The 69,156-nt window shown below is 54.2% G+C and overlaps 4 protein-coding genes across 10 annotated transcripts; 1 reads left to right on the top strand and 3 right to left on the bottom strand.

The window, feature by feature from the left end:
* Positions 1 to 20,391: 20,391 nt before the first annotated feature.
* Positions 20,392 to 23,891, bottom strand: TMEM270 (transmembrane protein 270). Its single transcript, XM_027125486.1, has 3 exons — positions 22,821 to 23,891; positions 20,846 to 21,265; positions 20,392 to 20,703 (listed from the first exon to the last, which is right to left on the bottom strand). The coding sequence occupies exons 1-3, from the start codon at positions 22,950 to 22,952 to the stop codon at positions 20,407 to 20,409; spliced, it is 849 nt and encodes a 282-aa protein (XP_026981287.1). The 5' UTR covers positions 22,953 to 23,891; the 3' UTR covers positions 20,392 to 20,406.
* Positions 23,892 to 30,490: 6,599 nt separating this feature from the next.
* On the bottom strand, positions 30,491 to 40,609 carry LOC113630582 (uncharacterized). Of its 7 annotated transcripts, none has more exons than XM_027126151.1 (4): positions 40,558 to 40,609; positions 33,893 to 36,036; positions 33,521 to 33,651; positions 30,491 to 33,348 (listed from the first exon to the last, which is right to left on the bottom strand). In XM_027126151.1, exons 2-4 carry the CDS (start codon positions 34,099 to 34,101, stop codon positions 32,723 to 32,725), a joined length of 966 nt encoding a protein of 321 aa, XP_026981952.1. In that variant the 5' UTR covers positions 34,102 to 36,036; positions 40,558 to 40,609; the 3' UTR covers positions 30,491 to 32,722. The 7 variants fall into 7 exon arrangements, 3 of the variants coding, with proteins under 3 accessions (XP_026981952.1, XP_026981953.1, XP_026981951.1); XM_027126152.1 differs by lacking the exon at positions 40,558 to 40,609 and having other exon boundaries at positions 33,893 to 35,107; positions 35,231 to 37,119; XR_003437020.1 differs by lacking the exon at positions 40,558 to 40,609 and having other exon boundaries at positions 30,491 to 33,651; positions 33,893 to 33,955; positions 35,030 to 37,119.
* A 1,005-nt stretch (positions 40,610 to 41,614) lies between these two features.
* METTL27 (methyltransferase like 27) lies at positions 41,615 to 45,704 on the top strand. The gene is given in 6 exon segments (XM_027126148.1): positions 41,615 to 42,021; positions 42,574 to 42,702; positions 42,916 to 43,051; positions 43,424 to 43,516; positions 45,294 to 45,414; positions 45,416 to 45,704. Coding segments are annotated over 6 exon segments (729 nt in total). The 5' UTR covers positions 41,615 to 41,898; the 3' UTR covers positions 45,543 to 45,704.
* Positions 45,705 to 46,594: 890 nt separating this feature from the next.
* CLDN4 (claudin 4) lies at positions 46,595 to 48,317 on the bottom strand. The gene has a single exon (XM_027126149.1). It carries the CDS (start codon positions 48,058 to 48,060, stop codon positions 47,431 to 47,433), a length of 630 nt encoding a protein of 209 aa, XP_026981950.1. The 5' UTR covers positions 48,061 to 48,317; the 3' UTR covers positions 46,595 to 47,430.
* Positions 48,318 to 69,156: the final 20,839 nt, after the last annotated feature.

Below are 69,156 nucleotides of genomic sequence, written 5' to 3'. Positions count from 1 at the left end.
TAAACACAATGAATCTCAAATAGTCAAAACAATCTTGAAAAAGAAGAACAAAGTCAGAGGACTCGCAACTCCTGATTTCAAAACTGACTACAAAGCTATAGTAATCGAGACCTTGTATTACTGCCATAAAGATAGATATAGAGACCAGTAGAATAGAATTGAGAAATAAACCATTATGTTTACAGTTAATTGACTTTTTCAGATTTTTATTTATTTACTTATTTGGCTGTGCCGGGTCTTAGTTGCAGCACATGGGACCTTCGTTGCCTCGTGCAAGATCATCGTTGCGGCATGCGGGATCTTTAGTTGTGGCGTGCGTGTGGGATCTAGTTGCCTGCCCAGGGATCAAACCCGACCCCCTGCACTGGGAGTGTGGAATCTTAGCCACTGGACCACCAGGGAAGTCCCTACAGTTAATTGATTTTTGACATGGGTGCCAAGACCATTCAATGAGGAAAGAATAGTCTTTTCAACAAATGGTCCTGGGACAACTGGATAGCCACAGCAAAAGAATAAAGCTGGACCCCCTACCTCACACCATAAACAAAAATTAACTTCAAATAGATTGAAGACCTGAATGTAAAAGCTAAAACTATCAAACTCTTAGAAGAAAACATAGAGATAAATCTTCATGACCTTGAATTTGGCAATGGTTTCTTGGATATGAAACGAAAAGCACGAGGAAAAAATAGATAAATTGGACTTCATCATAACTAATAACTTTTGTGCTTCAAATAATACTATCAAGAAAGTGAAAAGACAACTCATAGAATGGGAGAAAATATTTGCAAACCATTTTTCAAATGACAAGAGAATATGTTGGTATAAAAGTCTCCTCCCTGGCGGGGGTGTGGAGGGGGAAAACCCTTCTCCAAAGGTAAGAAGTGCAGGCACCCTGCCCAGCCCTTCAGGGAGTGAGTTTGCCCAGTGGGGATCTGCCCACATAGACAATTAGAGAAATGAGAATTAGGGGAGGGTGGGAAGAAGCAGGGACCCTTGCCCTCAGGGCAGCCACAGTTCTCTGGGGACTTGCTCACAAATTCCCCGAATTCCCCCATATTAAATTTAGAACAGTCCTCGAAACCCGAGGAGGCCGGGGACGGCCGGGCGCCAGTGCGGGCAGCTTTCAGAAAAGGGACAGCGTGAGGGAGAGGCTGTCTGGCGTGGCCTCCTCCCCCAGCCAGGCCTCGTCCATGGGAAGGTCACGAGAGGCACTAACCGAGGCCAAGCCCTGTGCAGGGCGGGGGCCCAGGCAACAGGCCAGAAGGTCCCGGGGCCCGAGGCCTCGGTTCCCACTGACATCAGTGCAAGGTGTCAGGGGGCCTGAATCATTGGCGCCGGGGCCAGCACCGCCCCCCCGCCCCCCCGGGGAGGTAGAGCATAGCAGAGGTATGAGGCAGCCCGGCTAGGCAAGCGGCCCCTGGCTGGGCTGGACACGGTGACTGTTTTATAGAATTAGTGAGTGAGACCCGCCGCAGGAGGAGGTGGAGATGTCATCGTCCTGGATTCCAACAGGCTGCCTCTCCACCCCCGCCCCTTCTGATTCACAAAATTCATTCCAATAGCGAAGAGAGAGAGGAGCCTTTCGGCGGGGCCAGGGGCGTCATAAACGCAGCAATATTAATAGCTCCAGCCAGGCTGCCGGGGGGCTGGGGGGCCTGCCAGAGGCGCTGACTTACTTAGTCTCCTCATTAATGATGTGGAAAGAAGAGCGTTTACCCGAGCCTGGGGCGGGTGTTGACCTACATCAGAGCAGGGATTGCCCAAGCTGAGGACAGACCACAGGGTCCCTCCAGGGATCTGCACCCCCAGAGAGGATTCCCTCTTCTACTGCCAGGACGCCCAGGCCCCACGCCCCAGCCAGGTGTGAGCTACGTACACCAGGAGTGTCCCGTAGCTAGGGGAGGATGAATCAATCTCCTTCCTGACCTGGGGGCTCAGGAATGACTCGTGTGTGTGCGTGTGCGTGTGTGTGCACACGCACACGCGCACACACGCACATTTGCACATTTCTGACAACAGGATTAGCCGCACCATACCTCTCTCAAGCCAGGTGGGCCCAAGTCGGGGTACGGAGCATCCAGCCACCCAGAGGCAAGTGCTGTCCAGGAGAGGATGGACTCTTTCCTGAACTAAACCCCTGACCTCCCTAGCCCTTCCCCCCAACCACTTCCTGCAATGAATCAAGTCTAGGGATACTAAAAACTAGGAGCTCAAAAAAAGACTCCATGCACGTGCAAACGCACGCACACACACACACACACACACACACACACACACACACACATACACGTGTCTTTTCACTCTGTGCACAGACTGTCCCTCTAAGGAGACCAGAAATCCGAGCAGTTAGCCCACTCTGCCCCTCCCAAGTCCCTTAGGTCCTGAGAACATCGTTTCAAACAGACCCCCAGTATCAGGGGTTCACGGGCAAAGGACTTTGTGAATAAGAACAGATGGAAAGGGTTTGTAGGGAGCCTGTTCAAGGCGTGCCCGGGGCCCACGGCAGACGGCCTGGGAGAACTGCCCCCCCACACCTTCCAGGAAGCCCCCCAGCTCCCAGCTGCATGGCTGCTGGCTGCCAGTGCTGGGACAGACACAGACGGAGTGGAACTGGCAGCAGCTGGGGCTGGGAGCCTGCCGCGTCCCAAGCTGCAATGAGGGAGAAACCTGTCCAGCAATGAGATCAAGGAGATGGCACCAGTGTCCCCCCAGAGAGCCTGGCTCCGCGTCCCAGGACATTCCAAACTCTGCGAACAAAACATGGGGTGGGAGGCCAGCCAGGCTGGGTCAGTGCCAGGTGGCTCCCCCATTCCCTCCCATGGGGGGGCGGGGGGGCGGTGTTGCGCTGCCCAGCAGTGGGACCAGCTGGGAACAGAGCATGCACTGCCGGGAATGCTGCCCGTACAAGTCGCCTGGGGACGCAGCGCCCAGTCACCTGCCACGTTCCCTCGGCAGGGTGCCACATGGGGATCATCTGCCCAGGCTTTCTGAGCCAGGCCCTGGGAGGAGCGCTGTGGGCCGCGGAGCCGGCACATCCACCTGCACGGTGCTGTTCAACTCAGCAAACACCTTCAAAGCCACGGTCGCGCTTAATTACCCTTGAAGGAAGCCAAGCCTGGCAGGTTTCCCCGTTTCTTCGGAAATGAAGGCCCGGAGTGGAATTTGCCTGAGACCACACAGTTATTGAGAGGTCGATGCAGACTCTCACCCAGGACTGCTGCCTCCCGCTCCGAGGTCTTCCCGTTACACTTTGTCCTGACGGCAGGAAGCCACCAAGACCCTGGGCTCTGCGCGCCTGACCAACCCCTAGTTCCAAAGCAGAGCCTCAGAATTCAGCAAGTTCAAGGCCTTCGTTCTATAAAAAAGGTAAATTGGGGTTTAAAAAGAAAAGACGAGGACTTGCCCATGGTCAGAGGGCAACAGAGGTGAAGGTGAGATTCTGATGAGGATGCTCACGGGTACCACGCCAGGCAGCTGTTGCCAAGGTATCTGGTCAGCAGCCTGTGTCCATGCCTTGGAAGGTTGGGGAGTTGGGGGAAAGCCTCCTGGAAGAGGTGTTTTCCCCAACAGTCCAGTCTTCTGTGAAGCCCATTCAGGGGAGCACAGGTAGAGACAACAATAGATCGACAAAAGGAAAATTGCAAAGATGAATCAGAGGGTGAGCTATAATGCCCGTGTGACCTTGGGATGGTCACTTCCCCTCTCTAGGCCTCAGTGGTCTCATGAATACAAGGGGGCAAAGGATACTGGCTCCTGCCGGATCATACAGTGACTCAGCAGCACAGACACTCATGGCACAGTGCTCTGAGGACAAGCCCAGGGCTGCCAGACACCGACCACACTTAGGGGCCCTCAAGTTCTAGTGGGGCACCTGGGTAGGCAGGGGTGCAGGTTACCCCTGCCTTAGCTGAGACGTGAGGCCTGAGGAGGGACCAGGTAAAGCCTCAGAGATAGGAACAGTCCTGGCAGGAGCCAGAGAAGTGATGAATGGACAGGGAATAGAAAGTATGGGTGTGGGTAGCTGACGTCAGCAGGTTGGACCATATTCCATAAATGACAGGAAAGCAAGGGGATTAAGTAAGGCAAGGTCATGGTCAGGTTGACCATGGTGTGGGGGACCCTGGCCCACAGGAATCATCGTACAGCCTGGCAGTGGCCATGAGTCTGCAGCAGAAATCGAGACGGCTTGGAGCAAGAATCAGAGACTGAGGATTTTTCCTCTCCACACACATCCTGGACTGTGGGCCCCTTGATGTCAAGGGAGGGGCTCTAGTGCCCAGGGCAGGCATCAGGAAGCAGGACTGGCCTGATGACCATGTGCTCACCCTGAAAGAGCCTGGCCATCACAGCCCGCTGCCTGGAGGGGCCACCCCTGGGCTGGACCAGGTCATGCTGACCGAGGGCACAATGGCCATCTGGCTCCCTGGGCTCCTCCCAGCAGCCCCTGCTCGTGGCACAGAATGGTTCCCAGAAATCCGTGGTTCAAATGTCCACATGGAAGCAGGGCAAAGCATGAGCAAAGGCAGATTCGAGGAGGAATTTATCCATCCTGAGCCAGCAAAGGCTCACGGAGCACCTTCTGCGTCCAGGCTCAGGGCTGGGGTGGCGGGGGCCTTGGCGGGGAGGGGCACCCAGAGGTCCATGAACCAGGTAGCCCCCAGGGGGACTGGGCAATGGGCCTCAGCATGGGAAGGGCCGAGAAGGTCAGGGCCTTAGCCGTGGAGAGGAGCTGGGAGGAAGAAGGGGCAGGAGGGTCGGGGACAGGAGCTGCTAGGGACAGCGGAGAGCGTGGGATGCTGGGGTCTGCCAGGGAGCTGGAACAGGGGAGAGGGGTCGGGGGGACCTCAGAGAGGGGAAGGGGCTCACCAGTCCAGCCCAGCTCTGGTCTAGGACCAGAACCCTGGAGCCCATCTTCCCCCAAGCTACGCATCTTGCCAGGTTTCGGTGGAGACACAGAGCAGGGTTATGGGCCATTTTCACCTTTTAAAAACCACAGACATCCACGCTGGGCACCGGAGTCAAATTTCTGGGAGAGACAGAGGCCCTGTGGACGCTTCACCTGACGTCAGTTTGGGCTTCTCTTTGTGTCTGCGGCTTTGACAGGAGGAGGCCAGATTAGGGGGCCGAGCTAAGAGAACAAGAGAAGGATCAGAGGCCAAGGGCAGCCTCGGGCTTCTGACCTGCCCTCCTGCGTGCAGGGGGCTTGCTGGGGTGTTCTGGGGCCCTGCTGATGAGCAGGTGTCAGGGCCTCTGGAGTCCAGTGCCAGGATTGGGACCTCTTACTGACCTAACATTTAAGCCACGTTTGTCGTGTGGGAGGCTCCACGCCACAGAAGGAGGCCCTTTGCTTACAGAGGTGGCACTGTCAGCCACCTCTGGCTGACAATAGATTGTCCTAAGGGACAATAGATGCCTCCTTGGCTACAGACCTTCCCCCAGCGGGCTCCCAGGAAGGTCTGTCCTGCCTGCCCCTCCTCCCTCCCCTGCCCAGGGCAGCCCCTCCCTCCAGGCCAGAGCTCTAGAAGTGGCCCCCACCCGCCGTCCCCCCTCCAATCCTCTTGCAGACCCACGTTTCTGCGGGTCAGCCCAGCTCACCAGCACTGAGCTTCTGAGACAGGGAAACAGGCCCAGAGAGGGCTGAGGGACTCTGTGGTACCCGCTGTGTCCCTGGGCTCAGCCCAGGTATCAGGACACATTTTGCTGAAGAAAGAGCTGAAGTGGACACTCTCTCCGGCCGCCAAGCCCAGCCCCAGGCCTCATTCTGCCTCTGGCCCTGTTATGAGGCTTCAGGAGTCAGGGAGCAGCTTGAGGGGCTGGGGGGGGTGGTCACTGGGGGCAGGAAGACAGTGGGGAGAGCACAGGGATCACCTTAACACATACGTGCCTCAGTCAGCTCCACACAGGGTCCAGTCCACACACTGAGGACCTAGTCTGTGTTGGGGTCCAAGCCTTAACCCCAAACCCAGAGTGCCCAACACCCCCCCTAGGCGAAGCCCCAGCATGACCCCAGACTGAGCCTGACACCAAATTGAACCCCAACTCCACTCTCAGACTGAACTCTAACCTGAAATGTAGGCTGACACCTGAGCCCAGCCCAGGCTGAACTCTGACGTTAATCCCAATCCCAAATTAAACCTTGATCCTGACACCAGCCCCAAATTGAACCTTGAACCTGACCCCAAGGCAGAGACCTGGCCCAGCATAAACGGCTCAGGAAAGACTCCAGGGGGACCAGGACATGAGCCCCTAACCTCTCTGCTGCCAGCCTGGACAGCAGGTCCCTCTGAATGTCAGGGCCGTGCAGGTATGGGGAAGAGAGAGGCAGTACAGGACTCCCAGGAATGGTGGCCTGACCCAGGGGAAGGTCCTGTTCCAGAAGGGACCATTCCTCTATGGCGTTGAGCCTTCCTCCAAGGCGGACAGATCATGCCCGGCGCCAACTGGACCAGGGCCACCCTCTACAGAGGGCGCTGTGCGTGGGGCCCGCAATGTCTGCTGCTCACCTAACAGCAGGAAACACAAGGTTGGGGAGGAAGCGGTCCAAGTTCCCAGGGCTGGCTGGGTACTAGGGAACCCCTTCCTCCCCCCGCGTGCCCTCTGGTCTCTGAATGAGGGTCCAGGGCCCCAGGGGGGCCGGCCTGAGCCCCCGTCCGCATCTCCGCAGCCCCTGGCCTCTCTTCTAGCCTCACTGTGAGAACGTGTGCTTGCAGCCACTGGGAAGAGATCAGCACGAAGGAATGTGCTGTCCAGGGTCCAGCGGACAGCATGGGCCTGCCAGAGAGAGAGTGAGCGAGGAGAGGTCGGGGAGATGGGAGCCGGGAAGGAAAACAGAGATGTGCCCGGCAGCAGGCCAGGCAGCACTGGCCTAGCCATTGTTCCCAGACCTACGGGTCAGGTGCATTGGGCCGGAGGCCAAATCCCAGCCTCCGCTCTGCGTGGCCCCAGACTTCCTAGGCCTGCCTGCCTCCCTCCTGCCCCAGACCTTGACCTCCAGGGCTGGTCCAGCCAAGGAAACAGGCAGACTTGTCCTCTGCGTCCCCAACCAGCCTTCTGGGTCTCTGTCTGTCTTTCGGTTCGTCTCCCCTCTCCCTGCTCAGGTCCAGGTCCTTCCACAGCCTCACTCCATCCAGACCTGTCTTGTGGAAGCTTCTGGTTTCAATGGCCTGGTAAGATAGTCCATAGGTGGGCTTTTATTATTTGATAATAGCTTTGACCTCTCCCCCCTTTGCGGTCCCCAGACGCGTAGCATCAACATCACCTGGAAGCTTGTTAGAAATGCAAATGATCGGCCCCACCACAGACCTACTAAATCAATGGTCTGTGTTTTAATAAGCTCTGCAGGGCCCTATGCTGCCCATTCAAGTTTGAGCACCACTGACTTAGAGTGTGATCTTGCTTGAGTCTACAAACGCTGATAGCAATAATAAGTAACTGAATGAATGAACAAGCGAGTGAATGAGTTTCAAGAGGCCTGGTCTTATCCCCAGGCTTGAGTTGAATGGTTCCTTCTTGCCTGGCTGGCGTCCAAGAAAGCTGCAGACCGGAAGAGTTCTGGGCTTTGCAGCTGGACTCCCTCTGAGGTGGCGTGGACTCTCACACAACATCACCTGCAAAAAGCCCATCCAGCGGGCCTGGGGCCCAGGCAGATGCAAAGAGGAGCCAGAGTTGATGGGAGGAAGAGGGTCCAGCAGGTCAGTGGGATTTAGTGTCAGGAATCTGGGACCTGGGAACCAAGCAGGAGGGCAGAGTGGGGGACATCCAGTAGCAGGCAAGAAGGTCCCCAGCACACAGCTGGGGTTCAGGACTCATGCTGGGGAAGAATCGGTGAGAGAGGCCCTGGAAGCAAAGTTGAGCCTCCGTTATTAGAACCAGGACATAAGATTGGGCATTGAACTTGGCTCCTTCAGAAACGTCCTAGCTGAGGTCAGGCCCGGCCCCAGAGTTTGGGGCAGAACTGAGCCTGCCAGTGGGGTCCGGGGACTCCAGCTCTCAGGAGGGGACAGGGAGCTACATGGTAAGAACCCAGCATGTCCTGAGTCCTGGTAACTCACCCCCAAATCTGGTCTTGGAATCAGATCTCTCCCGAAGCTGGGATCACCCTTTCCAGAACTTCACACCAACTTGATGAGTGAAATCCAACTTCCCAACTGCCTGGGTCTTGCCCAGTCTTGGTCACAGATGACAGAATCATGACTCATACTTTCAAAATAAATTAGAGAGACGAACAAGGTCTGTCCTTACCTCCTTGTTCTGTCCACCTGCCAGCTCTTCTCCATTCAGTGCCAAGGAAAAGAAGGCAAATCCTGTGGCCAGATCTCCACACTTGCTTGACACCAGGGAACCTCCACTGGCCAACTTCCTCCGATGTCGAAAGGATAATTTCCCACTCGACATGATAAAAGAAGCATCTTTACCCACAGCCACCATCTCTGCTGGGTGACTTGACATTTCAAGTCCAAGAACTCCTGAGGTGTCCTCAAAACCTGCATGGCCCAAAGTATGTCCCACTTTTCCCAGGAAAGATTTCAGGAGGAAAAATGGCACCAGTATCAAATAAGTATGGGAAACACTGCACACCGGGGCTCCTTCTTAGTAGAGCAAAGTAGACACTTAAAGGCTCTGAGAAGTCCCGCAAGAGAGAAGCCTGTCTGACTTTGTCAGATCCAGTGTTTCCCCAGCTTATTGGGTCCAGAATCTTTTTTTCTCTCCCAAAACAACATTCCATGAAGCATCACTTGGGAAACACACTCAAAATGCAAAGTGGCATTGCCCACTGCCATCTTGACACAGAGGAGCGTCTTTCTGGAATTCCAGGGAGGAAAAGCAGAAGTCAGGGGAGCATCTTGTTAAAAGGCCCCAAGACAGAGAGAGCAGGGACCTTGGAGATCCACAGGGGCAGGTGGTCTGGGCATCGGGACCTTACAGCAGCGGAGGGCTCTGGGCTCTTCCGTCCCAGCTACTTGCTGAGCCACAGCTTCCCCATCTGTAACTCAGGCATTTTTTGAGACCTAAGTAACATACTGCTTGGACGTCCCTCTCTCAGCCTCCTGGAGGCCCCATCTTCACAGCCACCTACCCTGGAAAAGGTGTCAAAGAGCAGAAGCCTCAGAGGAGGGGCAAGTTTAGCCGAGACGGGAGGTCGGCTCTCTGCTGCATCAGAAGAGAAAACCATGGCTGGTCTGGAAAACCCAGGCTGCAAGGAAATGACAGCATCTCCAGGCATCCCCTGGGGCAGGTACAGCCTCATCCTTTGGCTGGACTTGAATCAAAGATCAATCCACCTGCCTCCCCAGCCCTGCCCAGCTGAGCCCCCTATTCTGTCTGCTCCTCGTTCCTCTGTATCCCCCTGGGCCTGACATGACCTCCCAAGCCCCACATGTGTGCTTTGAGCCTCCTGTCTTCTTAGGGATGGAGGGGAGAAAAATCCTGTTGCCGCTCCCTCCCTCCTGCCTAGACTTTTGGCTGCCTTCTGAAGCCAGACAATGCAGGGAAATGTTTGCACCCAAACAACTCCGCTGCTTCGGGAACTGCCTGGCCCTGCCCAGGAAAGCAAAATCCTGCAGCTCCACCCTGCTGCCCCCCCCACTGCCCCCCGCTCCGGGGACCAGAAACCAAAGCTAACGGGGCGGCCCAGCAGAGAAGTCACGAGAGCAAAGGGGGTCACAGGCATCCCCGATGTGGTGAGAGGAGGGTTCAGGGGTCATCTGTCTCTAGGGACTGGAGCTTTCCTTCCTGCCCAGATCAGAAAGGGAGCTTTGTCCCTGACTGCAGAACATACAAAAGCCAGATTGTCAATATTTATCTGGGGAGCCGCCGCTCTGGATAAATCTGGCGTGTAGATAATGCAAATAGCACTCTGAGGTCACTTGAGAAATGTATTAATTCATTCAACAAGCATTTGCCGCACTTGGGTTCTAGGCCGAACCCCGTGCCAGGCATTGAGGATCCAGGGTGGGTCACCCCCCACCCTGCCTCCCACGGTCTAGGGGGAGAGAGAGGCACCCAACATGGGATAAGACGGCAGTCGGGGGCCTGCTCTGTCCCAGTTGAAGCCCTCCTGAGAAAAGCCATTCTGGTGTCGGCTAAAATAAGGGCTTGAGGGATCGGTGCCCACGCAGGTGGGGCGGGCTGGGGGAGCCCAGCACCGAACGCGCCCTCGGCCGTGGCCACCTGGCTCAGGAAGCCACAGGGGGGTAAGTGCAGTTTGTAAAAGCAGTGGTCTCCGTCCCCGCATCTGATAAAGACTAAATGCCCCGGCAGAAGCACTTCCCATCCAGTCTGATTCTCCCCTCACCAACCCCAGCACAGCCCTGAGGTGCAGAATACCAGGTACAAACCGACAAACGTGAAAAGCAACAAGGACATAAAGCAGATGGAAATTGCCTGTGTCGTTGGCGCGGACACATCCGCGTGTCACGCTGCCACGTGGTGACCTCCAGGCGTTCCTGCGCACACGCTTCGGGGCTCATCAGGTTCCTGTTTCCAGCGCTGGCTGGGGGTGTGGGGAGGATGTCAGTGACCCCAGGCTCCCAACCTGACCTCAGCGGGGCTTGCACGGCAGCCTGCCTTTGAGGAAGCCTGGGCTGGATGGAAGGAGGTGGGAAGATGCAGGGGCCAGCTGCCCGCTGGGGGCGGCTCAGGTCAAGACAGCCAGCCTGCCTGTCACGGCCCCTTACGCCCACCTCCCCCTTGTGCCAGAGACTGTGTGTTTTTGTCTTTCTTGGGAAGGGGGAGGGGTGCGGCTCAGAGCCTTGAGTGATGAGTTAAGTGACAATGAATTTGCACCACATGGAGCCCGGGCTTAAGGGGTAAGTGCTTTGGTGAAACACAGCTGGGATTTCATCAGCCCCCATCCCCCAGACAGTACAAAGATAGTCTGGGCCAGGCCGGCTCTGACCCACAGGCCTGGCCCGATTTCACTGCCCCCCGTCCTGGAGAGAGGCTTGGAGTGGCCTCTTTCCCTGAATCTGGGTTTCATAATCTTTCCTTGTTATTTTGGTCGTCTGTTTGTTGATTGGCCTGGTTTGTCTGGGAGGATTCACTCCCTGACAAGCTCCCTGCTGCTTGGCCCTGAAGAGGGGCTGAGGGGGAGGAAGGGAGACCTCCACCCCCCACCCCCACCCTCTCACTGTTGGTGACAAGGCCCACCAGGCTGGAGACTGGAAAGACTGCCATGGTCACAGCTCGGGGACTGGTCAGGGAGCCCTGTGGCCTTAGAAGTGTGTGTGTGTGTGTGTGTGTGTGTGTCAGGGGGCCTGCACACAAGGGCGAGAGGTGAGCTTCACCCCAGCAAGAGCTGGAAGGCCACGTCAACATCTCAAGTCCAACCCCATTCCTCAGAGGGGAAAACTGAGGCCAGAAGCAGGAAGTAAGTGATCCAAGGCACCAGAACCTGTTAACGGCACAACCAGAGTTCACCCCAAGCACCTAGCACCAAGGAGGCCTCCAACAGTGTTGGTGGATTGAGAGCATGGTCAAAGCCCTTCATCCCAATTCTCAACTCAGAGGGAGGAAACAGAGGGGAAGCTGGGCCCCTGGGCAGATGGAGAAGGAGGGCAGGCCCCCACCACCCTGAGCGCCTGTTCACCGTACTCTCCTTCCCCCCCACCCCATATGAATGGTGACAGCTGCCCCTGAGGGCCCCTCCCAGGGCTAGGAAGGAGCAGGGCCCAGAGGACTGCGGCTCCTAGAGGGAGAGAGATGCACCTGAGGTGAGGCCAGGGGCTGCTGGCATGGGAGCAAGACAGGGACGCCCACAGGTGAGGGGCTGGAGACAGAGCCCTCAGCCATGGTGTCCCTCAGGCCAACCAACCTGCCAGTCCAGAGTCACAGATGGAAACCTGGGCTCAGCCCGGACGCCTAGACCAGGGCTGGACCCTGCCATCCTGGGGGTCAAGGTGATGGCCCTGAGTGAGCGAGGCTGCAGGGTCACAGCATTCAAAGGCCACTCTGAGGACCAGTCTCCTATCCTGAGCACTCAGGTCACTGACCAGAGCACCGAGGCTAAGAGAGACCTGGTCCTGGGCACCAGGATGGATACAGAGCAGGTGGTCCAGGCACTGGGACCTCGGCAAGCAGCCGCAGAAGGGCCCTGGGTTCAGAGTGACCTGTGCTCCCCTCCAGGTTAATACCATAATGGATGTCAAAGGACAGCACCCCAGGGTTTGGGGAAGGGACGAGGGGCCAGGAGGGGCCACTGGAAGCCCACCTGGTGAGCCTGTGGGGAGAGCTGGGCCAGCTGGGAGGTCAGGCGAGGGCCTTCTGTGCAGCCCAAGTCAGGGGCCCTGAGCCCACCTGCCCTTCTCCCAACATTCTCAGCCTGCCCGGGGGCAGAGGAGATGCTGTCAAGGTTGAACCAGCAGCTTCCTCCTCTTGCCAGACTCAGCAGTGTAGAGGCAAGTGAATCTGCGTCTTTCCAGGGTCTCCTCCACTTGCTCAGGCTAGGGGTCCCCCAGAGAAAGCCGAGACCCCTAAGACCACAGGATGGGACCCACGTAGGTCCTTGTTGCCTTGGTCTCCCCATTCAGGGCTGGGCCAGGGCACCTCAAACGCACACAGGAAGGATGGTCTGGGCACCCTGAGCCCTGCCACTGCCCCCTGCCCCATGGACTCAGGGACCCAGCCTGTCCAGAACCCCCTGGCAGCCTGGCTTCCCTCCCCGCTCACTTCCAGAGGGTTTCCGCTCCCTTTCTCTCCCATTGTTTTCCTCCTCGGCCCCCCGCCAGCCCAGCTAGGGTACAGGGGGCATCGGTCTGGGGCTCTGAGAAACCTGGCCTGGGTAGGTTTCTTCCCAGTCCTCGTGGCAGGGGCGGGAATTAGGGGCTCAGTGAGGGGTGGGGGTGTCAGACAGCCCTAGATGTGAATCACTTAGCTGTGTGGAGAAGTGATTTCCCTTCTCTGAGCCTCAGTCTCTTCATCTGTAAAATGGGGGTGATAATAACCCCTTCCTGACACAGTTGTGGGGATGAAGTGAGATATTCCATTATGGCCAAGTCCTCACGGTGGTGACTGGAACAAAGGAAGTACCCAGTGAGGATGGCTGCTTTGTTCGTGCCTAAGACGGGCAGGCGCTCTGGGTGAGAGACGTTATTAGAAGGTACCAGTGGGGACTTCCCTGGAGGTCCAGTGATTAGGACTCTGAGCTTTCACTGTCTGGCCCGGGTTCAATCCCTGGTCGGGGAACCAAGACCCGGCAACCTGCTCAGCGTGGCCAAAAGAAAACAAGAAGAAGAAGAAGGTACCAGTGGGACAAGGAAGGTCTGTCTGAGTTGTCCGCAGATGAGGCCCACGGCCCCAGAATGCCCTCTCTTCCTGCTGTCTGCCTAGTTCCTCTGGCAGGTCAGATGGCAGCAGAGGTGGACAGAGGGAAGCCCCCTACACATGTTCACATCCATGGAGAATGCCAGCCCCAGCCCTGGAAGCTCTGAGTGACCTTCCAGAAACTGCCCCCACTTCAGGAGCAGGTGTCCCCCCGGGACACTGGCCACAGAGCAGGTAGGCTCAGGGCTGACCCTAGCAGCCCTAGCAGCCCCAGGTTCTTGCCTTCCAGGAGAGCCCGGGGAACCAGCTCCAACACTGGCAAAGCCTGCCTCTGACTTTGGAAGGCTTGACAAGGCAGGGGACCACCCTTGGATGCCCGACACCTCATCTGAAGGCCTGGGGGACAGGACAGGATGACCCCTGTAACTGAGCTGGTCTGCTTCCCCTCCTGGGCTGGGCATGGCAGCATCCCTTCTCAGGGCCTCAGAGCCCTCAGCGCCCCACGCCCCAACCCCATCCATCTCTACCTCTGCTCTCTGTCTTCCCCACCCACCCCACTTGCAGAGTGGCAGGGAGGAGCAGTGGTTAAGGACACAGACTTTGGAGGCAGACCACCCGGTTTGAACCCCAGCTCTGCCACCCAACGGCTGAGAGGACCTTAAGCCTCGGGCTCCCGTCTGTAAAATGGATTAATGACGACAACGGTACCCCATTCCAGGGAGGCTGGAAGGAGTTAATACAAGTAAAGGCCTCAGAACTGTATCTGGCCCCTGGTGAATACTCAGTAAATGTTTGCCCTCGTTATTTTTTATTTGTGTCTCCGTCTTGCATGTTTGTTGACTCAGATTTTCCATGAGTCCCGAGGTGCACGAGGAGGGATGAAGCTCTGTGGTCTAAACTGCGTGTTGCTCCCTGGGCCTCCAGGCTGGAGGCGACGGCAAATGAAGGATTCCTTTCAACTGGGGCCAGTGATGCTCCAATAAAACTTGACCACAGGATGCAGAACCGGCGGCTCTGTGCTCACATCCCAGGCCCCGGAGGCTGGGCCAGCACCAGAGCGGAGGCCATTCTGGGCGGGGAGGCAGCGAAGCCCTCAGCCCCGGGCCACAGGCTGGCAACGCTTCTCTGCATTCCCAGTGCCTCTCTCCTCTGCTTCCCCCCACCCCACCCTCCATGCCAAATATCTGGCCTCCACCCCATAGTAGTTTGTGCCTCCTGTCATAGAAGGCAAGGAGTCTCAGAATTCTAGATGCTTGGAATTATAGGGTTGGAGTACAGTGATAGAAAGCTATCTAACGCAGCTTTGGGCTCTTTGTGAGAACAGCCTCTGCCATCTTCCTGACGGTAAGCAGCCCTGCCAGCTTGGATCCCCCTGTGACAGGGAGCTCACTACCACAATCACTTGAGAATCCCACATTCTTTCACTCCTTAGGGTCCCATGGCCCCAGTGGGGTCAGAAGGGTCATGTCCCCCATTGAGGAAGAGCCAGTCCAGGCCACCACTGGGCAGTGCCCATGGCGTGAGAGTTTCCTCCAACCCAGACCTGCCTTCTCCCCCCGGGAGACCCCATGCTGTGTCTCTGCCCCAGGAGCCCCTTGCCCCGAGGTGGTCTGTCCCACATACCAGCCCCAGTTCCCTCAGGCCACCTGCTTTTCCAGGCTCTCTTCTCTGAGTCTGGGGCCTCTGGAAACTTCTAACCCCATCCTGCCAAGCACATGTATTGGCAGAGAAGGGGGTAGAAAGGAAGTGACAGGTGGGCACATGTGAGGTGTGCTCCGTGACAGGGACCCAGTGAAGTCCCACTGTCAGCCCATGGGTGGTTCACCCTGCAGCACCCTAGGCACCCCAGAAGGGGGTGGGCAGGCAGGCAATCCTGGAGGCCCTACAGGCTCTTTCAAACAATGCCACGTGGCTGCCGGTTGAGTTGGTGCAGAGCGGCAGCTGTCACCACTCCCATCAGGGGACATGTGTCTACATTATGTCCAAACTCAGCTATTCCCAAGGCAGCCCCCAGGAGAAGCCCTGTGAGCTATGACATCAGAAGGGAAGAGGGAGCCCTCGACACACCGGAACCCCACCTCAGGGCAGGGCACTCCAGGCAGCACCGACTCCACTCCCTCTGGGCGTGGGGTGAGGCGGGATGGCCACAGGGCTCCGGCCTCCAGATGTGCAGCCAGCATTCCGCTGTGGAGACACAGCAGAGCAGCAGCCAGGGGCCAGATGCGCTGCGTTAACCTGGGAGCAGGCTCTTCGGGACCCAAACGCTCCATGTTTAGCCGCTAGCCGGCTTTGGGCTCCAGATGTGGGCCTGGGGTGGGGACGGGACGCAGCTCCAGATGTGTGCGGTCACAGCAGGAGGGCCCTGGGGCTTTGAGGCCTGGGCCAAAGGGCCTCCCTCCTCACACCCTCTCCAGCACCCCGAACCCTAGCCCACAGGCCTCGGGGCCGAGAGGGATTCAGGATTCACTAAAACGTTGACCCAGGAGCCACAGCGCCCAGAGGCCCCTGCCTCATTTCATGAGCAGGGACAGGGCCCAGGGACCTGCCCAGGGTCATGTAAGTCAGGGACAGGCAGGACCCCAATGGGAACAAAGGGTCTGAAGTCCCTCAGACTACAGGCAGCTTGTTGGGGGGGTGCAGCTTCCGGGGCTGGATGTCTGCCTCTCCCCACCCCCACCCAGACACTCCCAGCCACAGACTTAGGCGACCTAGGGCTTAGCTGGGGCAGCAGGGGGAGGGGACGCTGCCCTGCCCATTGAGGCAGCGTCCCTGGGGTGCGGGGACACAGTGCAGCCCCAGGAGAATCTCAGAGGATGAAACCTTGCTCTGGAGGCCCCGCCCCTCAGCCTCCTCCTCCAAACAGTGGTGCTCCCCTGGGGACTGGAGGGACAGGAGCCCAGCTAGGCAAGAGACCCCAGACCACTGCGCCCCTCTGCCCCTGACCCCAGGCTCTCAGCCACCAAGCTGGAAAGAGGTGCTTCTGGGGACTTCCCTAGTGGTCCAGTGGATAAGCCTCCCTGCTTCCCCTGCAGGGGGCACGGGTTCGATCCCTGGTCCGGGAACTAAGGATCCTGCATGCCACGTGGCAGCGGCCAAAAAAAAAAAAAAAAAAAGAGGTGCTTCTGCTCACTGAGCACCACTGTATGCGAGCCATGTGCAAACTCCTTACCTGCCACCTAGGTTCCCCACAGCTCCTGTGTGGGTGCGGTGTCCCCATCTCGGAGATGGGAGCTCCCGGAGGAGCCCAGGCTGGGCCAGGCAGGGCTGGAGGACCAGGGACCAGCCCCTGGCCCGGGCTTGGGGGTCCGCAGGCTGGGGGATCAACACAGTGTCTGAGGAAAGCCGTCCTAAGGGAGCCCCGAGGGGGTACCGTCCCTGGCCTGGCCCTCCTCTCCCCACATAGCACATCTGTCCTTATGATGGGACAGCCTAGAGGAGCCCAGAGGCCCCTGCGGCAGCCCCTCCTCAGTGTCCGGAGCCGCCCTCCACCACGCCTTCCAGCAGACCCTAGCAGTGCGGCCGAGAGGGCAAGGCTGGAGGCCGAGGGCAGGCCCTCAGAAAGCCCCTCATCCTCTTCAAGCTTCAGTCCCCACGTCTGCACAGTGGCCCCAGCTCTGGACTCTTGACCCAGGAGGGCATGGTGGCCACAGTGGGCAGAGGTTGGAGGTCAGGCCCACCTGACCCCAGCAACTGCTGGGAATCCCAGCCTAGAGGAGGCCTCTGGGCCCGACCGAGGAGAGGGGTGGGCAGGCCCAGCTGCCCCGAGGCGAGATGCACTAATAGGTTATGTCAGGCGAGAGCTCTGGAGAGGGGGCCGCGCCTCTCAGCTCTGGCAGCCCCACCTGGGGCCCGCGCCCAAGAGCTGGGGCCTGGAGAGCGATGTTGGCTTGACTCTGCGTGCAGCGTGAGAGCCCAGGAGGGGGCTGCCGGGCCCTGAGCGGAGAAGCATCAGTTAGCCATGGTTGCCCAGAAGGCAAGACACGGATGAGCCCCACCCCCTGTCGGACCCCTGCTGGGTGGTAAACACAGACACACCCTCCGTGGGCTGCAGGGTCTGTCCAAGCTTGGTGGGGAACAGAGCCCTGGGATGACCCCCAAGCCTCAGGCGGGTCCTCTCGCATCCCCTCACTTCCTCCTCTGCCCAGAGCCCCACCCCGGGACTCCAGGATCCCATCCCCTGACTTCTCATCCCATACTCTCGCTGTTCTGCCCGGGGTCTGCCCAGTACTCCCCCATCCTCCGAGATGCACCTTGACACCACTGGCCCTCCTGGGGTTCAGATGGGGTCAGGAGCTGGAGGACAGGGACAGACCTGAAATGAGCCCCGCTCTGAGGGCTGTGGGCTCAGGGGGTGACTAGGATCCCAAGGAAGTAGATGGGTGCTCAGTGGGAGGGGCGGGGGGGTCAATGAAAGGCCAGGGACCTAGGCCTGGGGCTGAGCAGGAGGGTCCCTCACAAGCACGGCTGGGCGTCCAGGGCCCTGTGTGTCTTGGCTCAGTGGGACCCCTGGGCCGCCAGGTATGTAACAATTCCAGCCATTTCCTGCCCTATTAATGAGAAAGGGGCTGATATAAATACACGCTCAGCATAAATAAATACAGGCCAGGCCTGGGACTGCATAGCAGACAGATTGCGTGGAGCTGCTGGCCAGCCCTGCAGCCAGTCCCCCCACCCTGCCTGCACCTCCCGCCCACCGTCCCCCACTTGTTTTCCTCCATCAGGCCAGGGCCCCTCCACACTCTCAGGCCTGAGACAGATGGACTGATCGCCCGCCCTCTTGACCTCAGAGCAAGGTCCCCGTGGCCCCTGGGAAGGCCGCATGCCCAGGAGAGGGAGCTGCGGCTCCCAACGTCTCCCACACCAGGCCTGGTACAGTTCATGCAGAGGCCCAGCACAGCCCAGGGAGGCCCAAGGCTACAGTTGTACCTGTTCCCAGGTGGGGAAACTGAGGCTCGCGTGATTAAGGACTTGCCCAAGGTCACACAGACGAAGTGGTGGGTCCAGGATTCAAACCTGAGGCTGTCTGACCCCAAGAGGCCTCTGATCTTCCCACTGCCTGTGAGGAAAAGCCAAGGGCAGATTCACACCTTCCTCCCTCCTTCCCAAGCCCTGGCCCCCTGATGCCAGGGCCCCTGGAAGGCCCGGGAGGACTTATGTTCAGGGCCTGGAGCTGTAAGCTTCATACAGCCAGATCTCAGCTCACATTAAGAGCCCAGCGGAGCTGCACAGGCCGGCCCCTCCTGTCCAGCTGGCGACCAACTAACTCCCAGCTGGGGCGTCCAGGATATTGGGGTTCCCTGAACGCTGGCTGTCTCATCGGGGATCACCAGGTCACCGACCTTGCACAGACATGGAGGGGAGGCCTAACGATACGTATAGTGTGACTGGATCCCTGTCAGTACAATCTATAGGCGCATTGAGTGCATGCACGCAGGTTTGCATCTGTGTTGTGACTGGAGAGATAGTCCACACACAGCTGACCCTGTTTCTCAGAAGTTTAGAACCAGAGAAAAGGAAAGAGTTTTACCTTAACATCTCTGTACTTCAGGTAATTAAAACAACAACAACAACATTTTTTTAGTAGAAGGAAAAAATACCCCCCCTCCCCTTCACCCCCCATGACCCTCCACCCCCGTCCACTGCCAAGGGCTGCACGAGTCTCATCACTGGTCCGCAGCTCCATCCCGGATCTTGTCCTCTCTCCCAGGTGGCACAGGTACTTGCCACCTCCCTCCATTCTTGGCCTTTGAGGCCCCTCTCCACCTGCTCCCTGCCTCCCACCTCCCCCGCCCCCCACCCCACCCCCAGGATACAGCGCTGTCAAGGACCATCTTGGTCCCTGGCAGCTCAAAGGCCATTCAGCTCCACAGGCCTGCTCCGGGGCCTCCTTCCCATCCCCCCCGTCCCCACCTTCAGCAGTGGGCCAATGTCACACACTTCTGCCCTCAGCTTTCCCTGCGTGCTGTGTGTGGGTTCTGGAATCCCAGCTGTGCTGACCCCTTCACCAGGACCTTGCAGGGCCTTCCCCAGCAGGTGCTCTGCCTGGTCGGCCAGCTGGGAGCCCTTCAGAGTCTCCCCACGGGGGCAGGCCAGGCCTGCCCCCTCGGACTCAGATGAAGGGCCTGGAAGTTCACCCCACACCCACCCTGGGCCATCTGCAGGTTTACATGAGAGGCAGGGCAGGAATCCAGCCCTAACTTCCCTGGGAACCAGAATGGAGAAGGAGAAAGCAGGGCAGAGCTCTCCAGAATGTCTTCCCACACTCACACCGCAGTCAGGCTTGGGAATGAGTAAGCGGTGATCGCTGACTCCCAAGAAACCGTCCCTCCCCTCCTCTCACAGAATCACTCACCTAAGAGCGCCGTCAGGGGGATCTGACCCACTGCAGCCTGAGCTTGCATTGGCTACGTCAGCACCCCTTCAGTGGCACCTGAGCAGCTAGGGCTGAGTGCTGAGATACCGGGTGTTTCCCCCTCCCTGGAGGAGCTGGATCTGCGGATGGATTTGTGGGTGAGTGGGTGGATGGGTGCGTAGGTGTGTGTGTGGGTGGACGGATGGACGGATGGTTGGATGGGTGGGTGGGAAAATGAGTGGCCAAGTATGTGAGTGGATGCATGGGCTAGTTTCAGACTGGCCCAGGAGTAACTACTCCTCAAAGGAATTTTCTAAATCTCTGAAATGTGAGGACCTGGCACCCCCCAGAGGCCAGAGTCTCTAACTACCCATCATCCCTAAAGCCTTGAGCACCAAGTCTTGAGAAGCAGGGACATGGACCTCGATGAAGTTAGGGGTTCTAGGAAATGAAGAAACCTTGGGTCCAGTGCTGGCCCTTCCCCTGACTTACTCTGGGACCTTGGGAAGGTTCAACCTTCTGAGGCTCCGTTTTCTCATCTGGATACCTGTGCTGGTCAGTGGTTTAAACAAAATTATGTGTGGAAAGTGTCTGCAAGGGTTACCTGGCACATACCAGGTGCTCACCGGAGGTAACTTCCTTCCCAGAGGCAGCCCTAGGACACGCATGCACCCACACACACGCCCGAGCGCACACGCACACACATACACACACCCCCAGCCCAGTACGGAAGAGGGACAGAGAGTGAGACTCTAGGCCGGATCAGACAGGAGAGGCAGATGGGCACACGTTTATTCTACAGGAGCTCCAGGCTCTGGCAGAACTGGCCCAGCCTCGGGGGCCAGGGGCTCAGGGAGCGGGGACTCACACAAGAGCCCCAAGGCCTTCTGGGGCTCAGCCTTCTGGGCCTGGGCCAGCTGGGCTGTGTGCTCAAAGGCAGCCTGCAGCAGGTGGGAGGCGAGGCAGGTGGTCCAGGTGACAAAGTAGGCCAGGTGCCAGGAGGTGAGTGCCGCCATGCTCTCCACACCGCAGTGCAGACGCTTCAGCAGTGCCGGTGTCCCCAGCACTACGCGGTTCTCCAGCAGAGCCTGGGAGGGGCAGGTGGATGGGCAGGTGACGGCCAGGAGCTCACACGCTGTACTACCTGCTGCCAGCCTCCGCCCCCGCCCAGCCCAGGCCCAGTGCCCCAGGCCTGCCCTCCCCAGCCTGTCCCACACCCACCCCACCCACCTTCCTGGGCAGCCGGCCCAGGCTGCAGCAGTGGGCTTTCTGGCACAGTCTCCAGGTCGGCAGTAGCAGCAGCCCAGCAGCCAGCATCAGGCCGTGCAGATATGACAAGAGCAGGTCTGTCCAGGTGGCCGCAGAGAGGCCCAGCTGCTCCCAGGCACCCAGCCGCTTCAGGGCCAGGCCCGAGGCCCGGGCACAGCCCAGCACGCCTGCCCACACCAGCCTGGGCGCCCGACGCACCAGCCACACAGGGACTTCTATCAGTGTCAGCCCAGCCTGTAGAACCCGGCCCACGGGGCAGGCTGAGATCTTGGCGGGTGGGTGGGACCCCTGGGCCTCCTGGGTCAGCCCTGACAGCCAGCGGTTAAAGAGGGTGGTCTTGAGGGGCAGGAAATTGCAGAGGTGGGCCCGGTTCTGGGCCAGCTGCAGGAGGAGGAGACAATCACCACCCGTTGCCACTCACCTGCGGCAGGAGCCCTCCCTGTCCCAAGTTTTATTGTGGGGGTGGGGATGCCAGGCCGCCCTGGGCCGTGCCCTCCCCCCTCAATCCCCACCCCCCAAGAACGATCTTTATTTGTCACTTGGAAGGACTCCATTCTCAGGAGGGAGCTTTAGAGGTGTTTCATATTATATTTGATTTTCTTTCCTTTGGGTTGTTTTTGTTTGTTTTGTGTTTTGCATTTTGTTTTTGTAGCACTAGGCGGCTTGCGGGATCTTAGTTCCCTGACCAGGGATCGAACCCAGGCTGATGGCAGTGAAAGCGCTGAGTCCTAACAACTGGACCACCGAGGAATTCCCTTTCCTTTGGGTTTAAATGGTTATTTACAAACCTCCAGACTGAAGGAGGTTGATCTATTATCATCATCATCATTATATAAGGAATGACGATTGCCCTCAGCCCTCTAATCCTGCAGGATTTGAACCCAGGGCATTTCCTTCTCCCGAGCACCTGGGATTCCTTCTTATCAGTTGCCTCTTGGTGTCATGAGGGCAGCTGGGGACAAAGGCTGTGCCATTAGGGGTAGACAGTTGTGAGGCACAGGGACAGTGACAGAATGAATGACTGACCTACTGTGAGGGCTAAGGAGGGGGAACACAAGAAGATGTCCAGATTCCTGTCCTGGGTGACAAGGTAGATGTGATGTCTCCCATCCACTGGGAGAAAGAGTGGGCCTGGATGGGGAAAGAGGCTGGAAATGAGACTCACTGGAGTCCTGGAGCTGAACAGCCCCTCATCAGAGCCCTAAAGCCTCCAACCCCAAAGCATCGCCAACCCACCAATCCGGACCCCACATGCTCTGGTCCAGAGGACCACCTGGGGCCCTAGGGTACAGTGGTGTGGAAGGCAGTCACCCGGGGTTGGCTGTGTGCCCCACTGTGGGCGGGATCAGCAGAGCCAAGGGGGTGGAGCAATGCTGAGAAAGGAAGGAGGTCCAGGGGTCCAGCTAGGAGGGGAATCAAGATGGAAACAGGAGCTGCACCTCCACCCCTCAGCTCGTGAGGTAGAAACCAGGAAGGAGAGAAACCTGTCATATCCCACATGATCCTATAAGATAGGCTACAGGAGAGGAAACAGAGGCTCAAAGAGGTGGAGCAATTTGCCCCAAGTCACACAGCTAAAGAGTAGAGCAGCTGAGATTCCAATCCAGCCATGTCTGTCTCTCTACTGCCCTGTGTAATCTCCCCTTTCTCTGCCACAGGAGACCCTTTTCTGATAACTCAGCCCACTGAGGAGTTGTGATTTGGAGACGTGACCCCAATGGTCAGCATTTGCATGTTTGAAAAAGACAGATGGGACGGGCGAAACTTAACCCACAGGAGTGACCCTCTATAGAGAAAATTCTAGCACTGTGGCTTGTGGGTGGGGCTTCTGAGAACTGTCGGATTACTCCGGGAGGGAGGCAGCCACCTTGTTTCACCTGCGGAGTCCAGCAGCTCTGAGGTGGCCCTCCCCCCCCCCCCCCCCAACCCCACCCACCAGTGCGGAGAGTCCCCAAAGGCTGGATCTGACCGGAGGGACGGACTCCATGTCTGTCCCTCCTACCCCCCCTCCAGGTGGGAGAGGCAGGGTGACCTCACAGATACTGCAGGGTGGGGGCCAAGTTACCATGGGGACCCAGCTGCCGCAAAAGGCTCTCCTTTACCTGCCTCCCATCCCATTGCTGAACGGAAACTGGGGTATTTGTCCTCCACATCCTGTCGACTTCCTAATTGGAGACTGCTCCCAGGGACATCAACTCCACGAACCTCCCGTCCACCCAGCATGGGCGGCCAAGGCAGCGTATGGGCGCTGTGCCTTCCCACGTCCTTCCAAATCCCGAAGGAGCAAACGCCTGGGATACAGAAATCTCCACCCCCAGGGCCTCAGGTGACAAAATGTTTGGAGGCAGATGGAAGCCTCAGCCACCCAAATCTGAAATCTCCTACCTAACCGCCCCCATCCATCCTTCTTGCATTTTGCTAAAGGTTGGTCCCCAGTCACAGAAGCAGAGAAGTGCGGCTGTGACCTTTATTCTACGATGTTAGTGATGTGTCAGTGGGTTCTGAGATTCAGTTAGAGGAGGGCAGGAGAGAGAAAATGTGCCCAGAGGATCCTGGAGAGAGGCATTCTCAGAGGGAAAAGGGGCACTTGTCTGAGTGAAACCCCTCAGGGCCACAGGCTGCCTGGAGCATCTCAGAGAGGTTTCTGGAGCCATGGATCAGGGTCAAAGGCTTAGAAATCTGGGAGAATCCAGAACCTTGATCACAGCGTTTCCTGCATTGTTTTCCTGTCTGGGTCCCATCAGATGCCCCAAGATGCTGCAAGATGAGGCTCTCACACCTTTTAGAAATTTTTTAAAGACGCCCTCTGGTGGCAGGATCCTGTGAGTGCAGGGCACCGTGAGCAGAGGGCCCCTCTGCCCTGGCACACAGCGCGATTTCAGTCTCGCTACCCTCCTCGGCCAGGACCCTTGTGCAGTATACGACCCGCCCAGCTGTACATGGCAACCTGCCATAATGAGTCCCTGGAAGGTCAAAGACAACCTTTGCCCAGGGCAAGTCCTGTTCACCCATTTGTTTCCTCCCCACGGGGCAACAGCAGGGGCCCAGAGGGTAAAGCGTGCAAAGTCCCTCCACTCTGTCCTCTGCCCTTGCCCCTCCCCTACCCACCCTCTATGTCTCCAACGCTATGTCCCTGAGGGGTCGCTGAGGCTTCAGAAAGGCCACCTTGAGCTAAGTTTTGAAGGATGGGTAGGAGTTTTCCAGAGAAGAAAGTATGAAGGATGGTCCGGGCAGAGGGGACAGGATGATTCCAACAATTCAGTATTACTAGAGCATAAAGTAGGAGGTGGGAGGAGCACGAGGTAGATGGTGAGGTCGGCAAGGACCACATGGGTCATAGAATATTCTATCAAATGATAGGAGCCATGGAAAAGCCAAGGCAGCAAGGCACTGGACATCAATGGGGGCTTTACAACAGTCCCTCCAGCTGCATGAGGAGGCTAGACTAGGTCAGAGAAGGGCTCTTGGGGGGAAAGGGGGAGATCTTATAGGAACCCACAACAACAAGCTCTCCAGGCAAGAGATGATGGCAGCCAGGACGGGGGCTGAAGTGGCCAGATGCCAGAAACATGTGGAAGGTGGAACTGACAGAGTTAGAAGCTGTCAAGAATGGTGAAAGGTCCAAGATGGTACCCTACTTGCAAGCTACCAGTCGGCCTGCTGGGGTTTCTTGGATGCTGGTAGAAGGCACAAGACTCATGGGTCAGAGAGGATGGACAATGTATTACAGCACTAGCAGTAACCTGGAGTATAACTATTTTGCTTTGGCTCTTTGAGTCCCAAATCCCACAGGGTGACATGAAAAGGGGCAGATGGTACCTGTACACTGAGTGGGTGAATCACAGAAGAGAAACCCTGAGCTTAGGGAACCCCAATCTTTTCTGATGGGCAATAAGCAAGCCTGCCCTTTGCTCCTGAGAGAGACATTATTTTTATCATGCTGGACCATGCCTGTGCTTTGAGAAGAAGTTACGTATTCCAAGCCATGCTGGAAAAGATCGCTCAGAACAAAAAGCAACCGATTCCTCTGCAGAAACACAGGAGATCTGTGGGGAATTGTTTCCCAGCAGAAGTTTGAGGAAAGAGAGGTAAAGCGAGGCAGGGGTCAGGGGGTCCTCTTCAGAAGGCTTGGGCAAAGGGTAGATGGAGGTACTGCCCACTAAGGTGGGGGTTGGAGGAGGAGCGGGTTTTGGGAAGAGCCTGATTGCTGGGAGTCAGATGATGGGGGCTGAAACTAGCCTTTGCAATTTGTTTTCCATCCTGTCTCTCCTCCCCTCTTTGGCTTGCCCCCAACCATGACCCCTGTTAAAAAGAAACAACAGGCCCCAAATGGAGTCACTTGTGCTAAGCCCCTCCAGGCCTTAATATTTAACCTAATTGCAATTTCAGCCCCCAGGAGTGGAATTTTAAGCCAATCCATCTGGAATTTCCTGGTCAGCACTAATGAGGTAATCTGCCTAAGACCCCCTGCCTTCCTCTAGGGGAAGGTGACCTGGCTCGAAATAATCCACCTTCTTAATTTCCTTTTCCCGCCCTCCTTCTGCCTATGAAAGCCTTCCGTTTTGTATACCTCCTCAGAGCACTTTTCTACTTGCTAGATGGGATGCTGACTGTTCATGAATTATTGAATAAAGCCAATTAGATCTTCAAATGTACTCAGTTGAATTTTGGCTTTTAACAGATTTGGTGGCAGGGGTGGGATCCAAAGTGAACTGCTGATGGCTTTTGGGGACAATGAGAAAGACAAGTGTGGTACCCGGACACCCCTTTTTGAGTTCACTGTCTTTCTCAGCATTTCTGAAGCCAGGGGAAGTTCCTCATGACTGTGAGCTCTGCTCTCTTTGTGTCAAGCTCCTGGTCTAATTGGCTTTCCAGTTAGTTCCCCATTTGTTTGGAATCTTTCCCCAAATTCCACATTGGGAGCTGCCACGGCTACAGTAGTTCCCCCATTTGTCTGGAATCAGGCTGCCGTCTTCATTTGCTAAGGTCTGCTGGTTCAATGCTTTCCCCCAGTCCAAAGTTCCCCAGGAATTGTTGGTAGTTACCAGCTGGAGTTGGACTGGGTCCAACTTGAGCTGGACTGGGTCCAGTAAAGACTATTGCTAACAGGAATCTCAGAAGCCAAAAAGTTGCAAAACTTGGTGGGTGCTCTGCAAACACTGGAGACATCCAAATCAAATTGGCTAGGAAGAGAAGTAGCTAACATCAAAGTAGACTGTTTCCACTCAGGACACTGGATCAAGATTTTATACTTTAACTAAAAATGAAACTCTCTCTTCTCCCTCTCCTTTACCCTGGCGTTGGCCTGGAAAGATAACGTCATCACCCATATCTCCCAGGCCATTGCTAGGGGGTGTAAGCTCTGGAATTTAGAACAATTTTTTATTTCAGGCTAGAAGATTCTCACCCCATATGCACTAAAAACCTGAATGACCCCTGGCTTAGGAGTAAATCCAATGGGAGTATGATCAGAAACCTCTCCTTAACTCTTGAAACATTGCCGATTCCATTGCTAAGACACTAGCTACCCAGCAAAGATCCTTAGACTCTCTGGCCAAAGTTGTTCTTTATAACAGGATTATCTTTTAGCTGAGCTGTTCTGTGGCCAACACCACCTGCTGTACCTAGAATGAACACTTCTGGGGAAGCTGAAACTCAATTACATAAGATCACTGAGCAAACGACTTGGCTTAAAAAGGTGACTCCTTCAATGGAGTCTTTCTTTGATTAATTTGATTTTGATTGGTTTGGGTCTTGGAGACCCATGGCTCCCAAGTGCACTCTTAACATTGGGAATTATCCCGCTTATAGTTATAATAATATCCCTGGTGCATTTCATTCTCTCTAAAGCTTTAAATGCATATTTACAGCTGCTAATCACCAAGCAAATCTCCCTAAGACTGGACCTCAAAAAAGGAACAAAGAGAATGATTGACTAAAAAATTGTGAGTCTGGAGTTGTGCAACCTGTGAATACTACACAGATTCAGCAACGAAGCAGCATCACCAAAAACTGAGAACTACAGAGCAGTAGGTGAGTGGTACTGATGCTTAAAATTTTGATCACATCTCTCAGTTAGGTTGAGAGTTTGATCAAAGTGAGGGGGAGTTGTTAGAAAGAAACTACAGGCCCAAAATGGAGTCACTTGTGCTAAGCCCCACCGAGACTTAATGCCTAACCTAATTGCAATTTCAGCCTCTCTCAGGAGCGGTGTTTTAAACCAAGTAGTCTGGAATTACCTGGTCAACACCAGTGAGGTAATCTGCCTAAGACCCTCTGCCTTCCCCTAAGGGAAGATGACCCTGCCTAAATTAATCCACTGTCTTTACTTTCTTGCCCCACCCTCCTTCTGCCTGTAAAAGCCTTCCATTTTGTACAGCTCCTCACAGCACCTATCTACTTGCTAGGTGGGATGCTAACCCTACTCATGAATTTTTGAATAAGGCCAATTAGATCTTCAATTTTCTTAGTTGACTTTTGGTTTTTTAACACTTGGCATCACCACACCCAGAATTCCACTGTCACTAAGGCTGAGGTGATCATCCTTTACATCATCTTGACCAAACTCCCTGGACCATGTGGTCCAGGCAGGAGCTGGAGACCTCATTCTGCCCCACTGCCCCCAGGGCTGCACCTCAAGGTACCTCTCAAGCTCCTTTAGGATGCCAGGCCCGGGCCTCAGTCTCAGCTCCAATCAACTGTCCCCCACCCTCACCAGGGCCCTCATCTTGGTCCCCAAGCTAGATTATAGCAAGGCTTCTCTGAGGCTCTCAGACCACAGGAGGGAGGAACACGGAGGGCTGGAAATCTAGTAACAGAGGTCAGAGATCGCCCCTGGAGTGTAAAACCAACACAGGACCTCCTCCTAACCTAGCTCAGGGAAGGGCAGTCCCAGCCATGCCGTCCCACGGGCCAGAAACCCCAGAGTCAGAGTCACCCCATCACCTTCCCTCCTAATCTTCATATCAAGCCACCTCTGAAGGCCGGGACCATGAATCTTGTTCACTACTGTGCCCTATGCCTAGAACAGCGCCGGGTGCATAGCAGGAACTCCATAAATATTTGTTGAATTAATAAATGAATGAATGAGTAATGGCCTCGGAGATCCCCACCTGCCAGGCTGGAATGAAAGCAGCAGGAGCTGCTGCAGAAGGAGCCCCCCCCGCTTGGATCCTTCAGAAGGGATCCCTCCACTCCTTTCTCTTTCCTACTCATCACTTAGGTTCAAGGCTATCCATGTACTATTGTGCTATGTGGTGTCGGGCAATACCTCCACTCCCTAATGGGATGGACCTGGTGGGATAACCGAATTATCAGTGGCCGCTGCCTTGCCTAACGCCAGGGGGCGCCATTCCCCAGTCCCTGCCCGTCTCCGCGGAGATTTTCCTCCCCGGCCCAGAACCGAGGCCGAGAGAGGCAGGAAGCCCGCCTTCGACTTCTCGCAGTCCCGGGGGCTCTCAGGTGCGCTCCCTGCAGGTGCAGGACGGCGGCGCGACCGCACGGGGGCAGCAAACACCAGGGGCGCGGGGGCCCGCCGAACCCGAGCGTGCTGCGCAAATTGATGCAAAGTTCTCCGTCGCTGATTTTGTCCCTTCTCAGCCTGCGACAACAACCTTGCGTCATTCCGAGGAGCTCGCCCGGTGCAGGTCCCGTCCTGCCTGGGTTGCTGGAGGCGAAACCACCGAGAAATGTTCAGGACATCCTCCTTTCTTTCTCGTTCCAATATTAAAACTTCACTTTATTTCAAATCTTCATTTTTTTTCCCCAGAAGTACGCAAAAATGATAAAATATGCCTTCAAACTTATTGGAATTTGTCTTTTTTTTTTTTTCTTTCTAAAGATGGCTTGATTGAAACCACTTAAATGCAAAAAAAAAAAAAAAAATCATTACAAACGGATGAAAGCTCGAGCACTTATCCTGATTTAAGGAAAAAGGTTTCGGAGTCAGACAGACTTGGAATTGAACTGACCTCTGCCGCTTAATCACAAGTCTATGCTCTCGCCCCAAATTTCTTTATCTGTAAAACTGGGATATAGTTTATATATAGAATCTGCCAGGTGAGGTCATGGGGAGGAGTCGATGAAATAGTGGCTGTAAAGTGCTTTGTGCAGTACCTGACCGCACACCAATGCTTGGGGGTTGGTGGGTGAGTGAAGTCAGCGTCAGCAGTTGAGAAGGAACGCAAGAATTTTTAAAAAACAAAATGAGCTACAAATTGGACAAAAGTGCTTTCAAATATGTGCAAATTTCTAAAAAGAAATCACCCCCAGGGGCACGCATTTTGTTAATTCATAAACCAATCTGTGGAAATATTCATTGCAACCAAACCACTTTCAAGTAATTCACCTGGAGCCCAAGACTAGATCGTGAAATTCCAAAAAAAGTCCCGACCATAGAAAAAAGGGTCATTGTTGCCTTAAAAGTAATTCAAAAAAAATTTTTTACACAAAAATGAATGAAAATGCTTTAAAAAGTGTTCTTTAAAAGGATACAAAGTTGCCAAACCATCCCATTGTTCAAAAACATTCACCCCCCCCAAAAAAAAAGTTTGGATAAATGGGAAAAAACACGTCAACACCTGCAACAGATTGCAAAGTCACAGCTGCGTGGTACAAAAATCAATGTGTGAAAAACAACCATGGCAAATAATTTTCACCAATTCATTTACTGATCAGTTTGTTCAAAACCAATGTGTTTCATGCGTTTGTTTTCTGCCAGCTCACTTATACCTCCCTCTGGGATCTTCCACACACCCACACCCACACCCATCCTCAACTACTCCTCTTCCTGCTTGTTCCTTGTGTCCTAAAGAAAACGTTCCTCCACCCATCAAAGGACATTTAGGGTGTTTCCATATCTTGGCTTCTGTGAATAATGCTGCAGTGAACATGGGAGTGCCAATAGCTCTTCAAGATACTGATTTCAATTCCTTTGAATATATACCCAGAAGTGGGCTTGCTGGATCCTAAGGTAGTTCTATTTGTAATTTTTTGAGGAACTTCCACTCTGTTTTCCATAATGGCTGTACTAATTTACATTCCCACACGTGAGTTGTAACAACATGGATGGAGCTGGAGGACATTAGGCTCAGTGGAATAAGCAAAACACAGAAAGAGAAATACCGCATGACCTCAGTTATATGTGGAATCTAAAAAAAAGTTGAACTCTTAGAAACAGAAAGTAGTATGGTGGTGGTCAGAGGCTCAGGAAGTTGGGTGATAGTGATCAAAGGGTACAAAGTTTCAGTTATACAGGATGAATAAGGTATAAAGATCTAATGTACAGCATGGTGATGACAGCTGACAGTGCTGCACTGTATACTTGAAATATGCTAAGAGGATAGGTTTTATTAAATCTTCTCAACACACACACACACACACGGTAACTATGTAGAGGTGACAGAAATGTTGTTTAACTGGTTTTTGGCGATCATTTCACAGTGTATATGTGTATCAAAACATCAAGTTGTACACATTAAATGTATACAACGTGGGGAGTTCCCTGGTGGCCTAGTGGTTAGGATTTGGCGCTTTCACTGCCGTGGCTGGGGTTCAATCCCTGGTCGGGGAACTGAGATACCCCAAGCCGCAAGGTACAGCCCAAAAAAATGTATACAATTTTTATTAAAAGAAAAAAAATGTTCCTCAATGCCCCTTCACTTGACCATTTAAACGATATTGTTGAAAGAAGTCATGCAGTCACCAGCCACTGGCCATACAGCTTCAGCCCCTGCCTCCCCACTTCCATGGCCACTGTCCTGGCCCAAGTCACTGGTAAACTCCTTGTTGCTGAATCTGGTGTAGAGACAGCAGGAGCAAAGCCAAAAGGTAGTGACAGCCTGGAAGAAATGTATGCAACCCATGAAACAGTCCAAGGACCAGTAGCCAGAATACATGGAATATCTAAGGAACACCTACAAATCAGTAAGATAAAATCAAATGACGCAGCAGAACGCATAGATAAAGGCACTTCACAGAAGAGAAAAACCAGAGAGCCAATGAACGTAGGAAAAGATGTCCAACTTCGTTAGTAAGCGAGGGAAATGCAAATTAAAACCACAATTAGATACTATCTCATACTCATTTGAAAAAACAAAAAAAGTCTGACGCTTCACCGTGTGTGCGTGGATGAGTTCATGGTCGACCAGAGCATCAGACACTGCCCATGCCCTGACCCAGCACATCTTACCGTGGGTGGCTCTCAGACTTGGTTTTCAGACTTTGAGAGCCACCCACAGTAAGGAGTATGCTCTACAAAGCTGCCCACTACTCAGACACGTGAAACTGAAACACGAAGTTAACAAAACAGTAATTACCCTTATTACGTGCAATGTTGCATTTATTCTCTATCTATTCTATTTCACAACTGATTGAGTTGTTTTCACTACCCCCTAATGGGTTGCAAACCCCAGTCTGAAAAGCACTCCTTCCAGAAGCATCCACCTGTGAATGAAAAAACATGTGCAAGACTGCGTGTGGTAGCATTTTTCCATCAATTGGGAAATAAATAAACTGGGTGTATCTGTCTCAGGGATGACTAAGCAGTGATTAAAATGAATGCAATCTGTGTGTATCAATGTGGACAGATCTCAAAAACACGGTGTTACGTGAAAAGGGAAAGTTACAGTCATAGCTGTGGAATGATAGCATTTGTATAATTTTTTCAAGCCCACTAAGCCATATTATATGTTGTTCTGAACACATATACAGTGAAAATCTTTCTTAAAATACAAGACCTAGAAGGTCCCTGCCCGTTTGTGATGGTAGCTGGTTCCCTGGAGCAGCAGATGGAGGGAGAAAGTCAGAGAGAATGTCAGCTTCATCTGTCATGCTTTTTCCTTTTTTCTACTTTCAAAGATTAAGAAGCCATAATGGCAAAATTCTAACATTTGTTCATTCTAAATGGTGGATACCTCAAGGTTGAGAACAAATCAGTCAAGCAAAGATCTGAAAGAAGTGATCCAGGCCATTAGAAAACAGCAGTGCAAAGGCCCTGAGGTCACCGTGGCATGTTCCAGGATCAGCAGAGGCCAGGAGGCCAGAGCGAGGAGGAGAGAGGTTAAGGATGAGGTTGGTAAGGAATTGGATTTTAGGTTTTAAGCAGGAGGGTAAACCCACCAAACTTATACTGTAAAGACATCATTCTGGCTGGGCATGTTTTATTAACAACTAAAATTGAGTGATAAACAAACACTAAGGTTATTGTACTAATCTCTTTTTTTGGGTGTGTTTGAAATTTCCCATAAGAAGTTTAAAAAAACAATAATATGATCCCTGGCTGCTGTGAGGGAAACGGACTGGGTGTGGGGACAATGGGGGGAGGCAGGGAGGCCAGTTTGGGGGCCACCACAGGGGTCTGGGCGAGAGGGGAAGGTGAGCGGAACCAGAGTGTCAGGGGTGAAGTGGAGCAGCCACGGGATTTGCCCGTGGACAGAACGAGGGATGGGAGAAAATTAGCTCGGGCTGAGCCTCCGGATGCCTAGTGGTTCAGAGGACCGCGGAGACGGGAAGGGGTTTGGGAGTGGCCTCTGAGGGGAGATGTCAGGCGAACAAGTCCAGAGTTCAGGGAAGAATCAGGGCTGGTCACCCATTTGGGTATCACTGGCATATAAATAGCATTTAAAACCACGGGACTGGATGAGATCACCTGGGAAGTGGGCGTTGATGGAGAAGAAAGAGGACTCAGGACTGAGCCCGGGGGCCCGCCTTTGGGTACAGGTGGAGGAGAGGAAAGGAGAAGGAGGCGGCAAAGGAGATCAGAATGAGCAGCTCCTGGGGCAGGAGGAAGCTCAGCAGAAGGGGAGTTGCTCTCTCCTCATCCCTCAAAACGCCACAGCCTTAACCCCAGGGCAGCCCCTGACACTGCTCAGGGCTCCAGCTCTTGCCTAAATGATTGCAACAGGCTCTGCCCTTGCAGTCCACCGGGTCCACTCTCACCATCTTTGTAAAATGCAGATCTGATGCTGTAACTCCCCGTAGCTCATTCAGGGTAAGAAACCAAGTCCACAGCCTGGTGACCACACTCCCTGTGGCCCGGGTCCTACCCAAGGCAGCAGCTACACCTGCAGACGCTCCCACCCCTCTGCACACGTCTGCATACACCCAAGGAGCAGGCGCTACAGCTTGTACCAACAGCCATTCGCCTCTCCCTCCTTCCTGGAGACCATGCTCACCTCCCACACCTGAGCCTGGAAGTACCAGACCTCGCTTTCCCAGTCTCTGGGGCTTCCAGGAAAATATCCTCCATCCCCGAAGGAAAAGAGAGAGACCAGGAGACAAGGCCAACCCTAGCGTGCCTTGGGGCTTTGTCTGTGAGGACACATGATTGCCTGAGCTGCTGTCACCATCTTCTGACCAGAAGGGGCCAACAGAGCAAACGTACAGCATGGCAAACCAGAGGATAGAGTTTGGGTCCTTAGTGAGATCGGTAGGCTCAGACTTGGTTCTGGTGACCGCCGGACTTCCTGTAAGAGGAAATAGCAAACCCCTACTGTTAACACCGGCTCGGGTGGCTTTGGGTTTCTGACACTTGCATTCAGAAACATCCCAACTGACCCCCATATACTCACACATGCGCACACCCCACCCTCGCACGCCTGATGCCCTGAAAGTTGTGCCTCCCACCAGAACTCATGCCCGTTGGCGTTGCCAGGTCTTGCCCCGTCATGCCATCGCCGTTGTCCACTCCTTCCGGCCACAGGATGACTCTGCCCTCTCCTCCACCACCAGCAACCCTTGGCCTTTGTACATCTGAGATCCGACAACAGCTTTGAAACATGAACAGCTGCTATGACTGGGGCAGAAGATAGACGGGCCCCAGGCTGAGCAGCTAGAGTCTGTCCAAAATAGCAAGAGAGGAGAGCTGGGTTCCGCCCAGATAAAAGACAGAGACCACATACTTCTCATTCTCGAGGTCAAGGAGACCTTCCCGACTACACGTGCACAGCAAGGCTCCTCAGAGATTGAAAGGGAGGGGGCGTCACCTCATAATAAGTGATGTCAACCTACCCATAAGCCTCTCCGCTGGAATCCATCGTGGCTAAGAGATGTGTGTGCACACAGGGGAGGACCCTGAGATATACCAAATATGGACTCAGAACCAGGCAAAGCAAGATGATTGGCCAAAGGAAACCCAGAAGAAATGCTCCGTAAGAGTGATTCAAACTGTCATGAGTGCGTGACTCGCTCTCTGAGCCCACCTGTGTGTCTATCCACATGTACCCTATTTCCTCCTAATAAACACTTTACTTGTTTCACTACTTTCCATCTCTATGTGGAAATTCATCTCTACGCAGCTGATGGGCCAGGGCCTTGTCACTGGCCCCTGGTGCCTGGTGGTCTAGTGGCTTGGATTCAGCTTTCTTACTGCTGTGGCCAGACCTCAATCTCCGGCCAGGAACCGAAACCCTGCTTCAAGCTGCTGCAGGCCGAGGCCACCCGAGATCATTGTGGCCCCTTCCTCACCCCAAAACTATTTTCTGTTACCTGACCCTTTCCCCCATTTTGACAGCTGCAGGACCCAGTGTTATCCACTGCCCGGGGGGAAGATGGTTTCTGGCAAAAGTTACAGAAACTTCAGAAGACTGACTTAGAGGAGACAGAAATGTGATAGGTCAGAGAAAGGCCTCTCACCCCGAGGCTGGGACAGCTTCCTGGGCTCCAGAGGGGAAGGAATGTAGTGGGTTGTGGAGAAAGAAGTCTGTGGGGCCTGGGGTCCACGTCTGGGGGGACCAAAGCGGTGTCCAGAGGCCACCAGCACCCCTACCAGTGTTTTACATGGCAAGTCTCATCCTCCATCAGGAGCCTTAGCTACAGGTGCCCACACACCTTGCATGCCCTGGTCAGTGAGCAGGACACCACTGAGGGCCTACAAGGACAGATCAGATAGGCAGGTCCCCCCGGGACCATCCCCCCAGGACCCTCCCCCCAACCAGGGCCTCTCCTGGGACAACCCAAGCCACCCTCAGATGGTCCAACAGGACTGCCTTTACTGGGGTATCCACCTTACTTGAAGGGTCACTCCCCACAGTGACATTCCTCAACATCATAGCACCCATCCACCCCCACCCCAGACAAAGCAGTGGCTCTGGATGTGGAGGGTGTGGGTGACCAGAGTCTGGACAGGAGAAGACACCCCAGCCTCACCTCCTCCACTAGAACAGGGTGGAGTGGTGGCTACTTCTGATTCATCTCTATGACTGCCTCCAGTGCCCTGCACAGGACCTGGCAAACAGAAGGTGCACAATAAATATTTATTGACCTAAATGGAACATGAGGCTGCAGAGATGGGGCCCAGACATCAGCTGGTTGAACTAGCCCCCATCTCCAGCCCCCCTTCCCACTCACCTTCCAGCGATGATTCAGGGGTGGCTGTGTGACCCAGTCTGGCCAATAAGATGATGCAGAAGTCATGGGGAGGGGCTTCCAATAAAGCTTTTGTTTATTGTCATAAACAGAGAAAGCTCAGATGGCCTAGGTTTTTGCACTTTCTCCTTTGTCCTACTGGGAGGTGTAGCAGCTGTGACAAGATGACAGACATGAGGACAAAGGTCTCCATGCAAAAGGTGACAGAAGAGGAAAGAGGATAAGAGCCTGGGTCCCTGATGGCATAACCGAGCCCCAGACCATGCTGCCCAGTCTCAGCTTCCTCTCTGAGACCTGCAAACCCCTCTCTGTTTAAGCCACAGCTATACAGGTGTTCTGTTATTTGCAGCTGAACACAGTGGGTTCACAGCATGTTCTTGGTACAGCTTTAGACTAAGATAGACTGGGGTTTGGATCTTGGCTGGTGTCAGGGTGTTATCAAACTAAACTTGGGTTTGCTCACCCATGTGAAGCAAAACCAATTTACTGACAAGGGGTTGTTGTCAAGGAAAGTACAGCGTGTATTGCAGAGCCCAGCAAGGAGAGTGGGTGGCTTGTGCTCAAAAGACCTGAACTTCCCGACGGTCCTCAGGGAAGGGTTTTTAAAGGCAACACTTGGGGTGAGGGCTGCAGAGTGCATGATTTTCTTCTGGTTGGTTGGTAGTGAGATAACAGGATGGTGTTCCAGGGACATCATCAACCTTCTGGTTCTGACCAACTGGTTTGGGATCTACTGATTATACTCAGCATGTAGTCACCATCCTCCACCTTGGTGAGGGCCTTACTTCCTGCAGAACAACACCAAATTATGTGTCAGATGGTTATGTCAATATATCCCTTGAAGAGGAACTAGGACTCTGTTTTATCACTGAATTATTGTCATTTTTTCCTCACTTAACTGCTTTATCTTTGTTTCAGCATTCCCTCACTTCCCTAATAAGCAATGCTTGTGTCTGCTCTTTGGAACTCAGAGAAGGCCTAAGAGACAAAAGCCATTTTCTAGAAACAGGAAATGGGCGACACGGAGAGGCTTTTGTACTCAGGAGGGTTTCATTCCCCCCTTTTCTTTGATGCTCCTCAGTCCTGAGGGGGACAGGTACAGGACAAGAAAGAGAATAACGTTTTGGATAGAGGTTAATCGTAAGCTTGGTGGGAGAGCTCGGTTTCAGGGGGATTCGGTTTCAGGGGAGGAAGAAATTTTCCTCTACCCTTCTAGGTTCTCCTGGCTGACCTAAGGATTAAATTGACATGAGACAGATTAACAGGAGAAAACCAAACAAAATATAATAACATGTATGCATGGAAGAGACCCAGGAAGACTGATTAACTTGCCAAAATGGCAGAAACACTCACCTTAAATATCATCTTCAGCTAAAGACAAAGGAGGATGTTAGGGTGGGGGTTGGAATTTCAGAAAGGAGGAAGGCAGTTGACACAGATAAAAAAGTAAATGTTTGGTAAACAAATGTTCATGAACCAGGCAGAGACAATGGGATACAGAGTGGACTCTGATCTCTAGACCCCTCCTAGAATTTCCTCCCACCACACCTAGCCCACATTCTTTGCAGATACCTCTGGTGATAGCTCTATTCCAGGAACAGCCCCTCTATCTAAATGATTTAGGCAGTAAGGGGGAAGGTCAAAGTTTCTTTCTGAGTCAATGAAACTGAGCACCTCGGATTGGGACTTGAACCCACGTGCCGGGACTCAAACCCAGCCTAAACTCAGATTGGAACTTGAACCCGTGGGCTGGGACTCTAACCCAGCCAGAACCCACTGTCTTTTAACTGAGATCACACAGCTGGTTTCAGGACTTAATAAAGCTCAGGTTCTTGATGTCTCATTGCAGAAAGAATTCAGTGAGAGACAAAGTGATAGGTAAGAAGTGGATTTATTTAGAGAGAAACACACTCCATAGACAGAGTGTGGACCATCTCAGAAGGCAAGAGCCCCGAAATATGGGGTGCTTATGGGTTTTTTTTGTTTTCTTTGTTTTTTTTTTTTTTGGTGGTATGCGGGCCTCTCACTGTTGTGGCCTCTCCTGTTGCGGAACGCAGGCTCCGGACGCGCAGGCTCAGCGACCATGGCTCATGGGCCCAGCCACTCCGTGGCATGTGGGATCTTCCCGGACCGGGGCACGAACCCGTGTCCCCTGCATAGGCAGGTGGACTCTCAACCACTGCGCCACCAGGGAAGCCCTGGGGTGCTTAGTTTTTATGGGCTGGGTAATTTCACAGGCTAATGAGTGGGAAGATTATTCCAACTATTTTGGAGAAGGGGAGGAGATTTCCAGGCATTGGGCCCCACTCACTTTTGGCCTTTTATGGTTGGTCTCAGAACTGTCATGGTGCCTGTGGATGTGTCATTTAGCATATGCTAATGAATTACAATGAGTATATAGTGAGACTCAAGTTCTACTGGTGGTCGAATCTTCTGCCATCTTGAACCTAGTTGGTTCTAACCAGTTTGTGTCATATCCTCAACGGCTATGTCATTCTTTTAAAGGTTGTGCCCTGCCCGCTTCCCTCCTGTTTCATTAAGGGAAAGACAAATACCATATGCTATCACTTATATGTGGAATCTAAAATATGACACAAATGAACTTATCTACGAAACAGAAACAGACTCACAGACATAGAGAACAGACTTGTGGTTGCCAGGGGGACAGGGGGAGGGGAGGAATGGGTTGGGAGTTTGGGATTTGCAGACGTAAACTATTATATATAGAATGGATAAACAACAAGATCCTTGCAGCCCACTCCATAGAGCATCTTATAGGAGGTGTTTACAGGTCTGTAAATGGAGCACTTCACCACCACCCACAATCTATAGCACAGGGAACTATATTCAATATCCTGTGATAAACCATAATGGAAAAGAATCTGGAAAAGAATATATGTGTGTGTGTGTGTGTGTGTGTGTATACACATATAACTGAATCACTTTGATGTACAGCAGAAATTAACGCAACATTGTAAATCAACTATACTTCAACAAAACAGATTTTTTAAAAAGAGTTTCTTTCTGAGTCTTTTTGGCTGTCATCATTTCCAGCTCAACATAATCTACACGCCAAAGAGACATTTTGGGGTGGCAAGTTTTGCTCCCCTACACAGATAACAGCTGAAATCTGGGTCTCCCCCACTCCCTCTACTCCCCCCAAACTGCTCTTGCCAAGGTCATTAAGGGAAATGACAATAGCTATTGCAATAGACAAATCCTAAGATCTCAGTAGCCTAACACTGTGAGTTTATTTTTGTCCATGTTACCGTGCAGTGCAGGTTGGTGGGGAGGGCATGGCTCCCCACAATCATTTAGGGCTCCAGACGCCTCCGTCTACAGACCCGCTCTCCTCTGGGTGCTTAGAGCCCACTCCACAGAGGGTCATATGGGAGGCGTTTATGGTCCAGGTCTGTAAATGGAGCACTTCACCACCACCCGCAGTCTATTGGCCTGAATTTGGCCACTCGGCCACACCTACAGGTAAGGGAAGCTGGGATGTGGAGTCTAACTCAGGGAGAAGAGGCAAACTTGGTAACTAGTGTGCGCTATCAGGGTCTACCTCAGCCACCAAAGGTCTCCATGTCCCTACATCCAGTGCTCAGTTCCTCAGCCTCATTTTACACCACCTACCAGCACATCGGGCAATGTTGGCCATCCCCCATCTTTTTGTTTTGCAGATTTTTTTTTTTTTTGACAACACCATGTGGCATGTGGGATCTTAGTTCCTTGACCAGGGGTCGAACCTGTGCTCCCTGCATTGGGAATGCCGAGTCTTAACCACCGGACCACCAGGAAAGTCCTTTTTCTTTTTTTTTTTTTCCCATCTTTTTGAAACACTCTGTTCTTGGCATCCTTACTTTCTCGGGGTTTTCTTCAACACTGCTAGACGCTCCTCTTGTTACCTGAAAACTGGATTCACCTCTTGGTGGGTGTTAAGACAAAAGACACAACCAAGCCAAAGATAGGAAGAAGGAAGGATTCATTACCTGCAGCAAGTAAGGAGGACACCTGGGATCTTTCCCAAAGCAGCGTCTCCCTGAACGGCAAAATTGGGGAAGTTTTAAGCTAACGGTATACGCATATTCATGAAGGGGCCTGAGCAGAGGAGAATTCAGCATAGAATTGGAGCAAAGGCCCACAGAGTCCAGGCTTTAGTTGACTGAAGTCAGGAGGATCATTGCTGTCCTCTACTTGGGTGGGGGCCTTAGTTCCCACAGAACTCAAAGATATATTATTATGTACATGCTTTGAGGATGAACTAGGACTCTGCTTTATCACTGCACTATTGTCTGACTGCCTTTTCTCTGTTCCTGCATTCCTTTGTTCCTTTAAGATCCCTGGTTACTGAGACCTGTTCAGGGGCAAGCATTGTGGCCAAGCTTAGATCACAAAATGGCTAAGGCCAAAATGGCTTCTCTTCTGTCCAGAAAACCATTCCTGGTTCTCTTTCTCTGGGGACCCCCTAACCGATCTGCTTACACTCTGAAACACTGAAGTGTTGGAGGTCCTCAAGCTGGATCCTGAGGGCTCTCCCCTCCCCTTTCTCTTCTCTGAGCAATCTCACCTGTGCCAGATGCTTCACTCACCACAGGTTGTACTCATGACCTTGAATCTGTCTCCAGCCTGGCTTCTCTCCTGAGCTCAAGACTCTGGCATCAAGTAGACATCTTCAAGTACGCATCTCAAAGTCAACATTCCCAAACTCTTAGTATCCTCTTCACCCCAAACCTACTCCTCTTCCTGGATTCCCCCACTACGAATGGCACCATCAACCCTGGACATCAACCTCCTGCCTGGCTAACTGCAACAGTCTCCCAAACTGCCTGCCCACACTTCAATCCCCTACAAGGGTTCTCTAGGCTAGTGCCTCTGAAAATTCATCTGCATAGAAATCACCCGGAGAGTTTGTTAAAAAGCAGATCCCTGGGCCCTACGACCACCCCATTCGATAGGCCTGGGATAAGACTCAAGAATTTGCATTTCTAACAAATTTGCTTTTCTAACAATTGCATTTCCCCTAAGGTCCTTCCCTGGAGCAACCCAAGCTAATGATGCTGATGCAGGTGCTGCAAGTCTGTGGACCATACTTTGAGTAGCAAGGCTCCCTGCTCTGTCCAACTCGGAGGCCACTAGCCACAGATGGCTGTTTAAATTATTTAAATAAATTTTAAAATTCATTCCTCAGTGCTGAGACAGGCAGGAAGGGGGCAGGGCACAACCATTAAATCCCCACCCCTCCTCCAAGATAGTCAGAATATCCCCCCCACTCATTAGCGTATGAAATTATCCAGCCCATAAAAACTAACCTCCCGGGCTTCCCTGGTGGCGCAGTGGTTGAGAGTCCGCCTGCCGATGCAGGGGACACGGTTCGTGCCCCGGTCCGCGAAGATCCCACATGCCGTGGAGCGGCTGGGCCCGTGAGCCATGGCCGCTGAGCCTGCTCTTCCGGAGCCTGTGCTCTGCAACGGGAGAGGCCACAACAGTGAGAGGCCCGCGTACCGCAAAAAACAAAAACAAACAAACAAAAAAAACAGAGAAAACTAACCTCCCCATATTTCAGGGCAACCTGTCACTTTCTGAGATGGCCCACACTCTGTCTATGGAGTCTGTATCACTCTCAGTAAGTCCACTTCTTACCTATCACTTTGCCTCTTGCTGAATTCCTTCCGCAACAACACATAAAGAACCTGAGCTTCATTAAGTCCTGAGACCAGGTATGTGATTTCACCAGGGAGACTGTGAGTTCAAGTCCCCTCCTAAACCAGAGATTGTGGGTTCAAGTCCCATCTGAAGTGCGACTGGCTTCAAGTCCCAACCTATAGTGTTTGTTTTCAGCAGCACTAGGCTCATTTCAAGCGCTCAACAGCCACTTGAACAGCGTGTATTTATAAAACAGTTCCATCACCAAAGAAAGTTCTACTGGACAGCCTTGCATGGATCTTGGTGACTGTTCTAAAAATGAAGGCTAATCCTAGGTCCCTCTTTGGTCCGCAAGAATTCTGAGGCTCCTACTGCCTAAAAGCTGATGCTTTGGAGAAGCATAAAGGACGTCAGGAGTCGGGAGGGCACAGAGGACATTACTCAACCCAGATACCTTCCAAACTTCTCAGCAAGATTCTGGGATCTTCCCGGACTGAAGGCGGGCCAAGAACTTTGAGCTCATTGGCTGGTGGTGGAGGGGTGGGCGAGTTGCCAGCGCTTTCCTCTGATTGGACATTTTCTCTTAGCAGAAAACCAATCATCGAAGGAGGTGGGGGCGTGGCCAGGCTCGCCTACAGGCCCTTCCGCGAGTTCCAGCGCCCACCCACCCCGCTGGCGTGTCAGATAGGTGGTGAGTTCTGAACCCCTACCACCTAAGGGGCCCTTCCGCCCTGGAATCCCGCTCGCGTTGGCCGACAAGGAGGTGGGGCAGGTCCTCCCTCCCGCCGCGGGGAACACCCCTTCCAGCAGCCCTGAGTCCCCAGGTGTCCAGCCTCGCCCTCCCTGCGCTCAGTGTTCCCAACCCCACCCCCAGTGAAATGGGATTGCATTGTGCCGGTGGCCGGGAGAGGCACCCTCCTGACAGCCTCCTCTGCTGGGCATGATGGGTGGGAGGGAGGTGAGACTGAGGTGGGCCTCAGGACACGGAAGCCGTGTCCCACAGGAGGATGGCTCTGGAAGAGGGCCGGAGCCTGCCCGAGGTGCGGGCGCGAGTGGGGGCTTCGCATGGCATCACCGACCTGGCCCACAAGCTTCACTTCTATGACCAATGGGCTCCGGATTATGACCAGGTAAACCGGCCGGGTCCTCACCTCTGCTTCCATCTACTTGCACGGCCTCAGTTTTCGTGTCTGTAAAGCCGGAATAGTGAGCCTTGCATCATCGCAGGGCAACGAATGTGAGAGGGAAGTAAGACCTGGGTGCAGCCCTGCAGTCCTGTCTCTTCTGGGACTGGCTCCTCTTCAGCGCATCCACAGTGGCCCTGCCCTCTCACCAGACCCATCTTCCAGACTGGCAGACCCTAGAGATCAGGGGCCAAGACATCCCCACCCTGGGACTGCAGTCCAGGCAGAGGTGCCACTGAGGGGTCAGTATGAACTAAGCAGAGAGCCATGCCAAGGCCCACAGAAAAGACCCCAGCCGTGGGCTGAGGCCTACTCTCCAGTCCCCGCTCTTTGACAGAGAAAAGCACCTCATACCTGGTTCTCCCCTCACTGTAGTCCCAGCAGGCCCTGGGCCCCCGACACACACAGCTAGGCCGGGCTGACTCCTAGACCACCCAAAAGGAGGTCCCCCAAACACTGGGGCACGGGGTGGCTCTTGGTGCAGCACTCTGTCCCCAGGACGTGGACGCCCTGCAGTACCGCGCTCCCCAGCTCGCAGTGGACTGCCTCACCCAAGCCCTTCCAGGTCCACCCCACGCTGCCCTGATCCTGGACGTGGCCTGTGGTACTGGCCTAGTGGCTGCAGAGGTGAGACCACCCCAGATCCCCTGCCCTCCCTTCAGCCCCCACTTGCTCAAAATTCCTACTACCCCAGGCCCCAGATCCCCGCCTCCCTGCTCAGACTCACTGGTTCCAAACACTTGGGCTACATCCACTGCGGGGACCACTGTCCTCCCCGAGGTGCAGGGACCTAAGTGGGAGGCGGCAGGTATGAATTGTGACTGGGTGCCCCCACCCCAGCTGCAGGCTCGGGGCTTCCTCCAGCTGCATGGGGTGGATGGGAGCCCAGGGATGCTGGAACAGGCCCGGGCCCGTGGCCTCTACCAGCGCCTCAGCCTCTGCACCCTGGGCCAGGAGCCTCTACCCAGCTCTGAAGGTACTCCCCTACCCCCTTCAGCACCCGAAATCACACCCTCTGACCAAGCCCACCTGACGTAGCCCCTTTCTTTTGCCAAGACTCCATCCCCCTTGCCTAGCCCTCCACAAGCCGCCTCCCACACTGAGTCCTATTCTCTTTTCGAGCCCCCCAATCCCTCACTGAGACGCTTTCTCTGAAACTTCCGTCCCATGATCTGACCTCAGTCCAGGACTGGGCCACATCTGCCGTATCCCCCACGGGATCTGGGTCCCATAGACACCAGTGGCAGGCCTGGTCCCTCCCCAGGCCCCGTCACGCGCACCATCCCCCAGGGTGGTCTGAGGCCACACTGAAGACAAACCACCACACCACGTCCGCACCTCCACACAGGGACCTTCGACGCGGTGCTGGTGGTGGGCGCCCTCAGTGACGGCCAGGTGCCCTGCAGTGCCGTACCTGAGCTCCTGCGGGTTACCAAGCCAGGTGAGCAGCAGCCCATCCAGCCACACGCAGGCACCTTCCCTTCTCCACACCCACAGACGCAAGCCTCAGAAAGCCTCAGGCCAAGCGAGAGTAGGGTTATGCCCAGGGTCACACAGCCTGGCCTCCCAGCCACAGCTGCCGTCCCAGGCTCGGCTGCAGCCGCCACCATGAACAGACCCAGGCAAACAGGCAGGGCAGGCAGGTTGCCAGCTTGCCTCTTATCCACTGGGAAACCGGAAGCAACTCCACTCTCCTCTCCAGCCTCTATTTCCTCATCAGTAAGCAGAGTGGCACAGTCCCTTCCCCGTAGGATTACGGTGAGAATTGGGTCAAGTAGTGTCTGTAAGGCCTGTGTTTCAGTCCTGGCACATAGTAGGGGCTCCGTTGAGTTCCCTCATCTTCCAGCTTCCCCACTAACCTAGGGGGAGTCTCTTTCTCTTTCGTGACCTCAGTTTCCTCATCTGTGAAATGGGGCTGTTCAGGTGAGATGATAGATGTGAGTGCTTTTCTATAAACTCCACAAGTGGGGCTGATGTGCAGGTGAGGGTTGTGTTTACTGTGCTGCTACTGTGTGCCTTGCCCCGTGCTTGCTTCTGCCCTGGGGAGAAGGTACACACCCAACCCACATACCCCGGAAAGGGGCCAGGGGAAAAAGACCAAGCCCGAGGTGGGCCCACAGGGCTGTGGGTGCTCAATGCCCTGAGAATTCAGACAAGAGAGGCATTTGGGACAGCTGGGATGGGGAGTGAGGGGCAGTCCACGCAGGAACACAGCCTAAGTGAAGTCCCAGGTAGAAAGGAGAGTGGTGGCGTGTGAGGACCACGAGGCTCAGACCTGGCTGCAGGACAGGATCTGGAAGCCCCGAAGGTGCCCCATCACAGCAAGATTGCATCTGCTCCCTGCCCCTTCACCCCTGCTGGGCTCAGCAGGGGCTCTGGCAAAGTCAAGACAGGTCTAGGCAGGCCTCATCCTCAGGGAACCGCAGAGGCTGACAGATGCAGGGACATTGGTGGCATCAGAGAGAGAGGTAGTGATCAGGCTCGGGAGGGCAGGAAACTCCCATCACCTGAACAAGTAAGGACCAGACCTCCTCGCCCAGCCTGTGCTTGCCAGTCCCCTCAGCCGGCCAGACTGCCCGCCCACATGTCACAGCCTCCTTGCTTCAGAGCCTTTCCTCTCACGAAGCCCCTCTCCGCCAGTAGCACCCTGCTTCTCCTTACCTCCTCCTCCAAGAAGCCTTCCAGACTCCTGTCTCTCTTGAGTATATCTGAGCCCGCATACACTAGGTGCCTGGAGAAGACCTGGAGTGACAAGGTCGTTCATTCATTCAGCCAGTGCTTACTGACTGTGCTGGCCTTCCAGTGAGACAGGGTAACCATGCCTGCAAGCTGGGAAACTGAGGCTCCAAGAGGTGAAGGGAGTTGCCCAAGGTCCAAAGCCCATGAGCATTCAGACACAGCCGTATCCTCCAGGAGAGGGGCTGGGTGAACAGTGAGAAGGGAGCCCCCTCTGTCAAGGGGATTCAGCCCCAAATTCCCAGCATAAAGGACACTCAGGCCTTGAAAGGTGTGTAGGAGGCTGGTAAGCTGAGGAAGCAGAGGGTATTCCTGGGGGAGGGATCAGTGAGCACCAGGGGCTTGGAGATGGGAAAGGCTGGCCCGGGGACAAAGCTGGGAGAACTTCCTCCCTTGAGGATGTGAGCAGGAAGGGGACAACCTTCCTGTCCCTGGCTCCTGCCCCTCCCCCACTCACCTGCTCCTTCCCCACCCCTCCCCAGGTGGGCTGCTGTGTCTGACCACCAGGACCAACCCATCCAACCTGCGTTACAAAGAGGCGCTGGAGGCCACCCTGGCCAGGCTGGAGCAGGCCAGGGCTTGGGAACGCCTGGTGGTCTGGCCTGTGGACCAGTGGGAACTGGCCACCTCCGAGCTCGAGGTGGGGCCTGGCACCTCTGACAGCGACGGCTTCATCTCCGGCATCGTCTACCTGTACCGAAAGCAGGAGGCAGCCCAGGCTGAGGGAGTGAGGCCCAGTGCCTAGCCCCCAGCTGGCCTCCGAGCCTCCATGAGGCCTTGGCCAGGCCCATGGCTGGGCCTCCTCTGCTTTGCCTGTAAAATGAGGCCGCTGCACCAGCCCTGCCCCTCAGGAGAGCTATGCCTATTAAATGAGTCCCAGAAGCGGCAGCAGAGCTCTGGCTCGGCGGTTTTCTCACCCCTGCAAAGAGTGACATCTGTCCCTATGGAGGACAGAAGAGAAGAAACAGGACAGAGAGGGGCCCCATCCCTGGCTGTCCCTGTGCCAGGCGCGATAGGGCCACAGATGTGACTCTGACCCCTCCCGGGGTGGAGGGCCCTCTCCTTCTAACTCACAGACCAGGAACCCGTGCTCACGCATCTGGGCCTTGGCCAAACACTTTCACGTGTCCAGGATTCGGTTTCCTCATCTCTAAAGGGATCGGAACGCGGAGCCGAGGGGCTCAGGGCGTAGCTTGGAGGCTGCCCCAGAGCTGGGCAGGTGAAAGGGCCTCGGTGACTGTCCGCACCAGCACCAGGTGGGGATGTGAACAGGGCTGATGATAATGCCTCCAGACAGGAGCCAGGGAAGGCTTCATGGAGGAGGAGGCGCAGAGCTGAGCCTTTGGGACTAGAATTCAGAAGGGTGGAGAAAGGAAGAGGGACGTTCCAGGCTGAGGGCAGAGACAGCCTGAGCAAAGGCTGGGAGAAGGGACCTGGGGGGTGAGCAGACCAGCCTGGAGGCCCAGACGGAGCTGGAACAAAAGGAGGGGAGGGCAGGTGGCCCATCCCCCAGGGCTGGCTGTTCTCATCTTTCCTCCCTCCTACAGTCCCCAGCACTTTCCTAAGGTCCTGGGCTTTACGCTCTGACAAATGGAGGGCTTGAGCAAGGTGACTCCAAAGCTCGGGGCCAGTTTCGACGTCTCACAATTCCCCAGAACCAGTTTTGTAAGTCTTCTGGTCCTGGCCACCACACGGTCGTCCTGCCCCTCACCACCCCCCTGCCCAGGCTTCCAACCCTGCCCTCCCCTCCACCTCCGCAGCTGAAATCAGAAACGATACAGTCTTCCTGTGCACAGGTCCCATTTATTGTAGAAAATAATAGCAATTACCGTGACAAATAGTTTAAATTACAAAACAGAAACCACGTAGCAGCAGGGGAAAGCCCCAGGACTTCCTGGGGTTAGGACCAGAGAAAGAGCATTCCCCCTGCCTCTCCCAGGCTCTCCAATGACCTTGGCAGGGGTGAGGATCCAGAGGTGGCCAGTCTCAAGGGGCCCGGGGTCCTTCTTCGGAGCCTGCAGGACAGGGGCTGGAAGGGGTGTGGGCAGCCTGGGCCACATGTAGCCCCCTCCCCCACCACTACCCAAACCAGTTTGTAGCACCTCTGCCCCTCCCCTCTAAACCTGTCCGTCCACTCTCTGCTCGGCAACTATGCTCCAAGGGCAGGTGGGTGAGCAAGGCGGCCGTTCTCGTGGCCACAGGTTTCCATGGGCAAGGCGCAGCCCAAGCGCTCGCTGACCCACCCAGAGGATGCTGGCAGACGGAGTGGGGAGGATCAAAGAAGGGGGCCGTGATCAACATGGGCATAGTCCCATGGTCCGCTGAACACCCACTCAGAGGCAGAGCCCAAGCAAAGTCAGGGCTGAGCTGTCCGGGCCAGCAGGAGCCAGCCCCCCGTATCCACAGCCATTCCGAGGAAGGTGGTACAGGAGTCTCTTTCCATCCATCCTTGCTAGTGTTGGAGGTGACCTTGAGAAAATGTCCGACAGGGCCAGGAGGGGCTGAGGGCTGCTGGCCAACGGCCTGGCTCAGTCTCTGCTTGGCAGGCCATCCTGGGGTCACAGTAAGCTCAGTCCAGGGAGAAACAAAGCTGAAAGGAAAAGAGTCAACAGTAGCGCCTTACACGTAGTTGCTGGCTGGAGCGGAGCGGGCGGCAGAGTACTTGGCAGAGTAGGGCTTGTCGGTACGGGGTGGGCAGTTGCAGCAAAGCAAGGCCCCACCGAGCATCAGCAGGCCAGAGGCGGCCCAGCCAATGTAGAGCGAGGCACCCATCTCCCGCTTCTGGCCCGAGGCCACCAGTGGGTTATAGAAGTCGCGGATGATATTGTGGGCCGTCCAGGACACGGGCACCATCACCAGCAAGCCGGCCAGCAGGAACACCACGCCGGCCACAATCATGGTCTTGGCCTTGGCGCTCTCATCCTCCACGCAGTTGGTGCACTTGCCGCCCACCACCGAGAGCAGCACACCGAGCACGGCCAAGATGATGCAGATGACGATGAGGGCGCGGGCCGCCTGCAGGTCCTGCGGCAGCGCCAGCAGCGAGTCGTACACCTTGCACTGCATTTGGCCCGTGCTCTGCACCACGCAGTTCATCCACAGGCCCTCCCAGATGGTCTGGGACGTGACGATGTTGCTGCCGATGAAGGCCGTCACGCGCCACATGGGCAGCGCGCAGCTCAGTATGGCGCCCAGCCAGCCCAGCACGGCCAAAGCGATACCCATCACCTGCAGCCCCATGGAAGCCATAGCTTAGCGTCTGCTGGGGTCTAGGACCTGGAAGGCTGTGGGGATCCGGCCCTGGAGGCTGTAGGAGTCCAAGTGCCGAGGATGAACACTCAGCGTTCGCAGGGAGGTCTTTCACTGCAAGTCCAGAGGCAAAGCCAGTTGGAGCAGCTCCGGGTGCCTTTCCTGAGGGTCAGAGGCACAAACCCAGCGAGAGTCAGAGTGTAACACAACCAGTTCCTTCCTGCCGACAGCTGCCGCAAGCTCTCAGGCTAAAGACTGGAGCAGTTATAGGGCTCCGCGGGAGGGGCGGGGGCCGAGGGAGGGGTTTCAGTCCCTGGAGCCGCCCCCTGACCAGTTTCTCTAGATTCCTGAGCCTGCCAACAAAAGAACTTTCAGGCCCCAGCCCTCGGCCCCTGAGTCACCACGCTGGAGAGCCAGTCTCAGAGGAAACTGCCCTTTCCCCCTGCCCCCAGGCCCGTGCTGAGGTCATCCGGGAGATAGACACTGAGTCACAGCCTGCAAACACCTGGACATACCTGGGGGGCCGGAGCGGGGAGCCAGGCCCAGCCAGGTTTGGGGCCTGAAGACCAGGGTCCCCACACCCCAGGGCTCCCTCATTCCAGGCTTGGGTGGTTGGATGGAAGGTGGCTACCTTCAGGGAGAGGGTCTGAGGATAGAGTCCTGGGAACATCAAAGAGCAGCCGCACCATGATTACTGATGTCAGAGTCCTCATCAGCTGCATCACTGGCCTGACAATTAACTGTTAAGCGTCTCGCCATCCATGCATCTGCATTACCCGCGTCTGGACATTGGCCTGATGTGGTCCAGTTTTAAGGACCAAGGAGCTGGGGGGCCCGGACTCCTGGGTCCATCACGTGCCCTCCCCATCTCTCACCACCATCACCTGGCTTCCCAGCCCTGCCGGAGGAGGGGTCTCGGAGGTGATGCCCTTTTGGCCAAAGAGAGAAGGAAGCCTGCCCCCAACCTCAGAAGTTTCAGCCAGTTTCTGCTGGGGCAAAGCCGGCTTGGCCAGAATTAGATCGGGGAGGTCACCAAGAGAAAGCCATGGGCCAGACCCTGGGGACATCAGTCCAGCAAACAGGTGTTTACTTAGTGAAGATACACAGAACCGTCCTCTGATAAAGCCAGAATGGGAGCAAAGTCCCATGAGACTCGGAAGGGGAGGAAAAACTCAGCTGGGGTGTCGGGGGTGGTGCCTGGGAGGGGGCCTGACAGGGAAGGGGAGTTGCCTGGCATAACTCCAGGCAACTGGGTTGTGCTGCAGAGGCACTGATGACAGAAATCGCCATGGACGGGGCCCTCTGGAGTTGGGCAAGACAGCAGGACTAGGTGAAGGAGAGCTTCAGGGAGAGGGAACGGCGAGCGCCAAGGTGCCCAAGGTGGGGAGATGCAGCTAGTTCTGGGAACCAGAACAGATTCAGAGGAATCCAGTCTGACCAGAGACGGGGTAGTGGGGGAGGGGCCAGAGGAAAAGAGCCAGAAATTTCTGCCTCAGGCATCTCGGAGCCCTGGGCTGTGCACAGAGGCTGTGAGACCAGCAAGGGCATCGGATGCCAGGTTGAGAAAGGGGTCTCTGGAAACAGGATGGAGGTGAAAGCCGGGCAGAGGGCAAGGATTAGGAAGGGCCTGATTCAGGGCAGGGGCTTTGGGAACCTAAAGGAAGGAGTCACTGTGGTGGGGAGAGAGAATGGCCAGGCTCATCCTGGCTGGATCAAGGGAACCCCACCCCCTTTCTTCCCCACGTGCTGGGGAGCTCATCCCTGAGCCCCCAGCATTGTCCAGCCCCGTGCCTGGTGCCCTGGGGCAGCTGGGTGTCTAATCTGACCCTGGCAGTGGTCCCTGAGCTTCCCGAGAAAGAGAGCTATCCTGTGTGGGTGATTTGGGTAGAAGCTTTCTGTGAGCTATTTAAAACGTGCTGACAGCCTGTGGAACCATAGGGCTGGCAGGAATAAGCTAGCGCGATGGGGAAACTGAGGTCCTTGTACTGTGGTTGACTGTAAACACTTCGGTCTCCCCTACAAGGCTGGGGGCTCCTGAAGGATAGATACTCAGCCTCAGAGCTCAGCGCAGGGGTTGACACCTACTAGGTGCTCAACAAGGCAGGAGGCATTATCCCGGTTCCCAGCTGCCCTCCCCCACTCCCCCTCAGCCCCAGACACACACACCAACACAAACAGGAATAGTTCCTGCCAGGACCACGCCTCCCTGGCGTTCTCCTTACCAGGCTTCGAGGAACAGCACGCAAACAGGCCTGTGGACTGAGCAACGGAGATACTGCCCTTCCAGAGGGACGATAAGTGCTTCCCTGCAGTGACCTCATCACAGCCTGCCTATCATTAAGCAGGGCAAGGACTCTTACTGCCTTTGCACAGATGGGTGAACTGAGGCCCAGGGAGGGCCGTGTGGGGCTTGCCCAGAACGGGGTGGGCTGGTCATTCCAGCCCTTCAGTAAGGTTTCTGCCTACAGAGACCCTCACTCACCCCCTACACGCCCCTCCCTCAACTTCCTGCTCTTGTTCTGGGACACAGCTGACTGGCACTTGGAGAAGCAGCAGTGGGGGAGGGGGAGCACACAGGCCCTAGAGCTTTCCACCTGTGGCCCAACAGAAGTGACTAAGAAGCTGTCCTTCCCTGCCCAGCTCAGCCAAGCACTTCAGAGGCAGGGGAGGGGCTGAAAGCTAGGGGGAGGACAGGTGCAAGAGGGCCCAAGGCAAAGGGCAGGCCCAGGGCAGGGGAGCTCAGGTGGAGCTCGAGGTGCTCAGGTGTGAAGGAGAAACAGGAGCCAGTCCTGGGGGAGCTGTGAGCCCTCTGCACATGAGTGGAGCTGGAGAAATATTTGCTGAGGATTCATTTACGCCAGGAGACACTGGCTGGGTCCCACGCACCTGCTGCAGGAAAAACACCGGCAAAGCCGGAACAATTTTCCTACACCCACTCTGGCTCCCTGGGCCTGGTCCTCCCAACAGCTTAGACAGTCTTTCACTGTGACACTTTACTAGTGTGTCTGCCATTCATGACTTTTGCTTTGGGGGCTGAGAGGGCAGGGTTAGCACTTATTTCTTTTTCTTTCTCCCAACATACACTAATTTGACGCCAATAGAATTGTATCTTACACGCTGGTTTTTATCAAGGACAGCGCTCTCCCCAGCCAGATCAGGTCACCCATCTCCGCCCATAACCCTCTCACCAGCCCCGTGACCTCGGGGGAAGCCAGCTCCATCTCTGGGCCTCAACTTCTCTCTGTAAATTGAAGACATTAGCACATTTCCCGATCTAAGACAGATGTGAAATAAGACGAGGATGTGAAAGTGCTTTGAGAGCTGAAAAGCTTGGGACCGTGAGGAGGAAAGAGCCAAGTTCATGTCACAAAGCATCAGGCCCTCAGCTCTGGTTCTACCCTCGCACCGAAGGGGAGCTGGGACTTCTCAGACCCTGGTCCCCAGGGCCCCAGGGGCTCAGCCAAGTCTTTGATCACAACGCACACATACACACACACACAGCCTTGTGCCCAGCTCCCTGCATGTCCCTGGGAAAGTGGCAGATAAAGTCTCGCATCCAACCTTGAGGCGCCCTGCTGCCATCTGAGCCTTCTTTGTCCTTCTCTGGTCTGTGCGGGTCCACCAGACCCCTGCCGAGGCGGCCAGAGGGATCTCTGAGGGCTGAGCGGACCCGAGTCCCGGGACCCTTCACTCGTCTCCGCTGGGACCAGGAACTCTAAGGCCAGGTGTCAACTTAAAATTATTCTTCCCCACCAAACATACGTTTTGATCTGTATAAAACCAAATGGCTAGGGCTTCCCTGGTCATGCAGTGGTTGAGAGTCCGCCTGCCGATGCAGGCGACACGGGTTCATGCCCCGGTCCGGGAAGATCCCACATGCCACGGAGCGGCTAGGCCCGTGAGCTATGGCCGCTGAGCCTGTGCGTCCGGAGCCTGTGCTCCGCAACGGTAGAAGCCACAGCGGTGAGAGGCCCGCGTACCGAGAAAAAAAAAAACCAAATGGCTTTTCTGAAAAAAAAAAAAAGAAAAAGGAATAAGCCTCACTCTCAGCTCAGAAATCAGTCTAGCTGGAAGTTGGCTCAAAACGATTTATTTCTGCAGGAGTTCACTAACTTCTCTGCCCACAGACACAAGTTAAGATCCTGTTCTTTTTTAACCAGAGACAATGTCATTAAGTTAAAAATTTGTTTAAATTTTAGTGAATAATCTGCAGTGGGGTGTCATAATTCTCCGTGAGTGTAAAGATGTGTCTCGAGTCACTTCAGAGCCATCGTCCTGGATGGTCCCGGGAGGAAGATCTCCTGGATGCTTCCAGCAAACAGGCGGTCACTTCCAGACCCTGGGCCGGTATGCACTGGCCGCCTCCTGCTGGCTCTGGCAACAGTGGGGATTTCACTAGGGCAGGCCCAGCCCTGGCTGGGAGGGCTGGGCCCCAGGCTGGGACTTTCAGAATCTGGGGCAGAATGTCGTGGTCCTTTTATGGCTCTCTTCTGAGATGACCCCAGCCCTCCCCGGGTTGAGTCCCAGCTCTGTCACTACCAATTCTGCGACACTGGGCAATAGAATTAAACTCTCTCAACCAATTTCCTCATCCGGGGAAGGAGGACAACATCTCCCTCTGAGGCAGTGGGATGCTCCGTGAAAACACGGAAGCAAGGCCCACTCAGTCCACTGAGATTCTTCTCGCCGCCTTGACAGGGGTCCAGCGGGCCCAGTCCAGGCCCTAGAAAGCCACGGGCCCTGGGCTCAGAAGTGGAGGCCAGGCCCTGGGCTGAGTGGGTAGCCCCCTGCCCGTAGCCTGGCAGCCCACACCGGTGGCCACGCTCCCCACTTGGCCCCGGAGGGGGTAATGACAGGCCTGGTTCCCCACATACATGGAGGGAGAAGGTGGGGTGGGGTGGCATCTCCAAGGAAGAGAAGCGAGGCCACGCTGCTGGCTGCAGCCCCACGGCCCAGGCACTTCTGGAAATGGGATGGAGGGATGGCAGGGATGGAGCTGGGTTCAGAGAGAGGGAGGGGCTGAGCGGGGGCGGGGGGTGGGTGGGGGGATGTGGGTGCTCTGAATGGGCTTGGCTAGAGAGAGGGGCTCAGCGGGGGAAGGGCTCTGTGAAGAGAGGGAGACTGAAAGACAGGATGGGACTGAGTGAGTTTTTAATTAGTTTCCATGAAATTAGTGCTTCTGAGTCCAGCTTCTGCCTGGCAGTTTCAAAGAGCCCATATTTATGCAAGACCGGAGCCATCCTCACCGCCCACCCTGCTGTCCACCGTTCACAAGCCACTGCCCTGCTTCTCAGAGGGGTCCATCCCAGGGACAGGAGAACTCCTTCCCGCCCCCCATCCCTCCCTCCTGCTCCCCCTACCTAACTTCAGAGCAGCCCCTGTCCCTTGATTGTATGATACATCCATTTTCCAGAGGCAGAGGAAGAAGAGGACTTAAAGGCCAGGGGATCCCCGAGGACCTTCTAATCTTTTGGAGGGATCAGTCCTGCCCAGCCCACACCCCCCAGCCAGGTCACTGGTCAGCAGGAGTTGGGCCTGCTAAGGTGCCTTAGTATTATGAGACATCATTTTTTCTCACTACAAAACCATGCAGGGCACCATCTGTCCCATTCTAGAGATGAGAAAACTAAGCCTCGGAGAACTGATGTGACATTCCAGGGCCATGAGAATCATGAGAACAGTGGGAATTGGGCCAGTGCCTGCCCTCGAGACCCCCTGATCTAAACAGACAACTCCCTAGACCAGAGAAGGCAGCTCTGTGTGGGCTCCGGAGGAAAGGGTCAGCAGCATCCTGGGCTCAAGGCGGGCTTCCTGGAGGAGGGAGAGGGAAGGAGAGCTGTGAAAGGTGAGTAAAAGCTTAGAATCCTATGGAAAGGAGAGAGTTCTCTAAAAAGGGGAGCGGCAAGGGGCAGAGACTAGGGGCCTTTCGGGGGCCTTGTGGTGTCTGGAGCTGGGCAGGTGGTGGAGCTGGGCTGGAAGGCAAGTTGGGCACATCAGGAAAAGCCTCAAGTAGCCAGCTCAAGAGCTGGGGTGCCCAGGGGAGCCATGGACAGGCTTTGAGCAAGGGTAGGCCCAGACAGCTGTTACTTGGGCCTTCGTGGTAGGTTAATTGGATGGGGAGAGCCAGGAGGGCTGCCCTGCTCTGGGGTGGATGGAACCTTGAGATATTAGGGGGACATCTTGACCCAGGACCAGCTAGACCCCCAGAGCAGCCTGCTTCCCCCGGGCCAAGACAGACGTGGTCTCCAGTGGGTAGAGCCAGGGGCTGGAGTCATCCCTACTTGCTTCCTGCCCACCCCCCAAGTGCGGACCCCAGGGGATCCTGGAACCCAGCACCTTTTCCCTCCCAGCAGCCTGGGCAGGTTACACCTGATGACGACAGCTTACAGAGAAGCTGTCTCTACTTCCATGACATACCAAGAGGGAGAGAGAAACTAGCAGGTCAACCAGGGGACTCCCAGGTAGGCAGCCAGTGAGTCAGCAGTGACAGACCAGGGACAAAACCAAAAATCTATCCATTGTAAGTGGCATTTCACCCCAGCCCCAGGTGACTCAGAGATCGTATTACCCTTTCCTCCGGGCCTGGCCGGCATTCTCCTACTGGAGTGCCTCCAGGCATGGTTGGGGTAGACACCACCCACAGATCCTGACCCCTGGCCTTCTTGGGGCCCAGTTCAACTGCCAGGTCTTTGTCCTACCGCCCGGTGCGCCCACTGACCCAGCCCTCATTCTCTGCTGGCTCCCAGCTCTGGATCAGTCTAGCCCTGAGGAAGGGTACAGCCGGCCCTGACCTGCCTGCCATGGGCTGGGGAGCAGGATGTGGGGACCAGCTGGGAGCAGCCACACCTCTGGTTAGTGTGAACTTTTTTTCTTTTTCAATGTTCTTTTTATAGCAGGGCTTAACCTACATGATTTGAACTTTTTTTTTTTTTTTTTGTGGTACGCAGGCCTCTCACTGCTGTGGCCTCTCCCACTGCGGAGCACAGGCTCTGGATGCGCAGGCTCAGCAGCCATGGCTCACGGGCCCAGCCGCTCCGTGGCATGTGGGATCTTCCCGGACCGGGGCACGAACCCATGTCCCCTGCATCAGCAGGTGGACTCTCAACCACTGTGCCACCAGGTAAGCCCCAACCTACATGATTTGAACTTTTGACAAGGACCTGAGCGCTCACCCACAGCCCTTGGTCACACCCTCCCTTCCCCCTCCATACAATCCCTGCTTCTCTCCAGTGAGGTTGGGGGACTGCAGGTACCCAGGGGGCTGGCCAGGCGCCAGTGGCTTGGTGTCACTGCCCGTCAGCATCACTCCACAGCTGTTCAGCCCCACATCAGCATGAAGCTGCCACCACACACCTGGGCATGCACCAAGGGTCCCGCGTGTTTCTTTATTTTCTTTTAATCCACTTCATTCCAGTTCTTTGCCACCTCAGCGGGCTGGCAGGGCTCTCAGCCTCAGAACTTCCTGCAGCTCCATCTCTGACCAGGGATATTCGACATCCCAGGACATCGGGAAGTCCTTCCTTGAACCATCAGCCAGTGCCAAGCCCTGGGTGCCGTGGAAACCTCCAGGCTCCAGTCTGCCTGGACCCCTCAGGGTCTGGGGCTCAGTGGCCTCCCAGCAACACCGAGGAATCAGAAATCACTGGCCTCGAGACGTCCGTGGCGGTCCAGTGGTTAAGACTCCGCGCTTCCACTGCAGGGGGGCACGGGTTCGATCTCTGGTCAGGGAACTAAGATCCCGCAGGCCACGTGGCACGGCCAAAAAACGAAATGAAAGAAATCACTGTCCAGGAACCATATAGTCATCAACTAAAAGGTATCACCTTTCATTCCTGTGAGTAGTGCCTGGCGTATGGTAGAAGCATGTAGTAGGAACCTCCCCACATGCCACACACTCTCAAGTCATCCACCCGCCCACATCATTGCTTTCCAATAGAGGAATCTCTCTGCTATCCCTTCCTCCTGTCCCCACTCCAGAACACCAAACCCCAGCTCTTCTTGACCTCGGCCTTTACCTCAAAGTCAAGCCCAGGGAGAGCTTCTGCCTCAGCCTTGGCTCTCTTTCCACCCCACCCCAGTCCCAAGCCTGACCAGTTGCTGCTGGGAACGGGGAAGAAGAGAGAGCAGAGGCAAACTGATATGGCAATAACCCCCCCACACACATACACACACCAGCCATGGTTTCCTCAGCCTCCTTGCTGGCCTCCCACCGGCCTCACCCTCCACGCCCACTCACCCCCAAGCCCAACTCACCCACAGAAGTCTTCCCCAGGCGCCTCCACCCCTACCCACCCCATACTAAAGTCTGCCGTAATCTGGCCCAGCCTTCCTCTCCTGCTTCATATCCTGAATCATATCCATACACACTGGGCTTCCCTGCTGATGGGGAGAAGGATCCCCCATCCCATGTAACTCTGGTACCCGGGGCTCCCTTTGGGATGAATCTGGTACAAAACAGCCCTCCCGGCTTTTTCCCTTCTTTGTGCTCTGGACAGTCTGGGGCACTCAGGCCTAGTTATCTTGGAAGACAAGGGCAGTGACATTAATAGTAATAGCTACCTGAATGTTCATAGCAGCATAATTCCAACAGTCAAAAGGGAAACAACCCAAGTGGTCATCAGAGGATGAACTGATCAACTATGTGGGCTATATTCATGCACCGGAATTATTTTTCAGCCATAAAAAGGAATGAAGTGCTGATCCGTGCTACAACATGGGTGAATGTTGAAAACATGCTAAATGCAAGTGTCAGACAAAAGGTCACATATCGTATGATTCTGTTTACATGAAATGTCTAGAACAGGCAAATCTATAGAGACAGAAAGAAGATGAGTGGCTTAGGGCTGGAGGGGACGTGGCATAGGGTGGTAGAGGGTACAGGGTTTCTCTTTGGTGTGATGAAAATGTTCTAAAATTGGCTGTGATGATGGTTGCATACTCTGAATAGACTAAAAAAACACTTTGTTATACACTTTAAATGGGTGAATTGCATGGTGTGTGAATTAGAGCTCAACAGAGCTGCTTTGAAAAGAATAATAATTAGCACTTGTCAAATGCCTGTCAGGTGCCAGGCAGGCCCCACACAGCCTCTGTTACCCCTCAGGACCTTGTGATGTATAATAGGAGTGGATTTCTGCCCCCAGAGAAACCACATTCACGTGAGGGTTTTTTTTTTTTTAATTAATTAATTAATTTTAAAAATTAGAGTATAATTGCTTTACCATGTCGTGTTAGTTTCTGCTGTAGAACAAAGTGAATCAGCTCTATGTATACGTATTTCCCCTCCCTCTTGAGCCTCTCTCCCACCCTCCCTTTCCCACCCCTCTAGGTCATCACAGAGCACAAAGCTGAGCTCCCTGTGCTATGCAGCAGGTTCCCACTAACTATTTTACACATGGTCGTGCGAGTTTTTTTTTTAAATTCAACTTAATTGGCTATTCCAAAGATTTTTCTTTTCTATTTTTGACAATTGGAGCCCTTAAGATGCACAAGGGAATTGCATTTTGCATTTTAATTTTTATTTATTTATTTGGTAAAAGGAGCAAAGCAAGGACCTGGAGATATATACTGGAACAATCTCCTTAGAAGAATTCAGCAAAGTAGAAGATAAATATTTAAAGAGGAAAGGTTGGGGGGGAGGAGGGGTGGTTAATATAGTGAATCAGTAAGTCACTTCTAAATTAAACAAAACTGGAGTTGAAGAATAAATAGGTTTCCAACTGGCTGTTGCTGTTTTCCTTTGAAAAAAATAAACATTAAAAAAAAAAGGGCTGTGACATTGAGATTTATTGAAATAGCCAAGTGGCCTGTTTTTCAACTAGTATGCAGTAAGCCTAGAAGTTAGGAGAGAATAGCTTCCTGCTAGCAGGAAACCTTCGTCTTGAGGACCTTACCCAGGCTCAAGGTGTCCTCTGAGGGGAACCAGGATTGAAGTTTTTTATTTCTCAGCAAGAGCTCTTCTGCGTGGCAAGGGCTCAGTAGTACAAAATAAAATGACAGTTCCTTTAGTGCTACAGGATATCCACTGTAACTCATTGAGAGACCACCCCAGTTCTTTCTGTTTTGTTTTCTGGGTTTCTTTTGCCTTTGTAGGAATCAGACACCTTGTGTAGAAAAAAGGGTTTATGCCGAGTAGAGGTGACTTTAGGCGGCAGCTTCCAGGCGATTTTGAAACCCATGCCGAAGTCCCTCCCCTTGTTACAGATGGCATAGAAGTCACAAGTCTGTTAACTGGACTGTTTCTTCTCCTGCCTGTTGTTCCTGCTTTCTCTATTTCTGTCTGGATAGTCAGGAAAAGATTTAATGTTTCATATTTAAACAAAATATTTAATGTCTACACAGTAAAATTATTCAAATTTCAAACCAGTATTGAAACCAGTTGGAAACCAGCTGATAGTTTCTTAATCTCAGATTTAGAGATGAATGTAAACTGTATTCTGTTGAAACGTGCAAGTGTTCGATTCATGCCGTTTAAAAAACTCCTGCCTTAAAAAAAAAAAAACTCCTGCCTTGGGCTTCCCTGGTGGTGCAGTGGTTGAGAGTCCGCCTGCCAATGCAGGGGACACGGGTTCGTGCCCCGGTCTGGGAAGATCCCACATGCCGCGGAGCGGCTAGGCCCGTGAGCCATGGCCGCTGAGCCTGAGTGTCCGGAGCCTGTGCTCCGCAACGGGAGAGGGCACAACAGTGAGAGGCCCGCGTACTGCAAAAAAAAAAAAAACAAAAAAAACAAAACTCCTGCCTCTAGGTCATTGTTAATGGGACCAACTTGTAAAGTTTGTAGCCTGAAAGAAATCTCCATGCATTTGTTCTGCTACAGCTCAAAAACATGAAGTGACTGCCTGGAATTTGGGGTTAGTCCCAGTGTTCAGGTGAAAGAGAGGTGACAGCTTTCCAAAGAAGGACCCAAACACACTAACACTGTCTTCTATAGGGATTGTTGGGCAGGCCTGGGTTCCAGGTCTGTACAGTGAACAGGAGGAAGGAAGAGCTCTGAAACAAGGCTTTGATACCATGGGTATATGTAGGAGAGAACTAATAAGATTCTGTTAATTAAGATCCAAAAAAAAAAAAGGGCTATCATCCCAGTCTACTAATGTAGATACCAAAGCTCAGAGCATTTAAGTGACTTCCCCGAGGTCACACAGCTTGTGGAGGCAGGATTTGAACCCAGAACTGTCTGAAACCACAGCCAGTGTGTAACCACCACACCAAACATCAAGTCTACTCAAGTCTGTTTTCAAGACAGCCGGGAGCTTGCTCGAACTGGGGAGAAACTCAGAAACCCTCAGGCCCTGTCTTCAAGGGTTGCTGGTCGGGTTGTGGACACGCTGGAGTGGTGAGACCTACCCGAGATGGTGTGGGGCTGGGATAAAGGGCGCGGGGACCTAGCAGGATGGTGGAAATACAGGGTGCCTGTCCTAGGCAACACCCCATCTCTACCGCTACAACCCCCTGTCCAGAATGAGCTGGGACGCCCAGCAAGGTGACAGAGGCCCCGGCAGTGGCGCTGCATACCGGGGTACAATGGCTGCGTGTCCATCTCCCCGCCAAGGCTGGGCCCGCCCGGCCCTCTCAGGTGTTGCCCCCGTGTGTTTGCTTATGGTCACTGCAGCCTCTGCCGTGTACTCCAGCCCGTGGATGGGAATTTCGAAAATCGGTCCTGCTAAGGGCGGTGGAAGAGTGAACAGGGAATGTTGTGATCGTCAGAAAAGTGACGGGGCCGCCCAAGGTACCCCTAAGGTGGGGTTCAGCGAAGGGAGGGGGTTCAGGGTAAATGGTGAACCACAGGATGTACAGATTTTTTTCATCATGATGAAAAATAAAGGCCGACCAGTGCTGTGTGCATGGCCAGTGCCGTTCTCCCCAGGGTGGGTCCAGCGGGGCAGGCCTGAGGTGGGCGCCCTTGGGTGTCTGCGGAGGGCACAGCCAGTGTGACCGAGGCCTTGATGCACAGGCGGAGGAGGTGGGCATCCGGGCAGGACTGTGAGGTCCACGGGGAGGAGTAACCCATGGGGTTGGGGTGGCTGTGGCCCCGGCAGTAGAGGAGCGCCCCCAGTGGAGGTGAGCGTCACTGCAGCCTTCCTCTAAGTACCCCCGAGGAAAGCCCTGACACCCCATCTTGGGTCTGTCGGGTCGGATGGGGTGAGGGCGCCTAGACCAAGGGCTCAGACCTGAGAACCAAGAGCCTAGGAATGAGGAGGGAGACTTCTCCTGTGCCCTCACGGAGGTGGGTGGTGAGGAGGGTAGGCAGACGAGTGTGCGCCTCTGTGAGGAGAGAGAAAGAAGGGGAGCAGAGGTAGGGGCTGTCCAGGAGCCCCTGGGGTGACTCAATTCCGGAGTCACAGCCCCCTACTCTTCCCTCCTCCACATCATGCCCCTGGGCCTGGGAAGATGGCAGGAACCCTGGCCCCCACGTTCGGGATGAAATGGAGAGCCAGCCAGGCCAAAGGCAGGCTGGCCCAGACGCAGCCCGACCCTGCCCTGAGCCTCCGGCCCTCTGCCTCAGCCCGCTCACCCAGTCGCGCTTCCGAGCTCACGCCCTCCCGCGCCCCCGCCCCCAGAAAAGCTTAACGAAGAGACTCAGAGAGCGGAAGGGGGCTCAAAGAGGGGTCCTCAGTGAGGGGAGGGGGGCTCAGTGAGGGAGGGGGCTCAGTGAGGGGAGGGGCTCATTGAGGGAGGGGACTCAATGAGGGGAGGGAGCTCAGTGAGGGAGAGGGCTCAGTGAGGGGAGGGGGGCTCAGTGAGGGGAGGGGCTCAGTGAGGGGAGGGGTGCTCAGTGAGGGGAGGGGGCTCATTGAGGGAGGGGGCTCCGTGAGGGGAGGGGGGCTCAGTGGGGGAGGGGGCTCAGTGAAGGGAGGGGCTCAGTGAGGGGAGGGGCTCAGTGAGGGGAGGGGGGCTCAGTGAGGGAGGGGCTCAGCAATGGGAGGGGCCATGGGAGGAGCGGCTGTGAGCGGGCAGAATATTCAGCACATAGAATAGACCGGGGAAAGCCCTGAGGGGTGGGTCCAGGCCGCCTCATGCCAGCTGGGCAGCGCCTGGCTCCGAGGCAGCCCCCGGGCTGGGTTTCGCCCGCCTGCCTGAAAGCGGAAGAGGCTTGGGCAGGGCCTCTTTATGGCTCCTGGCGAAACCTGGCCCCCGGGACAGGGAATAAGTTTCTGGTGGGGGGGAGGAGGGAGTGACTCATTCCCCCTCCCAGGCTCCTGACACCCCAGAGCCTGGGAATTACTCTCAAACAGCCAACCAGGCCCGGCCGAGAGAAAACAGCTCCACCCCACCCCGGCTACTCTCACCTCAGGCCTCCCACCGTCACCCGCAGGGAGGGACGGACCATGCCCGGAATAGTGGACACCTTGGAGGAGAAACACACCTCCCACACAAACACAAACTCAGGCAGACACACACCCACAGGCTAAATGCAATCCCAAACCTCCGCACCCAGAAACAAACACCCGCCATCCGCGACAGCCCCCAGAGCCCCCAGAAGCCAGCGCACCGAGAAGCCACCGTCACTCCCTCACAGCAAAGCACAGCACCCGGTGAGCCCGAAGCCCAGCTCCCAGACTCAGCCGGACCCAGGTGTGGGCCCTCTCTGCCGGCCCAGAACCAATCTGGCTTCTCAGTCGGCCAGTTTAAGAGGCTCTTGAGGGAAAGAGAGGGAAGGCGCTGGGGCAGCGGAGGTGGAGGGAATGCCAAATCGGGGTGGGGGGGACCCCAGCCTCCTGCTGAGGAGAGACAGCACACACTGGGTTTTAACCACCCCAGGGCCAAGCACTGTCTTATCGCAAGAATCTGAGGTGACCCCCAACCCACCCTCACTGCCTCCTGTCCCCCACCTTAGGCTGCATCTCAGGGAACACACATAATCTTGATGTCTCCGCACAGGTGTCCATGTAACAAGAGCCGGCTGCAAAATTGCCTCTCCAAGGAGTGCCTGGAATCCCCAGCCCCTGAGCACATTGGCCATTTCTGCCCCAGCTGCAGCATCTGCTCCCAGTATATGTGATTACCCACCTCAGACTGAGACTTCCCAGGGCAGGGCCTGTCTCTTCTCTCGGCAATGTCTGCCCAAAGGCAAGGCCATGTCTCTCCAATCAGACCAGGGCCTCAGTGTCAGAGATAGCAGGTGTGCCAGACATGATTATTTTTATTGAAAGTTACAGAAACTGCCAGTGTTTACTGTAAGTCCCAAAACAAAAGTATGGGAATTGGAGGGAATAGTTATAGGGTGAATACGGAGGTTTCTCTCCAGAGCAAAATGAGTCACCAAATTCCAGAAAAGTCACAAGGTGGAACAGCATGGGGATCAGCATATAAATATATAAATCTCGGACTTCCCTGGTGGTCCAGTAGTTAAGAATCTGCCTTCCAATGCTAGGGACACGGGTTCAATCCCTGGTCGGGGAACTGAGATCCCACATGCCACAGGGCAACTAAGCCCGTGTGCCACAACTACTGAGCCCGTGTGCCACAACTACTGAGCCCATGTGACACAACTACTGAAGCCTGTGTGCCTAGAGCCTGTGCTCTGCAACAAGAAAAGCCACCGCAATGAGAAGCCCACGCACCACAATGAAAAGCAGCCCCTGCTCACCGCAACTATAGAAAGCCCGTGCGCAGCAACGAAGACCCAATGCAGCCAAAAATTAATTAATTAATTAATTTTTTAAAAAAAGAAACTCCAACATGCTGGAGGAAGTGTTGGTTAGTACAACAATTTTAGAGAATCATTTCACAATATCCGGTAAGGTGGATGACGTATATACCTTATGACCCATCATTTCCACTTCTAGAGAAACTCTCAGGTATGTGTACCTGGAGGACAAGGACATGTGTCACATCTTGTTTGTAATAGAAAAACAATTGGAAGCCATTCAAATGCTCACAAGAATGGATAGGAATTGTGACATAGTCACACAATGGAATGCTCTACAACAATGAAAAAAGAATAAACTACTGACATGCACAACAACGTGAGTGGACCTCACACATATTGGATTGAGTGAAACCAGGTACAGGTGAGTACACACTGTGATTCCACTTATACAAAGGTCAAAAATAAGCAAAAGTAATCAATGGTGACAGGAGTTAGAAAGTGGCCACCTCTGGGGAGAAGGATGGGGTTGGGACACCAGGAAACCTTCTGGGGTAATAGAAATGCTCTGTATCTTGATTTGGGTGGTAGGTGCATGATGTGTTCAAATGTAAAAATTTCAAGCTGTACCTTTAAGATTTGTTCATTTCAAGGACCTCAGTGAATGTATTTTGTGCCTCAAAAAAAAGAAACTGCGGACTTCCTTGGTGGTCCAGTGGTTAAGAATCTGCCTTCCAATGCAGGGGACGTGGGTTCGATCCCTGGTCGGGGAAATAAGATCCCACATACCGCGGGGCAACTAAGCCCACGTGCCGCAACTACTGAGCCCTCATGCCGCAACTAGAGAGAAGCATGTGCGTCACAACACAGAGCCTGTGCGCTACAACTGAGACCCGACGCAGCCACAACTAAATAGATAAATATTTTAAAAAACTAAGCAGGATTATAATTTTTAAAAATAATAATGAGATGCAACTTGACACCCCCGGAATGACAAAAAGTCTGACGCTACCAAGTGCTGGCAGAGATGTGTAGCAATAGGAACTCTCTAATGTGCTGGAAGGAGTGTATAATACTAACAGGCAACAATTTTCGGGAATCATTTGGCAAGGTCTGGTAAGGTGGAAGGTGCATATACTCTATGATGCAGCAATTCCACTTCCGGAGAAACTCTCACTCATATGCACCTGGAGGCATTTACAAGGATGTATGTCACATCTTTGTAATAGCAAAACAGTTGGAAATAATCCAAATGCTCATCAAGAGGAGAATGGATATAAACTGTGACATACTCACACCATGGAATATACACAGCAGTTACAATGAATGAACTAACGCTTCCTGTATACGTTTCAAAGACATAACACCATTGAATAAAGCAAATTGCAGAATGATGTGTACAATATAAGACCATCCATGTAAAAATGTTTAATATGCAAGAAGTTCTATGTATTGTGGATGGATATATACCTAAGTAGCAAAACTATACAAATCTGAACAGGAAGATGCCATGTCAACTTCAGGATTGTGTTACCCAGAAGAAGAGAAGTGAGTGGGATAGGGAAGGAGTGCAAAGGGTCTCCCGCAGAATGTAACAACTTGCTAACTCTGAGTGGTGGGGTCCCATGGGTATTTTTTATATTATTCTTTCCAGGGTTTTTTGGGTGGGATTTTTTGGGGGGAGGGGTTTTGGCCACACCACCCAGCTTGCGGGACAGCTCCCCAGCCAGGGGTTGAACCTGGGCCATGGCAGTGAAAGCGTCAAATCCTAACCACTAGACCACCAAGGAATTGCCCTCGTAATTTAAAAATATATATTCAAAGGGAAGAGGGCAGTTTTACAGTCTGGCTGCAAGCTGGTGGGCTGCCATCTTGGTTTCTGCAGCTGACCCCGGATTGTGCCTTCCCTCCTTCACTCCACATTTCAGCTTTGGCAGCCCCAGCTGGGCCAGCATTCTTCTCCCACAGAGATAACCAGCCCTTGGTGGCCCTGCCTGGGGTGGTGGTGGTCTTCTGTGAACATTTATCACTGGTGACAGCAGAATGCAGACACCCAGGAGGGTCCCTGAGCTCTACACGAATTGCCCATATGCTCCCCCCCAGTAACTGTGACTTGATTTACCCTCCGTGGTCAGAGTCAATCATCTCAGCCATTGCAGTGATTCCTTTTTGCCTGTTCTTGTAGGGGGACAAGGGACACAAAACAGTCAGGGGGCCTCCTCCCTTCCAGCACAGTGGGCCTGTTACCATGCAACACCCCAGGGGAGCATCCCTCCTTCCACAGAGTTCAGGAAACAAAATTCTTGACAGTGGGTCATTGAGTGTACTTCAGGGTGATGCCTCCCCCATTTTTGCCCCTCAGTTCCTGGATCCTCAAATAACACTGAGGTCCTAGAGATTTAATGCCACCCAGGCTTGGTGTCACATTTACAAAGCATGATCTAGAAGTACATAGGAACCCCCTAACCCCCACCCCACTGTTGACTTTTTTTTAACATATTTTTAAATGTTTATTTGTCAATTTATTTATTTTTGGCTGCATTGGGTCTTTGTTGCCGTCCGCGAGCTTTTCTTTAGTTGCAGCGAGCAGAGGGCTACTCTTTGTTGCGGTGCGTGGGCTTCTCATTGTGGTGGCTTCTCTTGTTGTGGAGCACGGGCTCTAGAGCTCAGGCTCAGTAGTTGTGGCGCACGGGCTTAGTTGCTCCGCAGCATGTGGGATCTTCGCGGACCAGGGCTCGAACCCGTAACCCCTGCATTGGCAGGCGAATTCTTAACCACTGCACCACCAGGGAAATCCCCACCATTGACCTTTTTTTTTTTTTTTTTTTGCGATACGCAGGCCTCTCACTGTTGTGGCCTCTTCCATTGCAGAGCACAAGCTCCGGACACGCAGGCTCAGCGTCCATGGCTCACGGGCCCAGCTGCTCCGCGGCATGTGGGATCTTCCCGGACTAGGGCACGAACCCGTGTCCCCTGCATCGGCAGGCGGACTCTCAACCACTGCGCCACCAGGGAAGCCCCCCACCGTTGACTTTTGAAAGATGTCAAAGTTATCAAAATGTGTGGTCTACCACAACTCAGGTGAAAACCACCTTCCCTCTCCCCTCCTCACACCCCACAATCGGTCCTAAGCAAATCTTCTAGAAGCTGCACCCCCCAAACCACTCTTTCACTCCCAGTCTAACGAGCTCCGTTCCTCCCCTGCCCATCGCAACGCTTTATTATATGTATCTGCATTGCCTTTCCTCCAGCAAGCAGCTCTTCCTCCTTATATTCAATAAGGTGGGAGGGGCTGGGGCAAACTTGGTGCGCAATTATTGAATCCTGTTTAGCAGGCCAGGGGAGGAGGGGGTCTGATTACACACGTGTTCTGTCGGCAGGAGAAACAGCACGAGGTGTGAGAGCATTTGCAAGATGGCCGTCTGAGCTGCCACGCTGTTGTCTCCCAGGTGGAACCACAGTTGTCTTCAAAGGGCCATTTCATCCCCCCTGCAAGGCCAGATGCTTCTAGATGGTGGGGCTCAGGATAAGAGCAGGACTCCCAGGATATCACCCCATACTTCTTTTGCTGTAAGGCAGCTTCTAGATCAGAAACAATATTGCAAGATTCACTAGGACAGCAAATGAGGCATGAGTAAGTCCATGAATAGTAGTCCTGGCAGAAGCATGATGCTCAAGTAGAACAAATCCAGATCCCAGATGGGCACCTATCGATGTACGGACACACTGCTGACATCCTCACAACAGGAGTCTGGAGCGACGGCAGTCCCATTAGGTTGGCTGGCCCCTAAGGAAGGAGAGCGCCGTATTGGATTCAGGATGGGTGCTACTTTGCGGCCAGAAGCCACAGGGGTCGGCCTTGGTGAGAGAAAGCCCTCCGTGGACTCCCTCCCTGCCACAGTGGCCGCCGCAGTCACAAGGCCATTGAGCAGGGACTGGGCTGTCTGGGGAAGAGGCTGCCTGGTACCCATAGGGCTCTTCATCAGCCAACAAAGATATTTGAGCTCCTTCAGCAGCAAGACTCTCCTTTCGGTTGGAGCTCAGAGTCGGGGCACAGAGTGCCATGGGACTGCCCTGGCTGGCGAACGTGGCCTCTGTCAGTGATAACATGGGAGGCACTAAGGGTTGAGTAACCTCTGATAGAGTCCTATCTTAAATCAACTATGCTCTCCTTGGGCCTCAGAAGCTGCTTTGTTTAACTTTGTGCTGTTTGCGTGAAGATATGATAAGGTTCCCCAAGGTTTAAATAAACTTAGAAGTCAACAGAGTCCATTACCCTCTGTTCCTGGGAAGGGAGGCTTAGTGAAGTGAAGACACAGCACAGTGCAGGGGCTGGGGGCTGGGGTCTCACATGCCTCTCTCCTGCAGTGCCCCCAGCCCCAGCCTATCCCAACTGAGCTTCCCTGGGGTTTCTTTCTTTTCCTTTTCCTTTTTTCTCATTCTGGTTGCCAGTAGGAGACCCAGGGCCAAAACACTAAACTACAGAGGCTAAGCCAGGGGTCTCAAACTCAAGTGGTTACATGGGCCAAGCAGGTAACGAATATGTGTACAGAGAACCAGGTGAAAGAAAACAGGTGTGTGGGGTGGGGGGGAATTCCCTGGTGGTCCAGTGGTTAGGACTCCACGCTTCCACTGCAGGGGGCACGGGTTCGATCCCTGGTCTGGGAACTAAGATCCTGCATGGTGTGGCCAAAAGAAAAAGAAAGGAAGGAAGGAAGGAAGGAAGGGAGGAAGAGAGGAAGGAAGAAGGAAAGAAAGACAACAGTTGGGGGACTGACTCCTGAGAAGATGAAATAGACATACGTGTTCCTATTCCTTCTGCCAAGTACAGCTGAAACCCCTGGATTTTATAGATAAAACAGGCATGAGAAGATTGAAAGGTGGAGGGAAGGCAGACCAACTCAGGACCTCTGGACCAGAGGCACGAACCCATGGACCGGGGCACGAACCCATGTCCCCTGCATTGGCAGGCGGACTCTCAACCACTGCGCCACCAGGGAAGCCCGAAAGTATTCCAGTTAGATTCTTTTGCATATAGCTGTCCAGTTTTCCCAACACCATTTATTGAAGAGGCTGTCTTTTCCCCTCTGTATATTCTTGCCACCTTTGTCATAGATTCATTGCCCATATAAGTGTGCATTCATTTCTGGGCTCTCTATTCTTTTCTATTGATCTAGGTGTCTGTTTTTGTGCCAGTGCCCTGGGTTTTCTTTCTCCCTCATGTATCCCAAACATGGAACTGAAGATGTAGGCAAGTGGGAGATACCACTGGACAAAAACCAAAAAAGCCCCAATAAAAGTCTGCTTTCTCCAGTCAAAAGACCAGGAAAGGGCTTCCCTGGTGGCGCAGTGGTTGAGACTCCGCCTGCCAATGCAGGGGACGCGGGTTCGTGCCCCGGTCCGGGAAGATCCCACATGCCGCGGAGCGGCTGCGCCTGTGAGCCATGGCCGCTGAGCCTGCGCGTCCGGAGCCTGTGCTCCGCGACGGGAGAGGCCACAGCGGTGAGAGGCCCGCGTACCGCAAAAAAAAAAAAAAAAAAAAGACCAGGAAAGAGGCAGCCTAAAAGGACAGAAAACTTTTGAACAGTAATCATTCTAGGGGAACTTCCTGGCAGTCCCTCCAAAAGATAGTAACACTTCAAATCAGCTTTATTATGGGGTGACAGATTTGGGGTTCTTAGAGATAGTGGTAGCTAGAAGAGTGATACTTCATCCCTGCAGTGGTTTTTGTGGGGGCGGGGTGAAGTGGGGAGAATGCAAGGAGTCATCAGCTGGAATGACCCTTGACCCTGCCTTCAGTGCCTACACAGTGCCTGGCACACAGTAGGTGCTCAATAAATATTTGTCAGCCGTTTGTGTGTAGTGGGGGTTAAGGACTCCGCACTTCCACTGCAGGGGGCGTGGGTTCAATCCCTGGTCGGGGAACCAAGGTCTTGCAAGCCATGAGGCACGGCCAAAAAAAATTTTAAATAAAATTTAAAACTAAGCATTCTATATTAGGACAAACACCAGAGAAGAAACTGTGGCCCCACCCATCCCCACACCACAAAGGCCAATGGGGAGCCTAAATATGAAATATGAAAACTTTTTTCAATTAAAAAATTTTAATTACAGTGTATTATAACAGTAGTACAACAGGACTCACTCACATATTCATTTGACAGGTATTTACTGAGTGCCTGCCCTCTGCTAGGCACTATTCTACTGCTAAAAATAAAGTGCTGAAGCATACAGACAAGGTCCCTACAGTCATCAAGTTTACATTCTAGCGGACACCACGTTTGAACAGCAATGACTAGAAAAGCATCTTGAAACGTATAAAACCAGATGTCAATAATGGTATCTTTAAATGGATGGGATTATAATTTTTCTAATATCCTTTTCCATTTTGACTTTCCTGTATAAGTAGGCATTGCTTTTAAACTTTAATAAATAATAGCCAAACTCGGGAATTCTCTGGTGGTCCAGTGGTTAGGACTCCGCACTTCCAATGCAGGGGGCACAGG

This window comes from Aethalodelphis obliquidens, unplaced genomic scaffold (assembly GCF_003676395.1).
Source record: "Aethalodelphis obliquidens isolate GAN/ISIS:26980383/991018 unplaced genomic scaffold, ASM367639v1 scaffold30, whole genome shotgun sequence".
In the NCBI taxonomy this organism is placed as follows: Eukaryota; Metazoa; Chordata; class Mammalia; order Artiodactyla; family Delphinidae; genus Aethalodelphis; species Aethalodelphis obliquidens.
This window is presented reverse-complemented; position numbering and strand designations above follow the sequence as displayed.

Coding starts and splice junctions, on each gene's coding strand:
- TMEM270 (XM_027125486.1), bottom strand. CDS start 22,952: ATGGTAACTTGGCCCCCACCCTGCAGTATCTGTGAGGTCACCCTGCCT. Junction 21,266..22,820: donor TTTGGGGACTCTCCGCACTG/GTGGGTGGGGTT, acceptor CTCCTCCTGCAG/CTGGCCCAGAACCGGGCCCA. Junction 20,704..20,845: donor TGGGCCGGCTGCCCAGGAAG/GTGGGTGGGGTG, acceptor TGCCCCTCCCAG/GCTCTGCTGGAGAACCGCGT.
- LOC113630582 (XM_027126151.1), bottom strand. CDS start 34,101: ATGTGGATAGACACACAGGTGGGCTCAGAGAGCGAGTCACGCACTCAT. Junction 33,652..33,892: donor TCCAGCGGAGAGGCTTATGG/GTAGGTTGACAT, acceptor CATGTTTCAAAG/CTGTTGTCGGATCTCAGATG. Junction 33,349..33,520: donor AGACCTGGCAACGCCAACGG/GCATGAGTTCTG, acceptor TTCCTCTTACAG/GAAGTCCGGCGGTCACCAGA.
- CLDN4 (XM_027126149.1), bottom strand. CDS start 48,060: ATGGCTTCCATGGGGCTGCAGGTGATGGGTATCGCTTTGGCCGTGCTG.